Source organism: Balaenoptera acutorostrata, chromosome 1 (genome assembly GCF_949987535.1).
Source record: "Balaenoptera acutorostrata chromosome 1, mBalAcu1.1, whole genome shotgun sequence".
Classification (NCBI taxonomy): Eukaryota; Metazoa; Chordata; class Mammalia; order Artiodactyla; family Balaenopteridae; genus Balaenoptera; species Balaenoptera acutorostrata.
In genome coordinates this window covers 15,756,210-15,826,919 of record NC_080064.1, presented here as the reverse complement: position 1 = coordinate 15,826,919, position 70,710 = coordinate 15,756,210, and the positions used below count along the sequence as shown (strand labels likewise).

The 70,710-nt window shown below is 50.3% G+C and overlaps 1 protein-coding gene across 1 annotated transcript; it reads right to left on the bottom strand.

The window, feature by feature from the left end:
• Positions 1 to 23,459: 23,459 nt before the first annotated feature.
• VWA5B1 (von Willebrand factor A domain containing 5B1) lies at positions 23,460 to 63,173 on the bottom strand. Its single transcript, XM_007175053.2, has 21 exons — positions 63,035 to 63,173; positions 61,022 to 61,194; positions 59,203 to 59,459; positions 55,767 to 55,912; positions 54,735 to 54,866; positions 53,978 to 54,102; positions 50,239 to 50,415; positions 46,263 to 46,373; positions 44,182 to 44,384; positions 43,599 to 43,713; positions 41,614 to 41,799; positions 39,523 to 39,706; positions 38,468 to 38,658; positions 34,666 to 34,867; positions 33,919 to 34,233; positions 32,232 to 32,369; positions 29,063 to 29,176; positions 26,820 to 26,894; positions 26,119 to 26,188; positions 25,479 to 25,596; positions 23,460 to 23,954 (listed from the first exon to the last, which is right to left on the bottom strand). Exons 1-21 carry the CDS (start codon positions 63,171 to 63,173, stop codon positions 23,460 to 23,462), a joined length of 3,666 nt encoding a protein of 1,221 aa, XP_007175115.2.
• Positions 63,174 to 70,710: the final 7,537 nt, after the last annotated feature.

The window sequence follows — 70,710 nt, the reverse complement described above, 5'->3', positions numbered from 1 at the left end:
GAAACCATGTCAGGCCCTTTCGGAAGATCCAGGGAGACAGCAAGGGAGCAGCGGTTCCTGGCGGTGGTGGGTGGCAGGCAGGCTGGTTTGCTCTGGGGAAACGATACAGAAAAGTGACTGGAGAGAGACGAGGCCCAGAATGGGGCTCTGGAGATGGAGGGGCTTGCAGGCAGGACCAGCTCCGGATCCTGCCCCCCCGGGTGTCCTCCAGAGCACTGCCCAGAGAGGGGTCCTCATGTGGGCTGTGGAGAAGGGTGGTGCTTTCACGGAGGAGGATGGGGGAAAGTGGGGGCTTTGGAGGAAGTGGGGGGGAGGACCCCAGGAACAGGAGCCGAGGGGAGGAGGTCTTTTTCTGTTCCCCTCTTTTCTCCCCTCCTTATCCATCTACATCCTTTCCTTTCTTCCTTCTCTCTCGAGCTCGTTCTTTCTCCTCTGTTGCCCTCTTTCTCTCTCTTTCACCTCTCTTCTCCTTCCCTCCTTCCTCCAGACACTCTCCTCTCCTTTCTCCTGCCACTGTTTGCTCAGTGAATTGAAACACAGCCCAAAGCCAGCAAAATTGAAAAGGAAAATCTATTGCTAAAATTTCCAAAGCTAAATAGACATGCATTCCCCACACTGTGGCTTATGAACTCCAGGTCCTCAAGGTGGGAGATGCAGTTCAGTGACGTGGTTAAAGCACAGACTTTGGAGCCTGTCTGACTAGGTTAACAAATCCCTGCTCTGCAGCACACTAGCCATGTGACCTTGGATAAGTATTTGATCCCTCTGTGCCTCAGTTTCCCTTTCTGCAAAATGGTAACAATAATAACACCTGCTTCGTAAGTTGTTGTGAAGAAAAAAATGCCTTAAAATGGAAAGATCTCTTAGCTAGTGGGAAGCAGCCGCATAGCACAGGGAGATCAGCTTGGTGCTTTGTGACCACCTAGAGGGGTGGGATAGGGAGGGTGGGAGGGAGGGAGATGCAAGAGGGAAGAGATATGGGAACATATGTATATGTGTAACTGATTCACTTTGTTATAAAGCAGAAACTAACACACCACTGTAAAGCAATTATACTTCAATAAAGATGTTAAACAAAAAAAAAAAAAAGGAAAGATGCTTTCTTTCCAGAGCAGTGCCTGGCATGTAATAAGTGCTGAATGACTTAGCTATTCCTATAGATGTTCCATGAGAGAAAGTCTGAGAAACACTGAGCACTTCTCCCCCATCATCTTGGAAGTAGTCAACACACAATAGCACATTAGAAGCCCCAGAAGTCCTACAGCAAAAAGATTTGTTTGCCTTTGCTTACCTTTGGACATCTCAAAGTACTCCCCCTTCCTTCTTTGTAAGCACAAAACACCTTTCTCTTAGGACATGCCCACTTTTTTTTTTTTTTAAACAGTACTCTTTTTTTTTTTTAATTAATTAATTTATTTTTGGCTGTGTTGGGTTTTCGTTTCTGTGAGGGCTTTCTACAGTTGCGGAGAGTGGGGGCCACTCTTCATCGCGGTGCGCGGGCCTCTCACTGTCGCGGCCTCTCTTGTTGCGGAGCACAGGCTCCAGACGCGCAGGCTCAGTAGCTGTGGCTCACGGGCCTAGTTGCTCCGCGGCATGCGGGATCTTCCCAGACCAGGGCTCGAACCCGTGTGCCCTGCATTGACAGGCAGATTCTCAACCACTGCGCCACCAGGGAAGCCCCGGACATGCCCACTTTTGAAGGCCGTAGTTTGACAAATACTGGTTTGGGATTACTCACTGTTTCCAGACCATGGTGAATGAGGTAGAGGGAGAAAGCGTTATCTGAGTCATCAGAAAGATCTGAAGTCAACCCCCAGCTTTACCCTACCAGCCACAGGGCTCAGGAAATGTCATAGTCAGACCCAGAGAGAAGAAGAGGCTTGCCCAAGGCTGTACAGTGAGCTAGAGGGAGACCTAAGACTAATACGCAGAACTCCCAGCCCACGACTCCTCCACTTCCCTCCTCCCTTCTCCCTCATTGTCAAGTAGAAGCAGGAGGTCTTTTCTGGGGGGGAGGAGTGTCCCTCATCTTCGAGACTGATGTGATCCTCTCCGCCCCACTTCCATTAGCTTTTCATGCCCTGCAAGGCTTGAGCCACAGTGGCCGTAAAGAAGGTGTGCTTTCCTCTCCACCAGGGAGAGTGATGAGGTGAGAAGTTCCCACTTTTCTCCCCCTACCAAAAAAGGTAAAAGAGCTAAACTCCCTCTCCCCGCCCCTACAGGCAGAGTGACCAGTCACTTTTGAGAGAGCCAACGTGTGTGTCCCTGTCCCTGGTGCTGAAATATGGCTAGTACCTGGGCAGTGGTCCCCAACTCCTGACCAGGCTGGAATGGCTGCTGCAAAATCTGTTGGGGAGAGTCCATCATCACGGTGATTCCTAGGCCTTGCATCTCATTTGTTGAATCAGAATCTCCTGGGGTCACTGCCCAGTTTCTGTACATTTGAAAATCTTTCAAGGTGTGGTTTGGGACCCCACTTCTTTGGGTAATATTTGCGTATCCCAATGCTAGCCCACCTCTCTCATGGATCATTGTTTTTCAGTGGTATTATTTTCTGATTTTTCTTAATAAATTTGTAATTATCATACTGGGGCAGAAAAACAAGTCATTTTATATGCTTCATATTAATGGAACAGATTTTACGGGTGGTTGGCAATTCGATTATTTTTACTCTGGGAGATTGAGGGTGCATATTCCCTCCTGATCCAATATTTGTGGTCCTTTGAAGTCCACTCCATTCTTTCCCTCTGCCTTCAGGCTTGGAGATTTAGGGTGCTGGAGTGGTTTCAATTATGTTCATGTGCTCTCCATCCCCACATTGGACTGCTCCAGCCATAGTGAGATGCCTTTATTGTGGTATTTACTCTTTCAGGTACTTCTCTTTCCCTCTGAGACCCTGAGGAAAATCCTCAGTGGAGAAATAGTCGCACTGGACATTCTACCAAGACAGATGCCAGCAGGATTGGACCAGAGAGCTTCACTAGCTTCTGACAACCCCCTTGGGCTCTAATGCTGTGGGAGAGGGTGGGCTGGGCCCTTGCAGACTGCATCACTCTCTAATTTGATTTCCAGATTCCAGAGCAGCTGGTTTTGAGGCTGTGAGGAGGTACACAATAGTGATCGCAAGCACAGGCTTTGGTGTCACATCTGGATTCAAAGGCTGGTTCTGCCTTTTGCTAGCTGTGTGATCTTGGACAAGTTGCTCCTACTTCCTGGGCCTCAGTTGCCTAACGTTTGAAATGTGGACAGCACCATTCATGCTTCGATAGGGTTGATGTAGAGATCACATGAGAAAATGGACATCAAAGTGTCATCCTATAAGCCACCATAAGTTATCTTTTTTTTTTGCTGTCATTTTTAATTTTAATAAAATAGATAATTCATACTACATAGAGAACAAGTCCATCCACTCATTGATAAAATTTTAGAAATATTTTCTATAAAAAGTTTAGTAGCTGATTGCGAATGAATCCATTAGAACATGATTTCTATAGGTACAGTGTTCCCATCCTCACCCCCATTCTTGTTAATTTTGAGAAAATTTAAAAATACAGAAAAGTACAAAAAATAAGACAAGATATCCATATACCACAATCCAGAATTAACCAGTATTTCAATATATTTTCTTGCAGTCTTTTTTATTTTTTTAAAGAGAAATGGACGTTTATATATAAAACTGAAGTCCCCTCTAACCAATCCAATCCCCCCCTCTCCCACACACATTCCCTTCCCTTCTCCACTCTTCACAGGCAACCACTATCAAGAGTTTGGTCTGTATCCTTCCAAACCATTTCAAAAACATTTTAAAAACATACATACATATATGTATCTATTACCAATATATAGCACTGAAATTTTGAGGAAGTTTTATTCAGATTTACAAAACTCATCGTATTATATGTCTGCAACTTTATCTTTCCCCCTCAATATGATTTTTGAGATCTTTTTCTGTAGTACATATAGATCTCATTTATTACATTTTACAGATAAACAGTATTCCATCATAAGTATTTTCCATTTTGTTGCTGATGGACATTTGTTTCCAATTTATGACTACTACATATCATGCCACAGTAAATAGCCTGGTACACATTTCCTGAGCATACAAACTCAGAGTAGAATTGCTAGGTGTTTTTCAATTTGCTATAAGGAATGTTTCCCAACTCCCAAGGTCATAACCATTTTAGTATATAGCTTTTTCATATTACTGTTTTTAACCTAACCCCCTTGGATCTTACCTTTGTGTATAGTTTGTGTTTTTTTTTTTCCCCCTTGGAGAACAAATTACCTCCAAATCATTTTTTAAACAGTCCCATTATATTCTCATCTCCTGATGCCATTTCTATATTATAAATTCTAATAAATGCATAGATGTTTCCAGAATCTCTTCTGTTCTGCTAAATCAATATCATAAAAGTCTCTTCCTTTCTAATACTTGCAACCTTTTTTTTTTTTTTTTACATTGGTGAAGATCTCCAGATCCATGCAGATGGCAATGTTAAACATGTTTTCCATTCCCAATTTTAGTGGAAATGCATCTAAAGTTTCAGCATTACCTTTGCTGTATTTTTTTTTTTTTACTGAATATTATCATACAAATGTCTTTCTCTTCAGGATGAATTCTCTGGTGTCCTTTAAGTTTTTAGCTTTTGTTTCTCTCATTTGTGATGCTTTCCTTCAGAATGATTGTTTCTGATATGTTATGAGATGTAAATTCCTGATGAACACCTTTCATGATATCCGCAGGTTTTTAATGAGTATGAATTTTCTGGTGTCTAATATGGTGTGATTTCTGGCTGAAAGCTTTCCCACATTCACTACATTGATGAGGCTTCTTACCTGTGTGTATTCTCAAATGTAGAGCAAGGGTTGAGAATTGAGAGAAAGCTTTCCCACACTCATTACAACCATAGGGTTTCTCACCTGTATGGCTTCTCACATGCACCGTAAGAGATGAACTTTGAGAGAAGGCTTTTCCACATACATTGCATTCATAAGGCTTATCACCTGAATGAATTCTCACATGTACAATAAGTGACGTTCGCTGAGAGAAGGCTTTTCCACATTCATTACATTCATAGGGTTTCTCTCCAGTGTGAATATTTTGATGTTTTATGAGGTACTTCTTCTGACCAAAAGCTGTTCCACATTCACTACACTTAAAGGGTTTCTCACCAATATGAATTTTCTCATGCTCAGTAAGGTTTGACTTGCCACTGAAGGTTTTCCCACACTCCTTACATACAAAGGGCTTCTCTCCTGTGTGAGTTCTCTGGTGTCTGATGAGGTTCGACTTCTGAATGAAAGCTTTCCCACAATCCTTACACTCAAAAGGTTTCTCTCCAGTGTGAATTTTCTGATGGGTAAGAAGGTTTTCCTTCTGGCTGAAGGATTTTCCACATTCATTACATTCAAAAGGTTTCTCTCTATTATGAAAATGCTCATGCTCAGTGAGAGTTGATTTGTGGCTGAAGACTTTCCCACATACCTTACATGCAAAGGGGTTTTCCCCACTACAAATTCTCTGCTGACTGAGGTGTGACATCTGAATGGAAGCTTTCCCACATTCACAAGATTTCTCTCCAGTATGAATTTTTTGATGAATGAGAATTTACTTTTAGCTGAAGGTATTTCCACATTTCTTACATTTGTAGGGCTTCTCTGTGTATGACCTTTCAAATGCAGAGTAAGAGATAAGGGTCAAGAGAAAACTTTATCATACTTAGTACCTTCAAAGCTTTCTCTTCAACTCTAAATTTTCTAATACTCAAATGAAGTTTTGTTACATTCACTGGTTTCTCTCCAGTATGAATTTTCTTCTACTCAATGAGATTTGTTATCTAGCTAAAGGCTTTTCAACATTCCTTAGAAGCACAGGGTTTCTCTCCAGCCTGACTTCTACATTTATGAGGTGCAACATGTGAGTGAAAGTTTTACCACATTCAGTAAATTCATAGGTTTTCTCTCCAGTATGAATGCTCTGATGTCATATGGGGTTCAAAAATTTTTAAATGAAGGCATTTCCACACTGATTTACGCCTAAAGGGGGTTATTACCACAAGGAGTAAGCTGTGGCAGGATTTCCAAACTAATTGATGATTCTTTCCTACACAACTAAGTCTAAATTGTGTTTCAAACTCTTTCTAGGTTAAGATGAAAAAGGTGTTGCCTTAAAAGATATAAGGTTTGAGATCAGAGGAAGTATTTTTCCAATTTTCTTATATTCACTGCTTTTTTCCTCAGTCTGTACTTTACTGGAGCTGGATGCAACTTGCCTCCCAAGTCTTGTTGCCTCTCTATCTGCTCATCATCTTCTCAGGCTTCTTCTGGACAAATTTCCTTTACACTTCTTTCTCCACCATCCAGAGTTCGTCTTCTTGCTTTAACAGAGGATCACATACAGCTTGGTCAGCTTATAACCTGCTATTGGGGAAATGACACAGCACTAGAATGTTAATGCTGGAGCCAAAGTTCTGTCCTAGAACTCAGGCTGAGCCCTGGGGCCTCCTGGCCTTCCGAAGGATGAGGAAGGTGCAGTCTCCAGGAATGCACAAGGAAGCGACCCTTCTATCGACAGCAACGCCGCTTTTCTGGCCTTGGACTACATTTCCCTTAAGGCTTTGCTGGTCGACATTCTATGTCTCTCTGTCTGTCTTTCCCACGCGAACTTGGCGGCCTCTTCCTGTGATTATGATGCTGTCAGGGTGAGTACTTCTGCCTTGGAGGAAGATCAGCTAAAGCCTGGTGGAAGGTTTGGAGGCGGAACCCCAACCCCCTCTTTGAAGCCTCCCGAGGGCAGCATCAAACCAGCCAAGCCCATACTCTGAGGTATGAGGATGCCATCTTCTCTGTAGCTGCCATCATAAGTTATTATAATCATACAAAGGAATCTCTACCCATATGATGGCTGCAAACTTATGGAGGGCATTTATTTGCATTTTATTATGATATTCTTGGTGTCCTGCAAACTTCCACTTCTCTCCCCTTCCTCTGGAGATCAAGATCTAAAAATGAAGTTGAAGGTAGATGTTTGGGGTCACGGAAGGGCAGGGTTCTGTGTCCAGAACAAAGTGTCGGTCATTGTCCCTTTTAAGGCATCCTCTTGAGGTGCCTCTAAAGGGCAGTTCCAGCCAGAGGAAGAAGGGAAACTGTCCCAGGGGTTGGAGAAGGTTGCTAAGTCTTCCCAGGCCCCAGGTGTGGAAGCCTTGTGCTAGTGTGGGCCTGGAGCTGCTCAGGTCTTAGGGTTGACCCTAGGGAGCAGAACCAAAGATCACGAATTGGGGGCCCCTCCCCACTTTGTGCGGATGGCAAAACAGAGGTCCATACAGGTCAGGTGACTTGCTCCAGGCCACAGAGTTAGCTGGCAGCAGAACCAATGGAAGGAACCAAGTTTCCTTTCCTTGTGCCTCATGGCCTCCTGGGCACAGTGCAAGGAGTCCAGCCACTGCTTCTGTCCAGAGCAAAAAAGAAAAGACTTGAAGGGCTGTGGGTTAGTTTCTGGGAAGATGGATTGGGTTGGTTCTGTGTGGCTCCGGGGGGAGCAGTAAAGCTTAGGTGTTAGGAACAGAGCTTTTGGCATCAGACAGGCTGAAATATGAGTTCTGACTCTGTTATTCACCACTGCTAGGGGCTTGGCCTCCAAGAGGCTGGGTTTCTTCACTCGCGCAGTGGGACTAATGAGAAATGCTGCCTCAGTGATGTTGTGAGTCAATAAGACAGCCAGGAGCAATATGTACTTCAGGGGTTTTACAATGATACTTCAGTTCTGTGTCTCTGCAGGTGCTAAGATGTTGAGTGAGAAAGTGAAGAGGTCACACAGCACAGCCAGGAACAGCCAAAATTGTATGCAAAATGGTATGTGCAGACTTCCAGCGACAGAAGGAGCTGCCTGTGTGATGGCGAGCTCCTCATCACTGGAGGGGAGCAAGCCCCTGGTGTGGGTGCCTCTGAGAGGATTCAGGCATCTGCTGGAGAAAAGGAACAGCGCCTCTGCCATTCCATGAAGCCCACTCTCCCCCTTCTCAAGTCCCTGGCTCCAGCTCACCGGGGGGGGTGGGGGTCTCTGTTTTCCAAAGCAGCAAGCTGCCTGCATGGTAATTACTTTTGGACTTATTAAGCATAATTATCCCCTAATCGCACACAACCAGTAATTATTGTGGCTGTTACTGGGGCCTACCCATACAGTACCACCCGCAGTCCTGGGGTTCCAACACCCAGCTGGGGCCTGAGGTGCAGTTGGTGCTCTCTGCCATGGGGTTGGGGGGCTCTGCAGAGATGGGGCTGCCGTATCCCCCACCAGTGCTCCTTCAGCCTGGGTACCAGGCTGGTGAGGAAGTTGCTCAAACACCCCAGTCCCAGGGCCTTCCTTCCAAGTACTCCCCACCCTGTATGCCTGCCCAGGCCACCCTCCCTTTGCCCGTGCTCCTCCCTCCTCCTGGGACTCTCTTTCTCTCCTCTTTTTGTTTTTTTTTTTAGCAGCTTAAGAAGAATCCACCTGCTTTCTTTTTTTTTTTTTTTAAAGATTGATTGATTGATTGATTGATTGATTGCTATGTTGGGTCTTCGTTTCTGTGCTAGGGCTTTCTCTAGCTGCGGCAAGTGGGGCCCACTCTTCATCGCGGTGCGCGGGCCTCTCACTATCGTGGCCTCTCTTGTTGCGGAGCACAGGCTCCAGACGCACAGGCTCAGCAGTTGTGGTTCACGGGCCCAGTTGCTCCACGGCATGTGGGATCCTCCCAGACCAGGGCTCGAACCCGTGTCCCCTGCATTAGCAGGCAGATTCTCTACCACTGCGCCACCAGGGAAGCCCCCTTTCTCTCCTCTTTTATTCCCCTTCCTTCCCTCCAACCAACTACCCTCCTTTCTTCCTTTCTTTCAAATATTTTTAAAAAATAAGTGTATTTATTTATTTTTGGCTGCGTTGGGTCTTTGCTGCTGCGCACAAGCTCTCTTTAGTTGCGGCGAACGGGAGCTACTCTTCATTGCGGTGCGCAGCTTCCCATTGCAGTGGCCTCTCTTGTTACGGAGCATAGGATCTAGGCACACGGACTTCAGTAGTTGTGGCACACGGGCTTAGTTGCTCCACGGCATGTGGGATCTTCCTGGACCAGGGCTCAAACCCACATCCCCTGCATTGGCAGGTGGATTCTTAACCACTGCATCACCAGGGAAGTCCACCTTCTTTCAAATATTTTTGAGTCTCTTTTAGGTACCTGGCACTATTCAAGGTACTGGAGATACAGCAGTGAGGGAGGGGGCAAAGGACAAAATCCATGCTTTCATGGAGCTTACTTTCTATTGGGGAAAGAGAGAGAGAGAAAGAACAGATAGGTAGTTATATAGCATATTAGAAGGGGTTGAGCGCCTTGGAGGAATCAAGCAGAGTGATGAGGACGAGGTTTGCTTTGTTGGGGGGAGAGAAAGTCACAATTTCAACAGAATGGCTATGGTTGGTCTCGCGGAGAATGGGACACTTGAACAAAGACTTGAAGGCTAAAGACTTGAACACTTGAAGGTGATGGCTAAACTATGATGATATGCGGGGAAAGAATGTTCCAGGAAGAGGGAACAGCTAGTGCAAAGGTCCTAAGGTAGGAACAGGCTTGGCGTGTTCAAGGCACAGGGAAGAGGCCAGGATGGCTGGAGCAGAGGGAGTGAGGGCGGAGAAGTAGGGGAGGAGGTGGAGGGTAGATGGCGCAGGGCCTCATGGGCCTTTTTAAGGACGTTGACTTTTCCTCCGAATGAAACACCTGAGCAGAGGAGTGGCTTAATCCAACTTGTTCTTTGATTGGTTTTGTTTTGTTTTTTAAATCTCTATTCTGTCCACAGAGAGACTGTGGGCGTGGGGGAGCCCAAAGAGGAGAAGCTGGGTGAGAAATAACAACAATCGGGTGAGAAATAGTGGGAGTTTGGGCCAATATGGCGGCCAGGGAGCTGGGAGGCATGGAAAGATTCCAGATCCATTTTCAAGGGAGAGAGGACAGGATTCTCTGATGGGCTGGATATGAGGTGTGAGAGAGAGGCAGCCGGAAGGGCTCCAAGGTTTTTGGTCTCAACAACCGGAAGGAGGGAGCTGCCACTTATCCAACTGGGGAAGACTGGGGGGCAAAGCAGGTTTTGGAAGGGAGGGCTGAGGTTCGGTTCCAGGCACGTTAAGGTCTGGACACCCTAGAGATGTAGGTTAGTCAGTGATTCAGAGGAGACAGGTCTGGCTGGAGTGTGAACGTGGGAGGCCACACACGGATGACAGTTAACGCATCCAGATAGGATGTGCTCCTCTAGTGAGTAAATGAAGACAGGTAAGAGGCCCTGGGTCTGAGGGCTAGGACCCCCCAGAGTTAAGGGGTTGAAGCCAGCAAAGGGCTGAGAGGGAGCAATCAGAGGTAGGAGAAGAATCCAAGGGAAGAAAGCGATTCAAGTAGGAGAGAGGGAGCTCTCACTTCTATATCCTTGGGGCACTAGATTCTGCCTCTCGAGCTTCCCTACTTCTGTCCTCACTCCCCTTTCCGTCAATTTATTCCCTTTCCCTTCTCCCCTCACCCCTCTTTTTTCTCTTTCCCTGTCGCTTTGGATGTCTTTCTCAGTGTCTGTCTCTCCCCTGGGCTCCTTCGCTGGGCCTCTCCCTCCTCTCCTCCCTGCTCAGCCCCTGGCCGAGGGTGGAGGCCCCTGGGGCGCGGGGATCCCTGGCAACCGCCGGCAAGTGCCAATCTCCCGGCGTCTCAGAACCAGCTCGCGGCCCGTGCCCCGCCTCCTGCCCGCGTAATGCGCTCTAATATTTATTTACATGCCTTTCAGACTATTATTTATTAAGGTATCGCTGCCAACCGTGCCCGGGCTAATTGCTCTTAATGTGCCCCCTCCCGGTTCCCACGGCGACGCCTCTGTGCCAGCGGAGTCAGCGCCGCAGCAGCGGGGAAACCGAGGACCAGCGCGCGAAGGGTGCCGGGAGTGCGCGTGCCCGCGCGGGGTGGGGGCGCGGGGGCGCGGGAAGTGCGCGGGTGAGGCGCAGAGGGTGCTCAGGGAGCGCGCAGTTGGAGAGCTGGGGACGCGGAGAGCGCGGGAGGGGGACCCCGGCGCCAGGGCATGAGAGGCGTGCCCGCGGCGCAGTGTGGAGTTGGAGTGGGGTGGAGGTGCAGGGGACCCAGCGGGGGGATCTGGGAACAGGTGGGGGAGTCTGAGTGCGAGGCTGGATGGGACTGAGGTTCGGACGGGCAGCGCTCGGACCTTGCGCAGCTCGCCTGGCTGTGGGCAGACAGACCGATGACGGGGGGCGGCCGGGAGGGGGCCGTAGCCTCCCCGCACCCCACCCACGTGGGCGGTGGCCTCGCCTCGGCTGGTTCTCCCGACTTAGCAGCAGCAGCAGCCGAAGCCGGAGGGAGCGGTTTAATTGGCAGGATTTTGGGTTAAGGACAGAGGTGGCTTCGCTGGGTTTGGAGGCTGGGCATGCGGGGGAGGGGGAGGGTGCTGGTCGGAGCGGGCAAAACAGACTGAGAGAGACTCCGGCTAGGCGCCCCTGGAGAGAGGAGACAAGATGGGGGGGGGGCGCCGAAGATTGGGAAGAGAGAAGCAGATGAAGAGGGACAGAAAATACAGCTGGGCAGAAACAGGCAAGATGGACTCTGGAGAGACGGCTGGAAGAGGGGCGCTGCCAGGCTGGCTTCTGCCCTCTGCCTGGTGGAGGCCCTCCCCCTTCTTGCCCGGGACCACCCCCTCCCTGTATTAGCACAGCCCCATCCCAGGCAGCAGTCTTCACTGGGGGGGATGGGGGCTAACTTGGGGACATTTATTCATTTAATTTTATTGGTACTGTGTGTACAGTGTCTGCCAACTCCCAGGCCTTGTTGGTGTCACCCTAAAAATTGTCCTCTGGATTGGAGTTGCAGTTTAATAAAACCCAGGGTACTGTGCCCCTCCCCCCAATAAAGACTGATTTAAAGCAGCTGTGCAGGGGCCTTTTGGGTCCCTCTTCTGAGCTGCACTGGGCCAAGTGCATTTCTCCCTGTGAACACTGCTGAGGTAGGTATGGTGATTTTCCAGATGGGCAAACAGGGTCTCTGAGAGGTGAAGTGACTCCCATAGCTAGTGACAAGCAGAAGCTAGATGGAGCGGCCAGCCCAGAATTCTGCTCTACCCAGGGCCAAACCTCTGATTGCTGGTGGCTATAATTTCATCAAGCTTCTGGCCCCAAGGGATGTTGAGGTGGCCACAGAGCTTTCTGGAACTGAACCCGGTCGATCTGCCTGGTTGGTGGTTGCTTGAGGCTCCGGGCTTGCTCTGTGCTCTGCACGTTCCCCAGATGCCCAGAGCTCATTTCTCCATCCCTGGACCAGATGTGGCCATGCTAGATGCTGCCGCCTGAACGCTGGGAGTCTTATGCCCCATGGGGAAGAGTCCTCGTCTCCAGGAGAGCTGACACAACCTCATGGGGGCTGAGAGTGAGATAGAGGCAATCCCCACCCTTTCATCCTGGAATGTTCTGGAGTCTGGAATCAGGATGTTAAATTCACCAGCCTCAGAGGTGGAGGGAACCTTGAGACTTATCCAGTCCACCACGTTCATTTAACAAATGGGGAAACTGAGGCCCAGAGAGAGGAAGGGACTTACCTAGGGGCACACAGTCTGTGCACCTGAAATGACCTCTGCCCTCACCGAATGATTGCTGGGAGGTGTGGATGGCCCCTCCCCCCATCTTATTTCAGCATCGGGGGTGTGGATTTTACTACAGAATTTGGAGAGTGGCAAGATTTGTTTTCTGTGTGTCCCAGCCTTCTTTCCAGCCCTTGCTCCCCCTCACCCAGTGCTCTCTGCTGGCCTAGGACCTGACTTCCCCAGCCTAAGTATCTAGCTTGTAGGTATTACCCCTCCGAAGTCACCTGTCTCTAGTCCTTACCTACACACACGTATTTTCCCAGGGGCCTTCTAATGACACTGCCTTAGAGTAGCTGTAGTGTGGGATCTTTAGACCTAACAAGGGCAGGTTTTAGGGGACCAGAGTGACCTTGGTGCAGGCCCTGTCCCTCCTGGGCCTCAGTGTCTCCGTCTGTAAAGTGGGGGTGTTGCGGACATTTGGAGGTTCCTAGCATCCTTTCCAGCTCTGACATGTCAGGATTGCCCACAGAAGGAGCGGCTGGGACCTGGGTCCCAGGCCAGGGCCCATCTGCTGCTTCCCCTCCTTGGGGCAGGAGTAAGAGAGGGTAATGGGGCTAAAACAGTGGAGAAAAGGCAAAGGCCTCTGGGCCCCAGTAAGCAGCGTCTGAAGAGGAGGGAAAGGCAGGAGGATTTGTCACCCATTCTCCTCCTGTGTCTTAAGCCTCCTGGCCCCTGACTGCCTTTCTGGGGAGGGACAGGAAGAGGGGGGCTATATTTGCCTTCTGGGGATGGTGTGGGGCGGAGCGGACTTGGTGGGCACAGGGGCAGTGAGCCTGCAGTCCCAGGACCTGGGCATGGCAGGGCAGTTCTTCGTCTAATGCGGGAGAAATGTAATGCTCCGTAACAAACACTCCCCTCCCCTACTTGGCCTGGTTAGCCTAGCCTTGCGGTACCCCGCACACAGTAGACGTGGGGTGAATTCACAGGTGGAGTGAATGAATGAATGAATGAATGTCTTGAAGTAAAGAGGCCTGGCCCTAGAGTTGGGCAGACCTGGGTTTGGATCCTGCCCCACCAATTTCTGGCTGGCTGACCTTGAGCAGATTACTTCATGTCTCTGAACTTTGGTTTCCTCATCTATAACATCGAAAAGATACTTCCTAGAGTTGTGAGGAGCAAACGAGATGAATCAATGGGAAGGCCTTAGAATCATGTCTGACATTTAGGACTCCCCAAATTAGAACTTCTGATTATTTTCAGTAAAGAGAGAGTGACTGGGTCACCCTCTAACCTTGCACTTCGGCATGCGTTTATTGAGCCTCTACAATGTTCCAGGCACCACAGGGGGCCTAGAGGTGATTGAAGCAGTCTCTGCTCTCAGATTGCTTATAGTCTGAGAGGGGAGACACCTGACCACACAGCCTTGAAATACCCCTGAGAAGTGCTCATAATAGCTGTCACCTGGAGTACAAAAGGCTGTGGGAGAGGTCGAGTCTGCCCTGGGGTGGGGGTGCAGGTCAGGGAAGGCCTCCTGGAGGAGGTGAGCTCCACACTGAACTCAGAAGGACTTTGCTCCTAGTAAACACCTATCATAGGCGGAGAAACCATGGCAGACATGAACGGCTTGCTTGGGGAGCACTCAGCATCCAGTCTCTGCTCCTATGTCACTTTCTCAGGAAGTCTTCTCTAACTGCTCTCGGATACATAGCGTCCTCCCTACTCTTTTATCCCCTTCCCCCAATACTGCTTCATTTTTCCGCTTTACCTTTTACCCCAATATATATTTATTTGCTTTTGTGTTTCTTGTTTCTCTTTCCACTAGAGCCTCAGCCCCATGAGTGCAGTGTTATGGATTTAATTGAATCTCCCCCTGCCAAAAAAGTCTTTGTATGTTGAATTCCTAACCCCTAGTACCTCATGATGTGACCATATTTGGAGACAGGCTCTTTACAGAGGTAATCAAGTTAAAATGAGGTCATTGTGGTGGGCCCTGATCCAATATGATTGGTGTCCTTATTAAAAGGGGAAATTTGGAGACAGGCACATACACAGGGAGGATGCCATGTGAGGATGGGGATTATGCTGCCCCAAGCCAAGGAACCACCAGAAGCTGGGAGAGAGGACTGGAGCAGATCCTTCCCTCAGCCCTCAGAAGGAGTCAGTGCTGCCGACACCTTGATGCTGGACTTCCAGCCTCCAGAACTGTGAGACAAAACATTTTTTATTTTTATTTTTTTTACAGTATTGCATCAGATGAAATGAACTTGTATGTAGTAAGTGTCTACACACTGAGATTTTTTTTTAATAGTAATCTTTTATTTATTTACTTATTTTTATATTTTTTATTTTTGGCTGTGTTGGGTCTTCGTTTCTGTGCAAGGGCTTCCTCTAGTTGCGGCAAGCGGGGGCCACTCTTCATCGTGGTGCGCGGGTCTCTCACTGTCGCGGCCTCTCTTGTTGCGGAGCACAGGCTCCAGATGCGCAGGCTCAGTAGTTGTGGCTCACGGGCCTAGTTGCTCCGCGGCATGCGGGATCTTCCCAGACCAGGGCTCGAACCCGTGTTCCCTGCATTGGCAGGCAGATTCTCAACCACTGAACCACCAAGGAAGCCCCGAGACAATACCTTTCTGTTCTTTAAGCTCCTGGTCTGTGGTAGTCTGTCATGGCAGCCCGAGCAAACTGATACAGGCTGAGACTTTGTTCTGTTCATCGCTGTATCCCCAGTCTAGAATAGGGCTAGCGTTCAGTAGGCAACACAGTTCATATTTCTTGAAGGAATGAACCTTGGTTGTGATGTGCAGTGAGGAGGACCAGATCCTGGGTGACCGTGCAGGTGGAAGAGAGGAGACGCAGGAGCAGGGCACAGGTGTGGTGCAGAGAAGGGGGGCTGGTGGCTTCAGTCCCTTACAAGTCTCATCTGCCCCCTTTCTGTTCTTCTTTCCCAAAGTGGTGATCTTTTGCCTGATCAAATCCCATCTTTCTCTTACCCAGTGTGCAAAGCTCATGGGACTTGGGGGCAACTCAGATCCCCCCCTTGGGGGAGTGGGGAAGAGAGCTGTCCTCATCCGATCACCGTCTGTGAACAGAGTCCTAGAACAGGTGCTACAGGAGCCACACAAGACTTGCTGCCGAGAGTGTACAGTCTGTTGGAGGAGACAGAGCCCTCTTTGAGAAAACCCCTGGTCTGCTGGAGCAGATAAGATATGTGCCCTTGGAGAGCCTCCAGTCTGGTGTGGGTACACAGCCCCTGCCCTGCGGGGAGAGATTGCCAATTGTGATTGGGAGTTTCCAGTCTGATGGGGGAGACATACACACATACATACACTAATAAAATATCCCATAAGAAGCTGCTCCTGGGAGGCCTGGAAAGACTTCCTGAAAGAAGTGGGTTTGCACGGAGTTGGGGGAAGGAAGGGGGGGTTCTATATGGTGGGGGGGAGGAGGCGTGGGCAGAGCAGGGAGGGACCAAGTAGTTATCTCTCCTTTGCAGTCCCAGGTGAGCTAGCCTGGTATCTGGACACACGGGTGAATACGTGACTGGCACAGCCTTTCAGTGGGCTTCCTAGCCATCACGAATCACCCATTTTTAGGAGAGAAAAAAGACTGTTGACAGGGGACGGGAATAGCTTCTAAAGCCTCCCTTCATCCCTGCTGCTCTTGTTTTCCCAAATGTTGTCTCCCCAGACCCTGGATCTGGAAGGCATTGCATGCCCACAGCGCCCTCTGCTGGACGGCATCAGAACATGCTCTGAGTGCCCAGGCATTTGTGCAGGCAGCCCCTTGGTTTCCTGCCGGGGGAAAAGAGATACTGAAGTCAGGAATGCAGGATAGACAGGCCCTGGGTCAGTGTCTGCGAGGGTCCATATCTGCAACCTGGAGGATCTGGAGCTTAAGAGTAGTGTAGGGGAAGGTTAGTTTTGCTTGTGGTGACTGAGGGAGCCATGATAGTTAACTTGCCCTCCAGATCTTATCAAGGGCTCAGGAGCTAGGGGTGGCCATCACCCTGGGTAACCAGGACCTCTTCTCCACCCCAGCGCATGGGAGGACCCCCTCCTAGCAGATTACCTATGTCTCATTATATCCTAGAGGATGTGTGTCCCTTTCTTCCTCCAACCTGGCATCTGGGGTGGCTGGACTTTGGGTGGGTGGTCTGGATGCTTCCAGGAGGGGTTGATGGTTGAGAGACTCTACGTGATGCTCAGATGGGAATGAGGGCCACTGTGCTGGGTGGCAGAAGAAGAGAGCTTGGCAGAGCTAGGCTGGGACTCAGCTTAGTATTTTCTCCCTTTTTCAGACCAGGATAAAGATGAATTGAGTCTAAGGGAGCTCAGGGGGCCAGCAGTGCCTTGGAGTGGACAGGCCACCATAGGACAGAGGACCCAGGAGGCCCAGAGACCCACTGGGCTCACTTCATTCTCTCCTTCTACAGAGTTCCTGGGGAGAACCTGAGTCCCTGCTTTCCTGTGCATGTTCTTCATGGTGTGAGGGACTAGGAGACCCTTACTGCCATCCCAGCAGGATGCGCATGCGCACGCGCACGCGCACACCCGCCCCCAACCCCAGCTTTTGCAGGATGCACAGTGGGAGAAGAGGACAAAGCAGCAAGTGGGAAGTTTCTTAGAAAGGTGGAGGTAGTGCCCAGCTCATGTAAGTCAGTGAGGTGCTGAAGGGACCTTGGGTCCCCCAGCAGCTTGGAGCTGTGGTGGGGATCAGAGGAAGGGCTTGTCTATCTTAGTGAAGGCCATTACCTGCCTGAAAATCACCAAAGAAGGCTGCCCGCGAACAGTATTTCTGTTGACCATTTAATCTCAGCTTGTTGGCTCCTGGAATTTTTTCTACTAGGGGCTGTTAGCACATTGTGGTGATGCCTTTGGCCTGTAGGGAATTCCTGTTTTAGTCACTGTTTTCCCTGACTGCTGCAAAGGGATGAATGATTTTGAGGAAACAAGGCAGGCTGCTAGAGGATTTCCAAATGAACCTTGTGTTTGGTTTTGGGGTCAATCTGTGTAGATTCCAAGACGAAATGGTGGCTGGTGACGATTTTCAAAGAAATATATTTTGTGGGACCACTAATGGCTTCTGAGAAAAATCTGGAACCGGGAAAGCAGCTCTGCAGAGATATTGCAGCAGGTGCTGTCCGTGCCTGGCTGTATCCCCTCAGCTCCATTCAGCTCAGCGCACAGGGGCTGAACACCTGCTGGCACCTGTCCTTTGCCAGTGGCTTTCTCTAGCTGCAGAAGTCAGCGTGGCTGGTGCACCTGTGGCCAGCCACAAGTAATGCCCTTGGGAGGGAGGGACCCTCAACCAGTGGCTGAATGGAGCCGATGCACATACACTCCATTCCTTCCCTGTGAGTTTTGAGATCTGCATCTACTCTTGTTCCTAGAGTTCCCCAGGGGGATGAGGGTCCACACCCATAGTAGTAACCAGGTTAGTAACATTCCCTTTCTGAGTGTCCTTCCTGTAGCTATTTCAATTCCTCACTTGCCTAGGGTGTTTCCTAGAATCACACAAATACATTATTTGCACTGAATCCTTATCTCAGGCTCTGCTTCCGGGGGAACTACTGTGACCAACTTGTCCCAATTTTCCTGGGATTGTCCCAGTTTTAAAACTCCAAGTCCCACATCCTGGGACCCCCTCCCCCACCAAGTTCCAGGCAAACTGGGGGACAGTTGGTCACCTGAGAGAGACAAACGTAAGACAGATGTAATCATACTAAGTGAGGCAAGAGGATCACTGAGCCACTATTTTGAAAGCCAAGCACTGGCTTCAAGAACAAAAGAGCAGACACAAGTATAATTTCGTCATATCATCAGGTTTAACAGTTTTTATGAGCTAAAAGCCTTTAAGAGAACGGTAGCCACCATTTACAAAGAAGCCATTCCTTTGAGAACAGGCACACGCATACAGCCCCAGGGTATGCTTTGCTAATTACTGGTGAACATTAGACACTGGTGTCCAGGATTCCACAGTGTCTACGTAACTGGCTACCAGGCAGAAAGGTGATGTGTATTCCAAGAACAAGAAGTGTCACAGGCACCATGGGGACATTACAGGTGAGCAGGCAAGGGGATGGGGTAGCACGTTGTAGGCACTTGAGGCTCTGAGGGGAGCAAGCACCGGCCATGCCACCTGAGCCAAAGCCATCTGGGCAAATAGTGAAACTATGCCGCGGGTGTGCCCGCATTCGGCCACAGTGAGACGAGGCGCTTTGCCCTGGAAAGCGGCTGTAAGCTCAAGGCCGCTGGCTCTGAGCCAAGGAGATTTGCAGCATGAACAGGAGAAATCCCACTTTGTCAGGTTACCTGGGAGGCAGTGCTGTTGAGAGGCTGGGGGCCGGGTGAACACGGGGGTCAGGGAGCTCCACAGTGGGGACTGGAGGCCTGGCCAGGAGATGCCGCCAAGCTCCTGACCTTGGGACGGATCTCTGCGGATCAGAGATCCGTGGATCCAGCTGCAAAATGCTACACGCGCCCCTGCCCTGTTTATTTTTACACTGGCACTGCAGAGCGTGCTACAACCGAGGAATGTGCCCATTTTTGTTGTTTTCTCTAGTCCTTGCCAGATTGGTGGGGAATAAAGGATCTTCCAAATGCCATGACAGTGAACACACAACCTATTTCCTGGGGGTAGCAGAGCCCTTCTCTTCCCCTTCCCAGGGCACTAAGGATGCAGAATGCATTTGTGTCTGGGCACCACCTATAATCCAATATGAAAGTAGTGAGAGGCAGCATTTGGACCCTGCCACGGCAGGTGCTGCCGTGTCACACAGGTTCCAGCCAGGCAGGTGAAGGAGGTGACAAGTCCCTTGGGGAAGGCTGCACACAGATCTCAGGAGACTCCTCCAAATAAGGGTAGGGACCAACAGGGACCAGTCAGGATTTAAAGGAAACTTGAGGAGTCTTTTCTGACAGCTGTTCCACGTGAACAGCTGGAAGGGAAGAAGAGGAACCCTTGCCTTCTCAAATGTCTGAGGAGCAGGTGAAAACCCACCAGCAGCTAGTCTTGGGACCAGCCACTCCATTCATCAGTCCGAGCAGTGGAGGACAGTAGATGCCATTGGTTTGGTCCACAGGCAAGGGACAGATTGAGAAAACAACAGTGCTGGCTGGAAACTTATGCTGCTTATTTCCACGTCCAGTGTAAGTCTGCCTACGTGTGGGGTCCAGTTTTCCTGGGATCTGGAGTTGGTCTCCTCAGCCGAGGGGTCTGAGAGAGAGGGCTTTGCCTCTGGGTGTAGCCGCAGGTTGGACCCTTGAGGCAGGAACTCCCCCCGCCCCCGCCCCGCTTCACTGGACAAGGAGGCCCACAGCTACCTCCCCCCTGGCTGCAGTGGTCAGTTTTATTCACACACCACTGAGCGTCAGAAAGCTTAGGGCGGTCTTCAGTGCCAGTGGTGCCTGAGGCCACACCCGCAGGGGGCAGAACCACAGGGTGGGGGTGTGGCCAGTCAAGACACACCCACCTGGATGGCCAGGAAGTGAGGAAACGGTTCATGGAGCAGACATCCCTCAGATGCTTCTCACCAAGCTCCAAAAAGCACAGGAACACCACCTAATATGTTCACTACGCCGCCCCAGTGTGTCTGGCATACAGTAGGCTCTCAATAAAGGAGTTTTGAATGTCAGTGCCTGAAGAACCCAAAGGGGGATCTAGACCAGCATTTTCCCTACTGAATAACCCGGGGAGAGACACCTGAATCACCCGATGGAGACTGACAATGCATGTTTACATATTCATGGGACTGAGTTGTCCTGACTTCAAGAAATCTGTTTTCCTAGTGTTTTCCCAACATATTTGCCCGCCAGACAGTTTCTCATGAATTGCTAATTCACATATCAACCAAGAAATAGTGCTGGAAATGCTGATCTAGTGTTACCTCATCCTTCTACAAAATATGAAATGGGGCCCAGAGAAAGCAAGCAACTTGCCAGAAGTCACACAGCACACTATTGGTGGAGTTTAGACCAACATTTAAATTCCCCAGCTTTTAGCTCCACGTTCTTTCCACTAAAGGCTGGCTTTTCTGGACAATGCCATTAAGCATTTGTACCCTCCTGATTCTTCAGCCAGGCAGGGCATAAACATCCTTCTGCATGACCTAGAAAGCAAGGGCTAGGTTAACAAAGAATCCAGATGAATCCAAATCAATCCCGATTGCTGGGGCATCGGTTCACCTACTCAAGAACCCTTGGAACCACTTTAGCTTCAATGCACGTGCTAAATACCTAAGGTTCTTCTCTCTTCCTTAAAGCAAGTCCCTTTGGTCCTCTGCTTGGCAACCCTGGGGACAGATTCCTGAGACCCATGTCCTCTCAATACCACTGGAGTTTTTAAACAATGTCTCTCATCCAGATGTCCCCCAAAGCCCTTGGGTTATCTGAAATCAAGGCGCATTTGTTCCTCTGCACCTTTGGGTGCTGAGCAGGGGAATCAGGGAGTGCACAAGTCAGCAACCTGCTTGTGCATCAAAGTAGTCCAGGGCTCCAGCAACTGTTACTGGGGCAGGGTCTGAGTCAGTTCCCTGGAGAAGGGGGTGGTGTGCCCATCGCTCTGCCGGGCTTCTCAGTTCCTCCTTCCAGGGGTCTTGCAGCACTGGTTTTACACTGGGCAGGTACTGGGCCACCTGAGCTCCGGTCATTGTCCACACTGAGCTTGGAGACCCAGAAGCAGGTTAAGCAAGAGGCTGGCCAGCCCTGTCCCACCTGGTCACCTTAAGGGGGAAAGAGGCCCAGAAAGCACATGGGACTTGTTCAAGGTCACACAGACAATCAAGCAAGTCCATGGTCACTAAGAGGGAAACACCTCAGAGGCAGAGAATCTGGGAATATCAAAGCAGGGGGAACTCCCCCCCACCCAACCCTGGCTCCAGGGCACCCAGAGAGGGATAGCCACTTGCCCAAACTAGTGCCAGGCATTTCAGCTCTCAGCTTGACAATATTTCCATTCCTGGAGGCCAAGAAGGCGATGCCACGCCCCTTCCTCCTTCCCCTGAAGCTGGGGCTGCTGGCTGCATAGCTGCACAAGTGTTATTTTGTGGGGGAGGACGCATGCAAGGAGATGACAAGGTCTGGAGCCAGAGCCTCGAGCCCTCATCCCTCTGTGTGCGCGACTGCCCGGCTGGTTTCCTCCCCAGGGTGGGGGTGAGGGGGGTGCATCTGAAACAGAACAGTCAGCCAAGCAGCAGGTGGGACTTGATCTGAAGTCTCCAGCCCCTTCCCCTCCGTGCGGGATGGGTCACCGGCTTTTTGGGGAGAACCTCAGAAGGGCTGGGGAGGTGAAATCCCCTCATGGGAGATTTTGCAGCACAGCAGGAGGGTTGGGCAGGGCTGTGCATTGGGGGCGGGTGGCGTGCTGGGCAGGGTACCGCATCCTGGTGGGGCTGCCTTTTCTCCATAAGTGATGGGTGTTCTGCTGAAACACCTCTCTCTCACCCCCTGCTGAAGACTGGGCATTTCTTGAGTCTTCATGAGGCTTCATGAAGGTGTTTGATCCATGGGGTCCTCCACATACCCCTGAAGGGGGACATCTGGGGGGAGGATCCTTCTCGCCAGGGCCCTGGTGCCAGAAGGGAATCCTTTCCTTGATTAGGAAACGTTAAAGCCCTGGAGAGGGGGCTGGGCAAGGGCATGGATGCAGTGTGGAGTCCCAAGCTGATGGGCTTCCTTGGTGAGGTCCAGACACACCTCCAAGGGAGTCTGCAGGACAGAGGTGATGGGGTCCCAGCCACGAGGGAATCTGAGGCTGGGACACGCCTGTCCCCACATGGTACACATGGTGGGCCTGAGAGAGGGACGTCCCCAGAGGCTCTCTGCTTTGAAGCTTCAAGAGTCTTTCATTTCATTGAATAAATCATGACTCCCAGTGGAAGCTGCCATCCCCAGATGCACTGCAGCCAAGCAAGGTTCTCTGTTGCAAAAAAAGCCCCTCTGTCTCACAGTGTGCTGTGGCAAGGGAGGGCCCCCACTATCCCAGAATGCAGCTGACACAGGGTGGCTCTCTAGCCCCTCAACACAAGGGGATAGAGCTTGCATTACGCAATCCCTGAAAGTGTGTAAAATTACTTCAGGTGTCCTCGGGTTTCTCCACTGACTTCTGTGACCACGGCTTTTCTTTTGGGACTAGTTTTGCACAGACTGCGGCTTAATACTAACACCTTGGCTTGCAGGGCGCCTCCCCTTATCCTGCCCATCTCCTCTTTTTACATAGGAAGTCACAAATAGTCTGCAAACCAACACTAAAATATATGAAGGGCTTCCAAGCCAAAATAAAAGTTCCCCGGGTGACTCTTTTAAGGTGCTGGGAAGGATGGTTCTCCAGGCAGTTTGTAAGTGGGATTTAGGGTCCTGGACTGTCACCATGGAGACAAATGCTCATCCCACAGCGCAGCTGGCAGAGGTGGTCTCCCTCTGCCTGAATGCAAGCTTGCAGGTCTGGTTACTTTCAGGCTTTGGGTCCGCTCATCCACCCTTTATTTGAGGGGGGCATTGCCAGTGTGATCCTCCTCCAGAGAGAACTCAGGCTTAAACTGTATACGCTCTCTCCCCACCCCCCCATGGCAGTAAATTCCACGGCTCTCTGGATGTCCGGGCAGAAAGGAACCTTTGAACGTTCTGGGGTTCTAGTTCAACTCCCTCACCTCACCCACTTATTTTACAGGTGGCGAACCTGAGGCCCGGGAGGGAGGGGCTGGCCTAAAGTTGCACAGTTAGGTGGTAGCAAAGTTGGCATTGAACTCAGGCCTCCTGATTGCCAATCCAGGGCTCTTTCTAGCAACCAGTATATTGGCTACAGTTTCAAGAGTCCCCCTACCAGGGCCACGTGGTCTCCTCCCTCTCCCCCCCTGCCCCCACCCCCCTCCTCCCCCACTACACATAATTCGGGTTATAGCAGAGCATGTTGAACTCCAGGTTCTCATCCCAGTGCCGCAGGAGCACGAAGAGCTGGCGGGCGGCAGCCTTGAGCGCGCCCCGCGTTCGGCCCTCGGGCACCTCCTGCTGCTCCAGCCACGAGCTGGCCTTGGCGGCCACCAGCTCCCACTCAACGAAGTAGGAGGCGGAGCTGTGCTCCAGCCACGCCAGCGCCACCACTGTGGCCCACAGCTTCCCCGTGCGCTCTACCGCAGCCCTGGGCTCCCAGCCCGGCTTGCCCTCGGCCCGAGGCTCCGGGGAGAAGCTGTCACAGGAGGGGTGCCGAGGTGAGGGGCTGGTGCACATCTGGGGACTCGGGGGCTGGCGGGCGGTGAGGGACACTCGGTGGCAGGTGAAGGGTGAGGTCCACTTGAGCTTCTCCATGGGGATGTGGATGGCCTCGCAGAAAGCTTGGTTGAGCAGGAAGGCTCCGGAGGCCAGCTGCAGAGACACCTGTGTGTGTGGGAGCCCCTCAGTGGGCCTCAAACTTTTTAGCCCATGGAGCCCCAGGCCGTGCCCACGTGTGGGTGCACAGAGCCCACTCGTTCACCTCCCCCAGCCAGCTCGCCCCGCCTACCCGGGGGATTTGCGGGATACCCAGCCCAGCCGAGCGTCGCCATGCTTTATCCCACTGGTACTTCAAGCTGATGACTTTGCAAGCCCAGCTCAACATCCTCACTCCAGACCCGCTTCTTGTCCTGGGCAGATGGGCCCAGCTCGGCCACTGGGACCATCCACTGCCATCCAACAGACTCTGGGCAGCTGACCACCCTCTTCCTCCCTCCATGTCAATCGGTTACCAAGTCCCAACGGGTCCCACTTTCTGAACAGCTCTGCAGTCTACCATCTGCCACTTCATGTTTTCCCTGCCTCTACTTCCCTCCCCTGTCCCCCCACCTTCACTCCATCTTTCCTGCATCCTGAGGGGCTTTGTAAGGCAGAGGCCTTGTCACCTTTTGGAGGTCAACAGCTCAGTAGTTTCAATTTTCTCCTAGAATAAATCCAAGCTATGATTTCCAAAGCACTGGTTTGTCCTTGACTCTTTCCCCTCCACCCCATTCTCCAGCCCCCAAACTCGCTCTCTCATGTGTAAACTGTCGGCTTAACCATGTAACTTCAGCATGTAAACTATTGGCTTAACCATTACATTCTTCCAGAAGTCATGCGTCATTCCTCCCTGACCTCAAGCCTGGAGTAGGTTTCTCCCTCCCTCCCCATTCTCCCCCACCAAACCCAACTTCTCCCATCACAGCACCTAACGATCAGAATTGCCCGGTTTCCTTGGCAGTGCCGTGAGCGCAGGGACCATCTTCGCCTAGTTCAAGGTTGTCTCCCAGGGGCTAGCGCTGTGCCTGGCTCAACAAATCCTTGCTGAGTGAATACATGCCTCCTGCTCTATTGCCCGGGATATTTGGAAACTCCAAGTGACACTAAGCACTTGGGTATGCAGGGGCTGCCGCGGGGCAGTGAAGTTCAAACCGTGTCCCTCCTTTCGGCACCTCTTGAACCCCAACCTTGCTGAGCTCCAGGTGTGGCAGGACCAGGCTCCTTTGCTCCTCAATTCAGAGACACCCACTCCCGACCTGGGTTTCTCTCCCTGCCCCGCATGCTGGGGCATCTGCAGAGCCACTTGCTAAACACGTTGCATGTCCCTGGGGTGTTCATTTTACTTGCATGTGAGTCGTTTCAAGGCTTATTTTTATGTATTGAAAAACAGGCACACAGAGGTGGTGGAGTAGAGGGCAAGATTCCCGTGAATTTTTAAAGCGAAGGTGGCAGATTGCAAAGAATTTTCATGGTGCCGGCGCTGGCTTTTAGCAACACTCCTAATCCCCAGATGGAGGACTCAGGCAAACTCCCTCTGCCCGGCTGCTACGTGGGCGGGAAGGTCTAGGTCTTCTTCCCTTGGTGGAGGGGAAGCAGGGGGCAGCCCCTCTGCTGAGTGTGGGCCTGAGGTCTGGGGTCTGGGGCACTCACCAGCGGGACGTAGTCCAAGCTCTGGCTCCCTGGGGCTGACTCTGGAGCCTTGGTCAGTGGCTTGCCCAGGAAGCCCTTGGCCGCTCGCGCCAGCAGCCTGGACTTGTTGAGATTCAGCCTGTGTGGGTGGAGCCGGGGAAGAGTGACCACCGCTGCCCCAGTGGTGTCCCTGGTCATCCCAACCCCCCCCAGAGCCCACTCAACAGCTTCTGAAAGCCAGGGCTGGAAAGGGATCTGACAGATGACCTCCTCATTTGACACTGCATTTCCCCGGAGGCACTCAGTCAGTTAGCAGCTGCCCGGGCAAGGGGCGAGGTAATGTTCTTTTTAGGACTCTCTTTTGATAGCATGTTCTTGTTCAGCCCAGTGGTCAGAGAGTCTCATGCTAACCCTCTCAGGGGGACTTGCACTTGCAAAGGCACCGTGAACCCCTGGGAAGTGAACTTGGGGCGGCAGTGGTTTCAGCAGTGTGATACCTGAAGACAGTGCTATCTCTGGGCAGGGGTCCTTCTTGGCATCCTTCAGATTGTTCATTTTTGTGTAAATGTCAGCCTGGGCCTGCCTTTGGCCTTCCAAGCTAGGGACAGTTCTCAGAAAGTGGGTGGCGGTAGAGTGAACCCCCAGTGGAAATCCCATGTACCTGGATCCAAAGAGAGTCTCTGAGGCCTTCAAGGAAGAAAGGGTGTTGGTGGCCAGACTGCGCAGGGGACCTGGAGAGCCACAGAATGACAGTTAGAGCTTGACAGATGACCCTGTCCAGCTGTTCACTACCCAGATGGGGAAACAGAGGCCCAGAGAGGGGCAGCGGCTTGCCTACACCCCTAGGGATCTGAGCTAATGATTGGGCTGCAGGGCTGTTTCTGACCCAGTTGGTATGGGGAGGGGAGAAATATGTGGGTCCGTGTGTAAAGAAGCAGGCCTCCAAGTTCCCTTGGCTGGTGGTCCCTGGCATCTTCTGGAAGGTTACCTGTGGGGACAGTGACAACTTCACATCAACCCCCTTCAGCCCCAAGTAGGGACATTGAGTTTCCTCAATGGGCACATTGCTTGAAGATTCTCGGCAGAGTGAGGTGGTAGAATGGTCCCTCAGCTGGGAATTGGGATGCCTGATTCCTGGCCTAGCTCTGTCACCAACTTGCTGTGTGACCTTGGGCAAGTCACTTCACCTCTCTGAGTCTCAGTTTTCTTCCTTTAAAGTGTGGATCCTCCTATTTATCGTACATGGAACTGTTTTGAGGAATAAAAGAACCAACAAGGACTTTGTTGGGTTAAGACACTCTCTTGGCCCAAAGATCTATCACTATTTTAATTAAAGGGAGAGCTGGCAGACTGCCCACTCACCTTCAGGAGTAGCGTACTGCTCTCGGCCCGGGGATGTGTTCTCACTGAAGGGCGCAGTGGGGCTTTCCTCCACATCTACAATAGAGGAAGCCAGTGAGGCCTGAGCTTCCCCAGCCCTCCCCCTTACCTCCCATCCTCCCAAGGAGAGTGCTGGTCTGAATTCACAGTACCTGGGGATGGGCTGGGAGAGCAAGGTCAGGGTTCCCATCCCTGCCTGGATGGGCCTTCATCTCCCAAAGATACCACCTGTGCTCCACTGTAAGGGTCGGACATGCCTGGGTTCAAATCCCAACTCTCCCAATGATTAGCTGTGTGACCCCAGGGAAAGTTACTTGCTTTATAAGTTTCAATTGCAAATCGGGGATAATAGTATTGATCTGTGTTGTTGTAAAGATTAAATGAGATAATACACAGATAGTGCTTAGTGCCTGGTCCATGATAAGTGCTCAATAAAGCCTCGAGCTGCAGACCCAGCAGGGAAGCAGGAGCAGGTCAGAGGCCTGAGCGTGGTGTTTGGAGGTGGGGGGAAAGGTGGGTTCAGGCCAGCTCTCCAGGAGGCATCAGAACATGCACTGACATGTCAGAGGGCTCTGAGCCTCAGTTTCCCCATCTGTAAAATGGGGATAATACTTGCACATAGTTTCTTCAAAATATATAATCAGGATGATTATTCTTATGACTATTATAATATTTCAATGGCTGGAGAGTGACGGGCATATATACTATATAGGAATGATCCAAATTATGGAAAAAGCTTCATGCACAGATTTGTTCTGCAAAGCCTCTGTCTCCCTTATGAGACCGTTAGTAGCTTTGTGAGGGCAAGAAGCTCTGATTATCACTGGATGCTCAGGGGGCAGCACAAGAGTGAACCAGTGACTGAATGAATGAGGCAACCAGCAGGCAGAGAGCATGGTGGTTAATTAACCTCATGGACTCTGGAGCCAGACACGGCTTGTTCAAATCTCGGTTCTATTGTGCATCTGCGGTGTGACCTTGTGTAAGTCAATTAATCTCTCTGAGCCTCGGTTTCCTCATGTCTTAATGTGGAAAATAAAAGAAACACTCTCAGATGGGTGTGAGGAGTCATGGATAATTAAAGCAGTGCCCAGCACATAGAAAACCCTCAGTGAGTGTTAGCCATTGTCATCCTTGGGGAGGGAAAGGGCTTGGGATAGACTAAGAGTTTAGAAGTCCTACACACTGGGTGTGAATCAGAGGACAATTCAAAAGAAGGGATTTGTGATTTTGATGGAAGTCATGGGCCACCAATAGCTGAGCTACAGAGAAAGGAAAGGGTAGACCAGAAGTTTCCTCTAGACTGGGAACCCAGCTTGGCTCAGGGGCAGAGCAGGTTCCCCTTGGTTTTGGAGGCTCTGAGGGATCAAGGAGTTGGCAGAACTCCTTAATTCTGAAGAGATCCTCCTCGGGATTTTCACCTCCTTACAAACTGTTCCTTTTTTAACCCATCAAAGTCTGTGAGCACTTTCTAATCCCTCAGGTAAAACATTGTTATGATCTGGGGGTCGGGGCTAGTGGCCAGGTGGGACCTCTGATGTCCTTCCCATGCACAGAAGAAGGCAGGAGATGCTCATTGTACACGTGAGGGCACGTAGGAAGGGGTTAGGACTAGTGCAGCAGTTAGGCTGTCTTTAGTGGGACAAAAAGACACTCAGACATCCAGGACACAGAGGATTAAGGCAATCCTGTGAATTAGTGCTAGGTCACCAAATGGTCAAATCATGGATCTTCAAGGACCCAAGGTGCAGGCACAATGAAATCAGGTGAAGGTGGAAAGGATGCTTTTGGGAATCCTGGAAGAAGCAGAAGGTGGGATGGAACCGCCTCTTTGCTTTTTCCTTTATTAGGTTTCCTGGCATTCAGTGCCTGGGAGGACTCAGAGGTTGGAGGCGGGAAACAGCCACTGGGGTTGGTGGACCTTGAAAAGGGAGAGGTGGGGGATGGTGTGGGCACGTGGGCAGGGAGGTCAGGCTGTTCTCTGGCTCCTGGTGGCTCTCTCAGCAAAGCTGTGTAAACGACGTATGCCTGGGCCATGCTGAGCCCCCCTGCCCATCTCAGGCCTCAGAGAATCCAGGAAACCTGGCCTTGCTCTCGCCCCATAAGGCCCAGAGTGAAGACTCAGAGAGAGTCCTTTGGGGCCTCGGAGATGAGGGTGCAGTGGCTCAGGGGCCCAGGCTTCAGAGCACACCGGAGGCGGCTCTTACTTAGGTTCTGAAATTTGCCATCTCCCGCAGCCGAGTCTTCCCCAAGCATCGTCTGGGACCGCCTGAAACCAGCAGAAGTGCCCCTTGACTGTCTGGTCAGCACCCGAGAGCTGACCATCCGCAACACAGCACCTTCATGAGGACAAGGAGAAGGGGTCAGATGGGTACAACTGTGCCAGTCTTCTGCCTCTTCCCCAAGGCTGGCAGGAATGATTCTGGCTTCACTCTGTCAATTATCTCAAGGCAGGGAGGCATTGCAGAAGGTAAGACCATGAGCTCTGGAGCCAGAATGACCTGGGTTTGAACCCCAGCCCCATCTCTGACTAGCTGGATGGGGTACTGACCACTCTGCGCCTCAGTTTCTTTACCTGGAAAATGGGGAGAATAATACTTACCTTGCCAGGTAAATTCTATTGCTGAGATAATGTTCAGAAAGCACCAATGTTTTCTAGTTAGTTAAAAGGCTGGTTTTCTCAGAAACACCCCATTTCCCTTCTCTCTCAGTTTGCTGTCTCAGAAACCGAGGTCCCAGTTTCCTCTCCCACAGGGCAGGGCCCTGAGTCCCAGAGCATCACCATCAGGGTATGAAGATGAAGCTACAGCACCCAACAGTGTGTTTTGGGAAACTCCATTTTCGGAGAACACTAGTTTGGAAGTTGTTCCTTAAAAAATGAAGAGTTCCATTGGAAAATAAGTCTTGAAGAAGCTTCATACTGTAGTGCATTCTCTGAGCCTCTTCATGTATACTAACAAACACCCTAAAGGCTCTGAGAAGTCCTGCAGTAAAGAAAGCTTTTAAGTTTTATTTAATCCAGTCATTCAGAAATGTTTTTTCCTAATCTGGTATTTCCTATTTTTGTGCTGAATGGCCATTAACAAGACACAGAACCAGGGTTCTAGTTTCCTGGAACACACTTTGGGAAGTGCTGATCAGATCTTAGGGGGCTGTGGGACTTGGGTTAGGATATGTGCCTGGTCCTTAAAACTCCCAGACTGTGGCTACAGAAGCTAAAAAAAAAAAGGTCAGAGATGAGTGGGAGGGGGTGACATCATTCAGGGTGACAGTGCCCAGTGGGTGAGAAGACCCAGTGGAGTGACAGCCTGGGCTGCTGGCCAGAGCCTGAAATCAGAGGAACTGAGGCAGAGAGAGAGGGAGGGAGGGAGTGGGTCGTTGAATATTTTGGTACCAGATTTTTAAAAAGCAAGGTGGGGGGAGGGCAGAGGAATCAGAAAAGGCATATTTTGTTTCCAAACACAATTCTTTCAGGAGGTCTGCTTTAAAAAGAAAAAAGAAAAAGCTGCTGCAAAGGACAGAAAATGTATTGATAATTCAGGAAAGAAAAAGTACATATAGTCCATAAACATACGAAAAGTTTTCAACAAAGAAACTAAAGAAATTCCCCGAAGATACTTTCCTCCCCTCTCAGTTTAGTAGGTTTAGAAAGATAAACAATTTTCAGTGGTGGTGAGGGTAGAAAACCTCCCTCATGATAACCTTTGGGGCAGGGTCAGTTTGATAACATATATCACAATAATTTAAAATGGGCCAACTCTTTGGTATGCAATCTTAGTTCTGAATGTCAGCCCTGAGGAGATTACCAGACAGGTGCACAGAGATGTTCTTTGCAGCACAATTTACAATAATCAAAAGGGGAATAAACAAAAGGTCTAATAATAGGGGGCTACATTCTGATAAACCTTAAGAGGCGGTGGAGGGACTTCCCTGGTGGTCCAGTGGTAAAGAATCCTCCTTCCAATGCAGGGGATGTGGGTTCGATTCCTGGTTGGGGAACTAAGATCCCACATGCCGCGGGGCACAACTACTGAGCCCACGCGCCTCGTCTAGAGAGCCCGCCTGCCGCAAACTACAGAGCCCATGCGCTCTGGAAAAGAGGCAGTGGAGAGGAGTAGGAGGGAGCACAGACTCTGAAACCAGGCTACTGGGAGTCAAAGCCTGACTCTGCCCTTCACTGCTGTGTGACCGTGGGCAAGTTACTTACCCCCTCTGCCTCTGCTTCCCCACCTGTAAAATGGGGGAAACAGTACCTTCTTTGCAGAGCTGTTTTGAGGATTAAATGATTAAATGTCTATAAAGGGCTTTGGAACACTGTCTAATTGGCTGTTATGGTGATGATCGCTCCCTGCAGTGGGGTACCTGCTGCTACTGAAATGAAAAGATGGAAAGATATTTCCCACACCCAGAGTTTGTAAGATATAGCACATATTGGTATGATCCAATTTATGCAAAATGATCTGTCTTTTGATTTCTCTACATGTAGACACCTGTAGAAAGAAGTCTGGCAGGGTGGTCACACCAAGGGATTAATTAGCACTCATTTCTGGATGAATGTCAGTCCCAGTCACTTTTGTTTATTTTATGTCTTTCTATATTTAAATTTAAATTTAAATTTTTATTTATTTTTTTATTGAAGTATAGTTGAGTTACAATAGTGAGTTAGTTTCAGGTATACAGCAAAGTGATTAAGATATATATATATATATATATATATATATATATATATATATATATATATATATATATATGTATATACACACACACACATATATATTCTTTTTCAGATTCTTTTCCCTTATAGGTTATTACAAAATGTTGAGTAGAGTTCCCTGTGCTATACAGTAGGTCCTTCTTGGTTATCTGTTTTATATATGTGTGTATATGTTGATCCCAAACTCCTAATTTATCTCTCTCCCCCTTTCCCCTTTGGTAACCATAAGTTTGTTTTCTATGTCTGTGGGTCTATTTCTGTTTTGTAAATAAGTTCATTTGTATCTTTTTTTTTTTTAGATTCTACATATAAGTGATATCATATGATATTTGTCTTTCTCTGGTTTATTTCACTTTATATGATAATCTCGAGGTCCATCCACATCTTTCTATATTTTAGAATTTTCTACAGTGAGCACATACCAATTGGAAAAATACAATCAAGTCATATTTATTTAGTGGGAAAAGGGGAGTGGGATGGTTTCACAGCTCTCTGCAGAGCAGTGGAATGGGGGTTCGTGTGCCCCCTAACCCCTGGCGGCCAAACCATCTGCTGGGGGGCCTTTTAGCTTCAAGGCCCTTCCCTTGAAGGCTAGGCTCCTTTGTATCCCAGTCCCCCTCCTCTGGCCCACTTGGGAGTTGCTTGGCCCTCAGAAGAGCCCTGGCTTGCACCTGCCTTACCAGAGTTGGGGTATCCCACGACGGTGGGCAGGTAACGGCTCTTGCTTCTGTCCACAGGCACGAAGGCTGTGTACTTGCTGATGACGTTGCAGGCCTTGCTGGTGTGCACGGCGTTCACTTGGTAGCGGCGGCTGGACCCTGCAGAGGGAGAAGGGGGTGGGGGTCACTGTGTGGACCTGACATGGGAGCTCTGGAAGCTAAAAGGAGGGCTAGATCCATGGTCCCATCTTTGGAATTAAATAAGCCCTTAAAATTAAGGAGTTACCAACTTGCCATTAAGGTCATTTAAAAGAAACCCTCAAGATTATTAAAACCTCCACCATCACTTCATAAAATAAGGATATTTTAATGTAAAAGAGGTAAGACATCTAATAAAAAAATGACAGTTACTTTCCTTAAATAACTTTAGTGTTATTAAAAAAAAAAGACCCAAATCTCTGTGTTGTCAGTATCTTCTATTTTCATTTTGCAGCTCTCTGATGAGAATCTTGCTGCAGTATTTCACAGGTCCCCTGGCTATGTGGGGACCATTGGTCTGGCCCATTGGGACAACCTTGCAGAGACAAACCAGAGAGGGAGAGTGGTGAGCATAGGGTCACACAGCAAGTTAGGAATGGACCTGAGATCAGGACTCAGGATGGTCCCCAAAGCCCAGGCTCTTCCTACTGAGCAGGTGAGCAGTCTCCTTGGCATGAAGGATGGACAAATGTCCTGTAAACTGTAAGGTAAAGTGCTCATGGGAAGAAAAAAAAAATAACATATACAAAAATACAAATAATATAAAATATAAACCATGTAGTATTGTTATATAAATAAAGCATAAACTATAACAAATAATATAAATATTCTCTATTTATATCTCTATCTGTTCTCCATGTGTGCTCCATCAAGATCCCAGGAATCACTGTCTTGAAAGTTTGCCCCAATTCCTGAACTAAATTAGCCTCCCCACCATCCCTGTTATACAATTTCTTGGATCCCTGTGTTACTTCCTAATAGCATTAGGACAAATGCACTCAATTAATTGTGTGTATTTGATTAATGTCGGCTGGCTTCCCTGCTAATCTGTGTCAAGCACTCATAAGTAAGGACGGGGATGGTGGTGGTCATTGCACTGCTCAGCCCTGAGCCTGGCCCCCAGCTGATCCGTACTCAATAAATGGCCTTGATTGATTATTGGGTGGACCGATTAGATCTAGGGGTTCTGTGGGAAGATAGGTGTGGTCCCAGAGGAGCAAGGCAGGTGGAATAGGGCGATCCCCACGGTTCTGTCTCAGGAGCCCTACAGGGGCGCTGCAGGGAGATGCCCTGGGAAGTGAGGAGGAGTGAGGGACCTGGAGCAGAGGAAAAGGAGGGAGGAGAGGACTGGTCACCGGGTGGGTGTGGGAGGTGTGGAGGAGCGTGGGGCTGGGAGGAGGCAGATCAAGCAGGGGGTGGAGCCCTGGGCCTGTGTGTGTGTGTGTGTGTGTGTGTGTGTGTGTGTGTGTGTGTGTGTGGAGGGGGACTGTGGGGGTCAAGGGAGGCACCTGGGGGCAGCGATGGGGAGGGGAGGCGGAGCATTGGGCGGTGGCAGGGCAGTGGGGAGAAGGAAGGGGGTGGAGCCAGGGAAGGAGGGCAGTCTCTGGGGGAGAGGCAGGGGCGGGGTATGGGCGGGGCTGCGAAGAGGGGGCGGGCCCGCAGCCCTCACCTTGCTCGATCTCTCCCTCGCGCTCCGCCAGCTGCTCGAAGTCGCGGATGATGGCGCGGGCCGCCAGGTGGTGGAAGGTCTCACTCCACAGGTCGGGCTCGCGCGCGCCGCCCCTCTTGGGGCCGGGAGGCCCCAGCTCAAAGCTCACCTCCCACTGCAAAGGCTGGCTGTCGCGCAGGCCCTTGACCACGGCCTTGCCCAGCACGGGGCCTGGGGTGGCGGGCCTGCGGGGACTGGCCTGCTCCTCGGACTCGGCTAGGGGCTCCCAGTCCGAGGACGTCTCAGTCTCGAAGGCGGAGGGGTGATGGGACAGCTCTGGGGGCGGAGGGACAAGCGGGCTGTGATCTGAGCTGCAGGACAGGGAGTCCATTCCCAGGCGACATCATCCCTCCCCAGGATGCAGACACCCCTAAGCAAGGACAGTCCCCCTCCCCCCTCCCGCCCCCAGGGAACACACAACTCTTTCCTTAGGAGAGCAGGGGTGGCACTGGCTTGTCCCCGAGAGTAGGGCAGACTCACCTCTCAGGAAGCCAGTACCTGAGGGGGCCAGGTAGGGTGGCGGGTCACTCCGCAGGGAGGACACCTGGGAGCTTCACAGGCAGCCCAAGGGCCAGGTTGATTGGGAGAGAGGGATTGGGAGGGATGGGCCGCAGCAGATGCCCCCCACAGCCCAGATGCCCTAGGCTGGGCTACAGCCTAGGATTCCTCCCTGTCCCCAGTCGGGTCTTGGACCCTGTGGGCACTTACCCAGCTCCCCAGGGCTGCAGCTGTCTGAAGCAGGCTTCAGGCCAGACCCAAGATCCAGCTCTTTCATGGGGCTCCAAGCCTGGGTCTCCTGGCTGGAGGGCAGGAAGGGCTGGCAGCCTTGGGGCAGCAGAGAGGGCCTGCGGGCCCCTGGACCCCAGAGTCTGGGGCCCTGGCTCGGGTCCAGGCCACTGTTCAGCAAGGGCTAAGAATGCAAGAGGAAGGGGAGGAGGCTGAGCTCCTGGTGGCTGGCCCCCTTCCCTCCACTCCCAGCCACAACTCCTTCCCTGGCTACCCCAGCTCCTCCTGGGGGACTGCCCCTGTAGTACCCAAGGACACATGACCTGCTCTCCACTACCCATGAGAAACCTCAACACAAATAATCCCAAACCATGGATAAAGTCCAAACCAGGAAAACCGTGGAAAATCACATGCCATGGATAATATTCTAAACCCACCTTTTTTGTTTTTGGCCATAAAGTTTAAAACTCTGTGTGTGTTTGTGGTTATAATTATCAGCCTTTTCCCTTATGTCTTCTCATTTGTCATGCTTAAAAAGTCTTCCCTACTAAAAAAAGTTCTAGAATTTTTGTGATTCTATTTTTGTTTGTTTAAATCTTTGATTCACAAAAAAGTTTATTTTGATGTAAAGAAATAGAAAACAGCCTTTTCTTTGATTTTATGAAGAGTACAAGCGTCATCACCATTTACTGAATACAGTTCATTCATTGAGTCCCTATGGCTTATCAATTCTCTACCTCTATCCTGACAAAGCTGTCATGTATATTTGGTTTTATTTCTGGACTTTCTGTTCTGTTTTTTGGATTTAATCTGCTTAGTGCTAGTACAAAACACTTCAAAAGACAAGGAATAAACTGGGAAATATATTTGCAACACACATGACAAAGATCATTTTCAAGAAAATGCTCTTATAAATCACTGGGGTGGAGGAGAAGGGAGATAAACTCAATAGAATAATGGGTTAAGGGCATCTGCAGGCAGTTCACAGGAAGAGGATTCTATAAGCCCATGAAAAAATGCTCAGTCTCATGAGCATTGCTCTAAATTGAAATAAGTTATGATTTTTTTAATCTTCTGGATTAGCAAATATTTAAATGTTTGATGACAACCATAGTTGTCGACAAGGAGACAGTTTCTCATGGACTGTTGCTGGGACTGTGCACTGAAGCACACTTGTAAAAGAATGATTTAGCAGCGTGCTATCTCTCAACAAGATGCACAATCTCCTTTGACCCAGCGATTCCACTTTTAGGAATTTAATTCTGTGGTAATACACAAGGATGCAAATATCCGTGTGCCCATATTGTGTATTTATTGCGGTACTGTTTGTAAAAGTGAAAATCTGGAAACTGTCTAAATGTCCATCGCTAGGGGTTGGTAAATACGTTATGGTACATCCATGCAATGGAACACCATACAACAGTGAAATGAAAGAGGTGGATTTTTTCCAAACCAGTACGGGAAGATGTCCAAGATAAAGTTTATTTCAAAAAAGTAAATTGCAACTTTCTATATTTTGATAGTGGAGAGAGTTACATGACTACATGCATTTGTCAAAACTCATAGAGCTGTTCACTGAAAAGAATAATGTTACTGCATATAAAAAGTGAATTAAAAAGACATTTAAAAAGTAAATTGGAGAGCAGTTTGTATATATGATTGTTCAAAACATATACGTGTGTCACATATGTGAGTTTTTTAGTGTGTGTAGTATTTCTGGAAGGAAACACCCAAAACCAAGTGGGTCAGGGCACAGGGGAGGGGGACTTTTATTTTTACTTTATATTCAAATGAACTGTTCGAGAGTTTTTTTTATTGAAAACCCTGAGTAAGTATTACTTTTGTAATTAAAGAATATTAAATTAGTTAAAAATAAATTTTGCGCCTCTGGGAACACATACATCTGCCTGGAAGGAGGAGGGGATGGGGGGACAAAGGCACTTATTAGGTGTAACAGAGAGAAAAAGTGCCTCTTAATTTTTAGGCTAACAGTTAACCATGGGGTCTTTTTCATCTCTATCAAATATTTACTGGAAAGAGGACTGTTTCTCCCCATTAGATGGGTTCTCCTTGGGGCAGGGGCTAGATTCATCCTTCCTGTTTCCTCTGAGCCTGAGGTCCTGGGGATGGTACAAGGGTGTGGGAGATGAAAGGGACTGCTCCCTCTTAGGACGGCCTCAGTGGGAACTGGTACCCAGCCAAGGCTGCTGGGTCCCAGGGCATCCCTAACCTCTCTACCACAGCAGAGACTGGGATTCCCCCTACCCCTGCCCCACCATCACCAGCACACTGAGAAACAGAAGCTGCTACAGTTTCCATAGCAACAAGTTAGTCTAAGATTCAGCCCCGTTCACCCAGCCATAGGCTGCAGGGAGTGTATATATGTGTGTGTGTGTGCATGCATATGCATTCACACAAGTGTATTGGAGATGGATTGTGGAAGAAGCCAAGCAGGGAATGGGGAGAGATGAACAAAGATGGGCCAGAAGTGAGGAGGAGAGCTGCCCAGCTGCCCAGAGCTCTCACCAAGTAGAGTTGCATTTAAAGGACACCTACTGTATGCCAGGTGCTGCACTAGGCACTTCATCTTTTATCGGCCAATGCTGCAAGAGTCCTCCACCTACAGTCGGCTCCCAGTAAACATCTGGTGATGACTGTTAGCTCAGTCATCTGACAAGCTATTATCCTCATGCCATAGATGAAGAAATTGGGGGCTCAGAGAGGTTAAGCAACATGCTTGAGGAGCAGAGTCTGCCTGACTCCAAGGTCAGTATCTTCCAACTGCATCGGGTGGTTCCTGGCTAAGCACAGAGAAGAGCCCTCAGGGGAAAGGTGGCAGTGTCCCCGCCGTTGGGGAGCATAGGGGGCTTATGTGTATTTGGAGGTGGGGAGGGATGGGGGTTATGGGTGGGAATGGGAGAGCGAAAGGCTACTTTTATGGAACTCACAATGACAAAGCTACATAAAGCCCATCCTTAAGAAAATGGGGTAAGGCATACAGATAATAGCAAATACCAATTTGGTTTAGGACAGTGATTCTCAACCTGGTGATTTTGCCCCCCTCCCCTGGGGACGTTTGGCAGTGTCTGCAGACATTTTTGGCTGTCCTGACTGAGGATGGTATTGTTCCTGGAATCCAGTGGATAGAGGCCAGGGAGGCTGCCCAACATTCCACAGTGCACAGGACAGCCTCCACAGCAAAGAATTCCCGTGTCCATAGTGTGGGAGCTGAGAAACCCTGGTCTGGCTGGACACTGGATGACTGGTCCTGCTGTGCTTCTGACTCCGAGATGATCTCTGCCCTGGGTGAATGCACAGCCTTGGGATTTTCAGAAGGTGCAGAAGGTAACAGAGAGGGGAAAGGAAGGGCTTTTCGGGAAGAAGGTCCTTGGCTGCAATCCCCTGACTGGCTGTGTGACCCTGGGTAAGTCACTTTACCTCTCTGACCCTCAATTTCCACATCTGTACGGAGTGGGGGTGGCCGGCCCCCACATTCCCTCCTTTCCAAGGGGTGCTGTAAAATCAAATGAGAGTGTAGATGGGGGTGCTCCTTGCCAACTGGGAAGTTCTATGAGCAGAGAATGGGTGATGTCATTGACCAATGGGTATCATTATTAGGAAGTTGTCATTGGAGGTCAGGCAAGTGAAGATCCAGAAAAAGGAGGAAGTGGTGACTCACTTCACTGTAAATTGTGGTCAAGCTCCATCCTTATGGCTGAAGCAGGAGACAGAGCTCTTCCCCATCCGTGGCCACCCCCAACTCCAATATGCCCTACTTGGGTACCTGCAAATCAATCTGCCACCGCGGGGCATCCAGGCTGGTCTGCTTGGTGAGGTCCTGCAGCTTGGTTTTCCTCAGTGGGTATCTCCTGGCAGCTGTTGTGGGGTCGCTGGCCGTGAGGGTCCTTGGAGAGGGCTTGTGGTTGGTGATCTGGTTGGTGCTGTATGCCCGCCGTCGCTGGGAGAAGTCTAGACCTGGGCAGGAGTGGTGACAGGGAAGCCATCAGGGTGGAGGACAGTGGGGAAAGAGAGAGGGGCTTGCGTACCCCTTTCCTGCTTGGAAACTTCTTGAGTTTTCCACTGCTTACCTACTGAAATATGTGCAGATGCCTCACCTCACCTGGCATTCAAAGCCTTGCCTAACCTAGCTCTAATCTATCCACCCAGCTACTCTCCTTTCTGCTCATTTTTTAAGGTATTATGTGCTCCAAATATACCAGCTGTGTATGAGTTTCCTAGGTATGACACCTCCACATCTTTGCTCAGGCAGTTTCTGCTGCCTGGAATCTCCTCTCCCTTCCCACTTCTAAGAACCAGTGCCCTCATTATGTCTCTGTTAATATCCTCTACCAGATGTTCCTTTCCCTGGGATCCTTACAGTTTGTTAAACTTTCTTGTGGTCCATATCATTCTGCTTTCTAAGAGAGTTAAGGCCAGTTGTATCTCTCTCACTAGATGGAGAGCTTCTGAGGGACAAGTGCCATGTTTGATTCATCTTGGCTTCCCACACTGCGCTCAGTACCTAGCCTTAGTAGGTCATCAGTAATTACCCTCTGAATGGAAACTAAAACCATAAAGAGGTTTTGGAGGAAGACAGGTCTAAACTCTTTATCTGTACTCTACCTCTTTCAAGTTCCATGAGCTTAGTCATGTTGCTAAAATTCTCCAAGTTTCAGTTTCCTCATCTGTAAAATGGGTATTATAGTACCCACCTCCACAGCTGCTAACCGTTCAATGAGATTGTAAAACGTGCTTAACACATAATAAGTGTGCAGTGAAAATGTAGCAATCATGGCCTCCCTGGAGAAGGGAGTGAAGCACAAAGAGCAACTGACTGACCAGGATTGGTGGTGGAGTCTCCGCTGGATGGCTGGGCACCTTTGGCCTGCCTCAGGGTGAAGGGTGTCCCCAAGCTCTTGGCACAGTCTCCGCTGTCTGGGCTAGGCCCCTCATCCTGTGAGTGGTAGAAGACAGAGCTGCTGGACTCCTGAGAGTGTAGCATGCTGTATCGTCTTCTCTTGTCCTGGAGGGAGGGAGAGAAAAGAGGGCTTAGAGTGAGGCTGGATGTCAGGAAGGACATCCAAAGGGCAGCAAGGGGTGGGAGAGGAGATGGTGCAGGTTCTACCTTTGAAGAACCGAAATAATAAGAAAGTTTTTTGCTTGCTTGGGGAATTTAGGCAGACTTCTGCCGAAATTTAAGGGATGGTGAATGGAAGTGGTTTTTCATATCACTTATGTTGTTTATATTTTTAATTATATTCCTTATTAAATGTTTAAAAAAAGTGTAATTCTAAATGCTACTGCTGTCTCCGAATAGATAACCAAAAATAACAGCATGAACCATCTGTTCCTTTCGTTCCATTCTCCATGATATAAACATATAAAAGTATAAGGGCTTTTAGGGGTCATCTTGTGTTACAAAAGCTGGACCATATTACTTACATTTATCAGTAGCTTGAACTTTGCACTTAAAACATTTTGGAAATCTTTCACATCAACTATTCTTTTAAACATTTGGCTGTACGCTATTCTACTACCCCTTTTTATTAAGCATTCACTTTGTGGCCATTTTTTTTTGCCACCGTAAAAAAGGCTACAATAAATCCTTGACCATGAATCTATTACATCACTTTTATTTCTATGTGTTTGATTCTTAGGAGGTTTTTCTGGGTTGAAAAGGTATACATTTCTAATTTTATTAGTTATTTCTAGATCACCTTCCGGGAGGGTAAGTCACGATTATACCCTTACCCAACAACTCTTCTAGTAGTAGGAGAAAGCATTGCCAGTCTCATGGGTAACGAAAGGAGAATAGATTTGGCAGTCCCTGCTAGTAGTAAGGTCTGTGGATGATCTGCTACCTCTCAGACCTCCAAGAAAGGCCTAGACTGTGCAAAGTCTTGACCAGCATTTTGTTTAGCATGTTCTCCCTGCAGTTGAACACTCTAATCTCCAAAACACTTTTACCATTACTGACCATGGTTCTTAAGAGATTCCATAACATTTTAAAATCTGGAAATTTCAAATAAAATTCTAACTTCTCTTGAAAGGTTGGAAACACATTTAACATAGGGTCCACATTCTTGCATGGTAACTGATTGTTAGAGCCGAGTAGGGGCTGAGCATTTAGACAGAGTGTGTGCTCTCCAGTTTGCTGTATTCCTCACCACCCCTTACTTCCTCTATATGGGGAATGTCTGCTATCTCTCATGACATTTGTCCCTTTAATTTTTACAACAAGCCCATTTTGTTCATTTTATACCTGCCCAGTCCCTCTAGGAATTGAGTTTGTGACTCCTGCTTAAAGACAAAGCAAGATGACAAATTCTTTAAAGGGGAGTGGAGAGACTTACTAAAGAGGGAAGCTAGATGAGGAAATAGCATCTCAGGCAATCTTCTACATTTTAGCATGGATTCCACCTCCCTTTGAGAAGTTCCTCATTTTTATTCCACTTCTGCCACCACATACAAGAGAATTATCCATGTAAATAAATAAAACACAAGTTCATCTAAGGAGATATGATCTGTCTAGAGTGTTCAGGGAAAGAAATCTGAGTGCCATTGTTCTGAATTGAACTATTCATCAAAATCACTTTGAGTAGACTATGCAAAATGCAGGTTCCTGGGCCTTATCTTCAGAGATTTTTATTCAGGGGACCTGGGTTGGAGCTAGGGCTCTGCATTTTAAACATGTTCCCCAAGTTCTCCTCTTGCAGGGGATCTTGAGAACCACATATTGAGATGGTAGCATTTACCCAAGCAGTGTCACCATGACTGAATGCCCATGGCCTGACAACTATACCCCACAAGAGTAAACCCAGATCCAATTGGCTCCTAGCTGCCACAAATAAATTGTCTTTCCAGCCAAGGATGGCTTTGTGGGAAGGGTTCTGGACCCCCACTGACCCCTGGAATTTCTAAAATACTTACTGTTCTGGGATTGGAGATGTATAAGGAGGCATCACATACAATGCCATACCCCACCAGCCGTTCTCCAGGGAAGAGGGAGCTGGTGCTGACAGGTGAGATCAGGGCCTCGGTAGTCTCAGGGAAGACCCACTCCACGGTCACATCACTCAGGACTGGGGCCATGGCCTTCTTCAGGGATTTGACCATCTGTTGGACAGGGTCAGAACACAGGTTGGGGGGGATGTGTGAACGGGGATATGCACAGATGAGGGGCACGAAGACCACGTGGGTGTGAGCATGAGAAGAGGTAGCAGGGAAGAAGTGACAGTAGACTTTGGGCAGCTTGCTCAGCAGCAAACATGACTCTGAGCCTCTTAGACTCCTAGAACATCAGAGTTGGAGCAGATCTTTGCTTTCACCTTCTCTAAGCTTAGCATTTTATAAATGAGAAAAACCTAAGACTCAGAGTAGGGCTGTGATGAGCCTGGGGCACACAGAAAGTTTGTCTCAAAACATGGACTGAATAGTGATCTTGAGCAAGTCAATTTGCCTTCCTGGGCCCCCGTGTCCCCTTCTGTTAAAGGGAGTTAGTAATTCTCAACTTTCAGTGTAGTGGGGAAGATTACCTGTAGTTGGGAAGATACTGCATTTGAAGTATCTGCCACATGATAGGCATTCAATAAATGACAGCTGGTTTAGCACTTCGACAGTGGTTTAACATCCCCTAGGATGATTTCCTCAAATGTACTGCAAAGCTGGAGAAAAATGATTTGAGGATTGTGGCAGCCATAGAGGTGCACTCTCAAATTTCCCTTCGAGAAAGACTATGTTCTTTTGCTGCAAGGAATGCAGTTAGATGACAGTCTCCATGTGCAATGCCTCAGCTTTCAAACCAAGTTCACACCTCTCCCTGGAAGCCCCCAGGCAACAAATGAGCATGGCAGGGATATTAGTGCCTGGTCTTTCCACCCAAGATAGACAACCTAATGGGCAATTCTTGCTCCAGAGATCCCTGGTGGGTTGGTTGAGACCCTGTCAGACCTGCACTGCAGTCTGAGGCTCTCCCTGACCAATCCTGCTCCCCTCCTTCCCTTTCACAAGTGTTGCATCTGCACGTGGACTAAAAAGTTTTCCCTCCTGTTTCCTCCTCTTTTCCCTTCTACAGATTTTATCCCTCAAGAAACCTCTTGCACTCTTTTTTTGTGTGTGTGTGTTTTGTTTTGTTTTGTTTTTTAAATTTTATTTATTTATGGCTGTGTTGGGTCTTCGTTTCTGTGCGAGGGCTTTCTCTAGTTGCGGCAAGCGGGGGCCACTCTTCATCGTGGTGCGCGGGCCTCTCACTAACGCGGCCTCTCTTGTTGCGGAGCACAGGCTCCAGACGTGCAGGCTCAGCAATTTTGGCTCACGGGCCTAGTTGCACCGCGGCATGTGGGATTTTCCCAGACCAGGGCTCGAACCCGTGTCCCCTGCATTGGCAGGCAGATTCTCAACCACTGCGCCACCAGGGAAGCCCCCTCTTGCACTCTTAACTTCAGCTCTGTTTCTTGTTCCTGGAAGGTCTGGACTGACACAGGGATTTTCTAAGTGTTGGCTTATTTGTGCCAATTATGCAGGACATGGAGAGAAGACTATAATTGCCTTGATTTCTGGGTCCTTTAGATTCTTCTGAGCCATCATTTGTCATCATCAGGAACATGGCCAGCAATGACCCCAAGCACAACTCCTATCCATAGAGGCAGTGACTCCTTTGGGAGCCCCAAACCTGCCCAGCCAGTGGATGGAGCATATGAGCCAGTGGCTGGAGACCAGGGCATCTAGTGTCCTGAACTAGCTCCAGGAATTGTCCACTCTGTGGCCTCCAACTCTGATTTTCACTGGGGTGCAGTGTAGCCTAGTGGAGTGCTCAGACTTGGGGTGAAATCCCAGCTCCACCACTGAGTTGCTGTGTGACCAATGTGGGCCTCTGAGGTCCCAGCACCAGAAGAGACGGAGGCCCTTCTGCCTACCTTGGGTTGCAGCCGCTCTCCCTCCACCAGGAACTCAGCACTGCCCTTGGACACAGTTGCCAGCCCTTTCACCAGTCTGTGGCAGACGTTGGGGCCAATTCCAAAGCTATAGCACCTGGAGGAGGGGGGACAAGAGAGGCTGCTACTTCCCATCCTCTCTGCCATTTTTGTCCCCTGATGGGGAAAGGGGTGGATCAAGATCCAGCAGAGCTATCTCAGAGCTGGCCCCAGCTTCAGGTAGAGGGTGAGGGAGAAGAAAGAGGGCCATCAGCGGGCACTCACATTCACACATGGGCAGCCCATCACCTCCCAGCCCAGCACAGAGTCGAAGCAGGTAGGACTTCCTCTGCCTAGACTGCTCTTTGAGACCTGGATGCGGAGGTGTGGGCATCTTATCCCTCCTGAACCACTGTGGGGAAAAGGCAAACTTTGAAGATGGCCACACCATCCTGGAAGCAAAGCTCGGTAGGAATTGTGGGTCCCCTCTTCTCCTCCTGGCATTTTCCACGTTGCCCCAGTTCTGACATCCCCAGCCCAGGGCAGCCCAGAATAACCGAGCCCTAAACCTTCAGCCTGTGCCCACCTGGTGGAGAAGGCATGGTTTCGCACCAGCTCCAGCACCTTCCCGGTATTGTGGGCGGCACCATCTGTGATCAGGAAGAGGAGTCTCGGATGGCCTCGGAGTGCTGGCTGCCGGATGATCCACTTGAGCGGGGAGAGAATGTCGGTGCCACCCATGTCGGCTTGCATCCTCTGGATGTTGTCACAGGCCTTGGCCAAACTCTCCTGCAGAGAAGGGTCATGGGCAGGGAAATCATCCCCAGGGTCATTATATGGTGTGGAGGCTCTAAGCCCCTTGGAGGATGAATCCTCTGTTTCCCTGGATCTTAGTTCAGCCTCACTGGAGCTGGCTCATGTTCCCAGTTTCATCTCTGCCCCACGCACAGGAAGAATAGGTGGCCACTTTTCGGTGTGAGTCTGCCCAATAACACCACCTACCAATGCCCCAAATGCCACCATTCATGATGTATTAACCTACTGTTGTCCTTTCTTTGTTCCTCTTTAAAAATATAAACACCCCTGGAAAAGGTAGCGCATCAAGCCCTAACTGCTCAGCACAAATGAGGTTTCCTTTTCTGGTGAGTGAGGCAGGAGGTATGGTGGAAAGACCACTAGACTAGAAATCTTAAGACTTGAGTCCTGGCCTGACTGTGGCACTAAATCCCTATGATACTCTGAGGAAACCATTTCCCCAATCTGGGTTTCAGATTTCCTCCCTCCTGGACCCACACTGTGACACCCAACTGGCCAAGGATTCCTGACACTGGATGGACGTCACTGTAGCGAGGACAGATTCTCACTGGATATCAGATGTTTTCCTGCTCCTGACTCAGGAAGATGCTCTTCCAACATCCACACTTGGAGTAATGGAATATATCAAAAGTCTTAAAATGTATATGTACCTTTGGAACCAGCAAGACTAGGCATTTATTCTAAGCGAATCATTAAGGATGTATGCAAAGTATTTGCTGCAAAGATAACTAGATAGAAAAAAATGGAGACAACTTAAATGCCCACCTGTAGTGGTCTAGTTAAATAAGTCGCAGCCTATCTATGTAGTGAAATAGTAGGCAGCTATTGAAAATTATGTTGCAGATTAATACTTACTAGCATGGACATATGCTCATGATAGGCTGTTTTGTTAGAAAAATAGGTTACAGAAAGTATGGGAGTTCTAATCCTACCGTTATTGAAAATGTATGTAAATGCTTAGAGCAAGAAGGGATTTATACTAAGCTCTTAACAGTGGTTTTTCTTTTTTTCTGACTGATCATGGGAGATTTTCAAATTTTTCGTTTTGATTATCTAGATTTAAAAGTTGTGGGACAATCAATATATATTATTTCTGTATTTAAAAAACCGACAAATAAGTTATTTTTAATTGAAAAGTGGCTCCTATGCCCTTCTTTCCTCCTTTCCCACCCACTGTCTCTCCCTCCCTCCATCCCTCCCTCCTTTCCTTCCTTCCTGTTCCTAGACCTGGGTAGGATGTCCGCCACCCTCCTGCCTTTTTTTTGGTTGTGCTTCATGGCTTGTGGGATCTCAGTTCCCCAACCAGGGATTGAACCTGGCCACAACAGTGAAAGCCCGGAATCCTAACCACTAGGCCACCAGGGAACTCCCTAGGATGCTCCCATTTTGAACATCCTATTGGGGCCAAGGGTCCTCTTGTTACAGACTGTTACCTTGAGCCATGTGAGCACCATTCTTAGCCCACTCGCCCACCTATTCACTCCTCTATCCCTTGCTATTCACTCCTTTAGCTCAACTTTGCACGAGTCTATCATTCTAATGAGATGGAGGCTTCAGTGAGTGGGAGGCCTAAGATATATCCTCTCCCTATCCCTTCCCTCTACCCCCTCCCAGTGTACATCCATACTTTGCCCCACATGATCTTTATTTTAAGGAGGGGGGAGGCGAGAAGACTGCCTACATGGAGATAGCCTCCCTTTGGTTCTCTGCTCCTGGCATCATCTAGGTTCTATATGGGTGAACAGGTTCTATGAGGGCAGGCCTCGGGGTTACCTCCTCTTTCCTTTTCCTTCCTTGCCTCTGTTTCTCACCACCTGACCCCTTCTGGTCCCAGCCATGCCCCCTCCTTACCTCATTGTAGGTCTGACTGGAAGGGAAGAGGGTCTTAAACGTGGATCCAAACCCAATGACATTGAAGAGGCAGGCTGGCATGAGGCTCTTAAGAGCCACCAGCATGGCATCCTGACAGGTAAGAAAGGAATTTTTAGGATGCAGGAAGGAGCTCTTACCTTGGCCACCACACAGCATTGTTCTCATACCAGCACAGAAGCAGCCTCCAAGTGGACCTTTCACCCTCTGTCTGCACTCAACATCACTTTCTCCCCCAGATAAAGAAATTCTCTGATGTTGACCAGAGGCTGAGCCAAAGCCATCATCATAAAACTCCTCATCTGTGTAGCAAGTCTGATTTCTCAAAGCCATTCTATTACAGTTTTCCAGTTTCGTTTCACCTCCTACTGACCCTGAGCGGTAAGGAGAGCAGGGAGCGCCCACCCCCTTCCACCAAAACAAAATTGATGTCTAAGAGAGGCACGTGGCCTGGTCCGGGTCCCACTGATGATGAAGCAGCGTTCTGCTTCAAGGTCTGTGAGCATTAAAGAGTCTTAACCTATTTAACTATGCAACACCAGGAGACTTTGATCAAGGTATAGTCTAAAAAATAATGACAAAGAGAGAAGGTGGAGGAGATGACAAGAGGGAAAATGATGATATTGATGATAATGATGACACAATGCAATGATAAATGTCAAGCAATTACTATATGCTAAGCACTTTGTATTCATTATCTCATTTAACCTCTATAACATGTATTATAGCATAGTGGTTAAGGAGATACACTTTGAAGTTAAACATATCTGGGGTTCAATCTCACCTTTGCTATAACTAACTTGACCTTGGGCTACTTATATCACTCCTCTGAACCTCAGTGTGGCACACAGGAAACATTCAGTAAATGGTTATTATTACCAACCCTGTGAGATACATATTAGTATCAATGCCTCTGTTTTACAGATAAGGAAACTGAGGCTCAGAGGGTTAAGGAATTGCACTGGATCCTAAAACCTGAGAACAGGACTGAGGCTTTCAAAGCATAGCTCGGAGATCTTTATTTATGTTGGCTCTGCCTTGGCACAGAACTCAGGAATGAGTGGCTTTCCCTCATCCCTATAGAGTTTATTGATGGCATCCCAGGGATCTCAGCATAGCTTCAGAGAAACAAACTGTTACACTCCAAAATCTTGAAGGAAACAGTAGCAAGTAGATTCTGGCAACTTTTACACCATATGGCCTTCCAGGCTCCACGGCCCTGCAGCCCCTCTTCCATTCCCCTCTGTAAATATTGACATTAATGTTCTGTCCATCTCCTTTTGTTGCTTGTGTCAATATGTCTTGTTTTTCTGCAGAAGAAGTCAGTATCTGTTTATTTTTGCATTAGTTACTGATGTGTATTGCTGCTAGGAGGAGACTCTGTGGATCCCTACGGATTGTCTCTGTTCACACCTATTAGAATTTTAAAGCCATGTTTCTGGCAGCAAGTGGCAGCTGGAGAATGAGACCAGCTGCAGGAAATTAAATTGGCTGAACTTTCCCCTTTGGCATGGCTGTTTGGATTTCTATTCTCTCCTACCTCCCTAAGCCTAGTTTTTCCTAAAACTTCAACCTAATGAGCCACCTAATGACTCAAGCAACCCCTCAATGGCCTCATTGTCAGTGGGGAAAGGGATGTGTGGCCTGAGTAATGACTTTTTCTAAAAGGGGCATGTTTAGCAGAATGGATTGTGCCAATGCAGAGCCATTTGTGAAAGGATGACCTCGAGCTCGCTGAGCTGAACTGGAAAAGAAAGCAAGAGCGACTCCAAGGGGAAAGGGACTGAGACGTGAACCAAGTTATTGCCAGAGAATTCTGACAATAGGTCTCTAGTTCAGGAACTGGATTTCTACTCATAAGCCAGCTCCATTTAACTGGTAGTAACTGCCTGGAACACCAAGATGAGAAGGAGGTAGAGCCTGAATCCAGGCTCAGCACTGAAAAAAAGTGTCATGGTCAATTACTGATGTCTGCCTGGGCTTGGAGGAGGGGAACAGAGGGATGTGTGACATATGTTTGCCCTCCCTGAATGAATCCTTCTTTCTTATTTTACAGAAAGAATAAATGAAGCCAGAGTTGAGAATCAACTTGTCCAAAGCCACATAGTGAGTCAGCGGTATAACTGACCCTGGAATCCAGGCATTGTTTTTCTCAGAGCCATGTAGCAGGAATAACTATCAGAGAAGAGAGGTTTTCTCATTGGAAGAGTCTGTATAATTCCCTATTGGCAATGTAAGGAACATGAGCATTGAATTAAGATACAGAAGGTTCAGGTTCCCGCACCAGCTCTGTGATGTTGGGAAGAACATTTAGCGTCCTGGGAACTGAGTTTCCTTACCTGGAAAAGGGCAGGGAAAATGGATTAAATGCTCTCTGAGAGATGTTTTAGGTCTGTGATCCTATGATGTGTTAGAGGAACTGAAGAGATGTCTTACAAATTGGTACAGCTGTGGAATGGAATACACATGGCCACACAGCCCTGGAGCGTGCTTCAGCACTCCAGCACTGTGGACAGGTCCTCATTTCAGTGCCTGCCTTTGATGGTGGGCAGGGGTGGGGAAAAGGTACCAACCAGGCCTGCATCCCAATGTCAAGAGGCTCAAACAAGAACTTGGATCTCATATATGACTGCTCTGTCATACTTCAAGACCAAACCCAGTCACAGCAAGGCTTAGGTGATAGCTGGCATCACAGATCCCACTTAACCCCATTCCTCCTGGCTCATTCTGTTGCTCTGGAAATAGGAGGGACAAGGTAGGGAGAGGGACAAAATTTCAGGTGACAGCAGAGCCCTCTCCTTGTTCTCTCATCCCTTGTTCTCTTGAACTATGATCCTTTACTCAGTTCAATAAACAGTAACCAAGGGCTTTTTATGCATAAACACAGAGCTAGACCCCATGGGGAGAGACAGATGAGAAAGATCTGGTCCTTTTCCTTAATGAGTGGATAATTCCAGAGGAGGAGACAGACATCTGCGCAACTAAAAATGCAAGGAAGTGTTGGATAATGCCATAATTTTGGTGAATAATCTCCTCACGGAGATGGAATGCTTCTGGATGTGAGGGGAGGGTTTTATCACTCTTTCTCCTGCACTCCTTCAGAACCCTCCAAAGCATCAAGACCATGCTCCCAGGCAGGCTTGGTTAACAGGGCTATGCCCCTCACTTGACTGTGAGCTCCTTGAGGGCAGGAACTATGTTTACAACCTACCATCTTTCCAGGTGGCCAAGCACAGGGCTTTGCACATATTAGGCATTTGAAAAAAAAAAAAAAAAAAAGGATGAAAAAAAAAAAAAAAGGATGAACCAAGTCATTTCTACTGGATTCTACACATCCCTTGATGGCAGGGGCCATGTCCAATGAATCTCCAATGTCACGTGGTAGAAACAGTCAGACAGACAGATATGGGTTTAATTTTAGACCATGATCTTGGGTACATTACTGAAACGCTCAGGATGGGTTTTCCTGTTTGGAAAATGGTGACAATCTGACCTACCTCATAGGATTATTATCTGGATTAAACACCAAGCTGTGCATTAAGTGGCTGCACAGTGTCTGACCCATAGTAGGTCCTCAGCAAATGTTAGTTCCCTTCCTCTTCTCTCTGCATCCCTCTCCACTTAGTACCTAGTGAGGTGTTTTAGCCAGAACAGGGACACAACAAAGACGTGTAGAATGCCAAGGGAAGCTCCTGATCACTTCATCCCTTGTAAATGGACAGCAGTTAACCTCTGCTCAGATCACTTCAGGGGTTTATTTGGGGAGCAAGTTGAGTTTGGGTGGGGTTTCTGTTTAAACGGACATACAGAAAAGTTGTTTGTCATTTCTTTTAGCCATGGATAGTCATTTAAGGAACTGGTTCAGGTGTGGAAGGAGGGATGCTTGGGACAGAAAGTGCTGAGAAGCTGGGTACCCTGGGACCCTAGATCCTGGGGGTAGGGGTCCTCTGAGAGGTACCTTGACTCGGTGGATGTTGGTCCCATTCATGCTGTCGCTCCTGTCGATGAGGAAGATAAACTCGCCATGGGTCTTTCTTAGGTTCGGCTGGACTGACTGGAGGTCAGGACAGAAGTTGAGCATGATGACAGAATGGTGGGGAATGTCCTTGTGGAGGCGTTTCCGGATGATTTCTGTCTGGAGGAGAAAGGGAAACTCTCTCACTTGGGCGTTCAAGGGGCCCAGAGCTACTCCTGGGGGTCGTGCTGGTCCCCCACTACTCTCCAAGTCTTGTCAGGATCCCTCTCATCCTCTGTGTGAAAGACTTCCAGGTTGACCCTACCTGGCTCTTCTGCTAGACAGTCACAGGTTGCAACAACAGAAAGGCCTAGGTTTGAATCCCAGCTCTGTCACCGTCCAGCTGTGTGATCTTGGGCAAGACCCTCCTCTGGGCCTGACTCTTCTTGTAAAACGGGGCAAATAATGTCCATTTCTCAGGGTGGTTCTGAGGATGAACTGAGCTGGCATGCAAATGGGAAGGTCCTGGCACACGTGCAGGTCCTCCATTGAATAGTGGTTTCTTTCCCTTTCACACTCAGGGGATAAGCCACTCTCTGGCTCCTTTTGACTGTGAACTTGGATTCTCTGGTTTATTGATTCTCTCCCACTGATAACTTCGTACTCATGCTTCAAATTTTACCTCTTTGGAAAACCTGCCCCCATCTTCCTGGTGGACTTAATTACTTAGTTTCCTCATGCATGAAATGAGGACAAGAGTACATACCTCACTGAGTTGTATGGACTAAATGCAATGCCTGTGAGGCGGCGTCCCAGCAGAGAAACTGTCTACACAGCAACCATCAATGCTCATGCCGCTGCTGTTGCTATTTGTCATGGGGACCCAGGCATTTCTCACACTGTGAGTTTTTGCTCATCTCTCTGTCTCCCCTCCTACTTGAAGGCAGGTCATGCTTGAGTCTCTTGCATCTCCAGGGCTTAACATAGAGCTTGGTGCAGAGATGGGCTCAGTAAACATTAAAGGAAGGACAGCACCAGAGTTCTGTATCTTTTCATGTGTTCTCTTGGCCTTGTCACACTGCTACTGAACTGTCCTTGACTCTCCGGTCACTTTGCACCAAATCTCATGTCCTCTCTCCTCACTCTGTCGCCCTCTCTCTCCACCCCTACTTTCTCTGTCTCTGTATCTGACTGTCTCTGCGTGTACATATCTCTCTTCGTCTATTTCTCAATTTCTGTCTAAGGGTCCCTTCCTCAATTCAGTAGATGACATCATCACCCGCTCAGGTGTTCAAACCAAAGACCTAAGAGTTGTCCTTGATTCCTCTTTTTTCCTCACCCCACGCATCCACTCCTTCAGCAGAGGGCTGCCTGTTCTGCAGCTAAAATACATTCTGAACTTGTCCTCTTCTCTCTGTCTCCACTGCAATCACCCAAGCGCAGGACAGTACCATCTCTTGCCTGGATCTTGGCAATTGCTTCTTCCTGGCCTCATTCCTCTACTTTTATTTCCCCGTGGTCCCTTCTATAGCGAGCAGGCAGTGTGATCTTTCTTGTTACTCTCTTGCTTAAGCAATAGTTTCCCCTCACACCTTGTACCAGGGCTCATGAAGCCCCCCCTAAGGACTGACCCCTGCCTACCCATCCGCCTCACGTTTGCCCCACATTTCAGCCATTCTGGGCATCTTTCTGTTTTCCAAACACATCATCATTATCCTGCTTCCAGTTCTTTGCATGTTCTTCCAACGCTTCACAATCCACCGGGTCTCATATTCAGACAGGCTTTCTCTAAACACCTGGCTAAACAGCACCCGATGCTCATCACTCATTATCATATCATCCTGTTTTGTCTTTCACAGTCCCCAGCCCTCACCTAAATCTTGGTCATGCATTTGCTTCTTGTCTGTTTCCCTGTGCTAGAATATAAGCGCCATGAGGAAAGGATGTGTCATTTTCAGTGCTTTCTTCCTAGTGCCTAGAACCTACTGGGCACTTAGTGTTTGTTGAATGAATAAATGAGAGGATGAATCTGTGGGGGTCTTTTTGTCTGCTACTGACCTATGTGCAGAGACAAAAGAGACCTTTTTGTCTCTCTGTCTCTATTTGTCTCTGCTTCTCTCTGCATCTCCACCTCTCATACATAGTGTCTCCCCCTGTGTCATTTGCCCCCTCTTTGCTAAATCGCAGTTTTTGACAGCTCGTCCCACTCACTCTTCCTGATTGATGCCTCTGGATGCCCTCCTCCCTCCCACCGGGAGCTCCTTTGCCAAAAGCCACCGCCCAGCCTGGCCCTTTGGACGACAGAGCCCAAGGCAGCAAGAGCCACATCTGGTGGTGACAGGAGCCCGATTTTTGCCTCTCCGAGGCGTGGGGTGGGGGTCCGGGCTCAGGACCCTCTGATGTCTCGAGCTCCCATTATCCAATTACAATAAACTCATCACTTCTTAGCAGCTGTGGGTTGATGGCTGTCATCCCTGGAGCTCATGAGAATACAGGGTATTTGCATAACCAACCCAAGGTGGCAAATTAATTCTCATTTGCTTCAGTGGTCCCAGACCTAATTGGTTTAAGGCTTGGCAGGCAGGCCTGGGAGGCTCATTGCCGACACCCCTTGCCCACGTGCTGCAGTTCTCAGAGCTGAGTGGCACCCCTGGCATTCCCACCACCACTCTGAGAGCCTAGCTCCAGCCTCTTCTCCCAACTGACGCATCTGGGTGAGGGGGCACCTCTGGGAGGACAGGTGTTTCCAGTGGGGTCTCTAACGTGGGGATGGGCATTGAGCCACCTACACCTTCCCTTCGCCATCTCCCCTACCCCCCACCAAGCTTCCAGTGGGATCTCTACCAAAGGGAAGGATGGCATCAGCTGTAAGTTATCTCCACGTTCTTGTCTGTTCCTCTGCCAGTCAGGCCAGCAGGAACGGGGGGCCCTTACATCCGGCACAATTGCCCCACATGAGCAAGGCAAAGTCCTTAGCCTCTTTGTCACCAAAGCCAACTCCCCTTTCCCAGCTCACCAGTTACTTTGGGTGCTAAGCCTCAGTTTTCTCATCTCAAAAGGGGAGACAATAAAAAGAAGTATCCCGCGATTCTTAAGCCTACCTTGGCACTCAGGACCCGGCTCGATGTGCAGGGTCACGAGCAGGAGGGAGACTGCGGGGGTGGCTTGTGGCTGTGGCTTGGCATCCTCCTACCCCCCTTCCCCACCCCCAGCCCCTTGCTGATGGCGCCCTTATCCTTTCACTTCGTGGGGGAGGGGCGGGCAGAGGGAAAGGGTCTTTCTTGGGCTTTCCCTGCTCTGCCTTTATTCTTTACCTTATAGCAAGCAAGGATCCCAGAGGCAGGAAGAGCAAGAGACCCATTCAGCAGGTGGGAAAAGGGAGGCCCAGGAGTAGAGATGGAGCCGGGAGGGCACCCAGCTGTAGGGTCCTTGGTGCCTCTTGGGGGTGGCTTAGCCTGGAGGAGACCAAGGTTGTTTCTGCCACCAGTCTAGAATTTTGCCTGGCTTAGGCACCTTGGTGGCACTAGGAGCAGGTGACCTGGCAGGAGGCGGGAGGGCAGCGCCAGGGTGACTGCCGCATCTGGACATCCACTTTCCCTCTGCCACCAGCTTGCTGTGTGACCTCGGGCAAGTCACACCCACCCCCAACCCCAGGTTCAGGCTCCTCATTGGTCCAGCAAAGACCAAGTCCCCAGTGCCACCCCAGTTCTGCCACCATTGATGTTGCTTCAGTCACCCTCACCTTTCGCTCTGCACTGCTGTCCTTCTTCATCCCTTTAATGAAATCTGTTCTTCCCTTCAAGTGCTGGTCAAACTCTCCCAGGGTCATGTCCCCTTTCTCCATCAGGACATGTGGCATGTAGGGCTCTGCAGAGATGAGATCAACTCTTGGCACTTGCCCGAGGGTGAGGGTGATGCTGGGGGCCTCGGTGGAGTGGCAGATCTTCACAGTGGGGAGGACTCCCAGTTGGAAGAGGGGGATGGGATCCCTGGCTGCTTGAGGCAGTGTGGGACCCTAAGAAGACTCCTTAGCTGGGAGGCAGGAGAGCCTAGTGGCTGTGGGTGATTCACTGCCCCTCCCTGGGCCTCAGTTTACCCATCTGTAAAATGGGAGTGATTCTGGGCTCTGATCTTTTTGCATCTAAACATTCGATGAATTTGTAAAGAGACAAAAGAGTTGCTCCCTGAGAGTTCAGAGCTGCCAGGGTCTCATGGAGCTTAGGGTTTCAAAGATCTCTGCTCAGCTGGCCTGGGGGCAAAGTGCACCACTGGGTGGATGAGACCCTGGGGTCTCAGGAGCTAGAATGGGGCAGGAGACACTCGGTTCTGCCAGTTAGCGCTAAGTTTCTCAGGAGGCAAGTAGTTGGTCTCCTCTCCTCTGTCACGCGCCCCTACCCTCTCACTGGCCACTGGGTGGGGGGCCACGTGTCTGTGCCCCATGGGATCAGCACCTCCTCCCTCCCACAGGCATTCTGGGGGCCCCGCCTGGTGCACAGTACCGCTGGGGTGGATGAGGATCTCCACGGGCCGGTCGAAGGTGTGCCTGTTGGCCAGGGTGATAATGATACTCTTGGCCGAGCGTGCAGACGGGGCGGCGTCGGCTCGGATCTCGTGGGTGGGACTCTCCACCCCTGAGTGGCACAGAAAGGTGGGATAGGCTCAGGAGTCCCCGGAGAGAGAGGGGCTTGGTGGGGGACCCTGAGACTCAGGCCAGAGATGACTGGCACTCCAGCCCCATCAGGGGCTCCTGACCTGCTGTGTAAAACCGTGGACAGACCTTCTCAATTTCCCCATCTGCAAAAGGGGGGCTTAGCTAGATGGGGTCTAATGGCCTTTCCATCCCTGACCTCACGATCCAGTGGGGGTCAAAGGAATGGCTTCCTCACAGGGCACAGAAAGATAGAAAGAGCTCCATGCTCCATAGGCCGGCACTCCATAAATGCCTCTGTGTTGGGATGTCCTGTTGCTCTGGGAGAACGCTTGTTGACAAGAAACCACACCCTAGTGTCTTTTTAAAACCTTGACTCGGTGGGGGAGGGGAACCATCAGAACAAAGGTACCTGCCTCTGGCTGCTCGTTAGAATCGCCTGGGAACTTTCCAATGTTCCAATGCCCAGGACTCACCCCAGACCAACGTCATCAGAAGCTCTGGGGTGGGGTCTAGGTGGTGGGATTTGGAAAGTTCCCCAGCTGATTCTGCCATGCAGGGGGAAGAGCAGGAAGCAGCTTTGTGGCTGTGACTCCAGAAGAAGACCGAGGACTGCGGACTTCGGACGGCCATGGCCTCGTGGGCATTTCCCCAGGGAAGCCATTGGGGGGGGGGCGGTGGACAGCCTTGAAACCTGTCCTTGGGAAAGACTCATCTTGGGCCACATGTTGGGGAGCAGGAAACGGGGGCGGAGGGGCATGAGCTTCAGGCTGTCTTCCATCTGGGCTGGCCAGCCTTCCCTCTCTCCCCTTCCTTTCCCCACCCCGCCGTGGCCTCGAATCTTCTTTCCAGCCCCATCCGGGTCTAGCCAGCTCCCTCTCACCTGCGAGCAGGCAGGGCCCACGGATCTCCAGCTGGAAGTTGAACTCGTATTCCATGGGGTTGGACACATCGGTATCCAGGAGAGTCGCCAAGCACAATTTGTTCCAGGAGTCCAGGGCCTGGGGGTCGAAGCAATGCTTGTCTTTGCTGGGAAGGGGGCCGAGAGGAGGAGGAGGCGGCCAGTCAGGGCTGAGGCAGGGGGCCAGCAAGAGAAGACATGGAGAAAACGGCAAGTCCCAGGCAGCCCTGGCACCCCTGCAGCCCCACTCACAAAGGGGCTGAGGAGTTTCCTTCCACCCCAGATCCTGACATTCCCACTCAGCCTGACTGCAGGGAGAGCCTGGATTCAGGTAGGTACCACTACCTACGACGGATGGGCCAGGCACCAGGCATGGGGGCTCACACTGTTCTCACCACGCCCCCAGAGGGCGGCCTCAGAGCCCTCACCTCCCCCACCTCCCACGTGGGGAAACCGAGGCTCAGCAAGATGAGGCCACTAGCCTATGTGGCCACCACTGGGACTCGGCAGAGCGTGCATCCTCACCGGGTCTCTCCGGCTCGGCCGTGAAACATTTTACACTGTGTCACATCACTCCTGGAATAGCTGCTCTGTCTCTGCAAGCTGGGACCCTTGCATAAAGCCACTTCTCTGAGTCTTGGTTTTCTCATCACTGAATGGGGATAATAATGACACAGCTGTCTTGAGCAAGCGCTTAGCAAAGTGTCACCTGCTGAACGCTCAAGTCTCTGGCCCTCTATCTTTGTCATCCCTCACCCTGTCTCTGGTCCTGCTCTATTTCCCTCCCCGCTATGGTCATGCCCTCTGAGGTCTTCGGTACACGTTCTGAATATGCACGTATTTTTGTAAAACACACCATGACATTTGGTTGAAAAGAAAGCATTGTATTAGGAATCTCATTCAATTGCTCCACTTTTTTTCACCCAACACTGTGTCTTTAAGCTCTGTCCAGGTGGCTGTCTGCAAAGTGAAGTCTTTGCTGCTGATGTGCTATGGCTTGGGGCCATCTGTTATACTGTACTTATTTGTCCCTGCCTTCACCTCCCTGTGTCCACAGACGCCAGCACCATGACTATCCTCATCCATGTGTTGTTTTTGGACGTATAGAAGGATTTCTCTGGGATCCCTGGGTCAAAGGGCACACACCGAGTATTGCCCGAGATTGCCTTCCAGGGTGGCTGGGCCAGTTTCCACTTCCACAAGCAATGAACAAGAGTTTCCTTCTCTCCTCATCTTCACGAACACTTGGTATTATCTATTTTTCTTATTTTTTCCCATGTCACTCTATCTAAGCAACTTTGAGGTTCATCAGAATTTGATGCAGGTGTCTCCCAAGAGCATCTCTGTTAACTCTGCCTGCTGGAACGGGCAGGAATTCGCTTATCAGGGCCACCTCAGGGGCGCCGGGAACTCCCTGGCCTCTTGTTCCCTGACCCACCGAGGTCTTGAATGCCCCCAGGTCTGCTAGGTCCTGCCTCTCCCATGCACCTGGCTTGGCGCCTATGGCAGCATTTACGTAGATGACACACGAGCTGGTGTTCCCTGGCCTGAGACTCGCTGGTGCCACCAGCTTCTCTGTTGTACCAACAAGTGTCCTCACTCTAGATTGCGAGGCCCTACACAGTCTGACTCTCCCACTTTGCTAGAGTCTTACTAGCCTTCCAGCTGCTCTTCCAACACACCAAGCCTGTTGCTGCCTCAGGGCCTTTGCACTTACTGCCCGCTCTGCCCCCTGCCCCGAATGTTCTTCTTCCAGTATTCTTCCATGGCCAGCCCCCTTCATTCAGATCAGGCCTCAAATGCTGCCTAAGCCCTGTCTATTCTAGCGAAACTAGCACCCACCCCATCCTCTCCCCCTCTAGCCTCTGTAGCATCTATCTCCATAGAGCTCATCACCCAACATATGACATGTTTGTTATTATTATTACTTATTACTTTATTGTCTGTCTCCCCCCTTAGAATGCTAGCCCCACGAGGGCAGGGACCTTGTCTGTCTAGTTTACTGCTGTATTCCCAGCACCCAAAACAGTACCTGCCCGATGGTAGGTGTTTAATTACTATTTGTGGGGTGGTTGAGGAGTGCCCTCTGGGCTGGCCCCACGTGGGAGGCTAAAATAACCCCTCCCCGTCAGGTCACCGTGAGGTCAGCACTTTAACTGGTGGTGTCCAGGGGTTTGCTGTCACTCTCCTCTGTGTCTCAGTGGGCACGTGCTCCCAGCTGCCCCCATAGCCCAACCAGGGTATGTATGAAACTCCTAGATACATACGGTACATCTTCCCAGATTTCAACTTGGCTCAAAGATTCAGGCTCAAAGCTGGGGAGGGGGAGTTAAGTAGTTTAACTGGTAATTAATTCAAGTGTTATTTTTCTACCACAGTGGTGCTAATATACTGTGGAACAGATTTCTTTTTTTAATGACATGAATTGAATGATAAGATACACGACTTCAAAAGACATCTCCTGTATGCATCAGGCTACCTTAAAACTGGCCTCCTCTCTCCCTGCAGAGGAAACGCTAGTCCCCCAGGGCTTATAGGTGGGAAAATGGGAGGAGCCCCGATCTCAGGTGCAGGTGCCTCAGGCTGTGACCCACCCCCTTTTCCCTCCTCCCCCACCGGGGGAGTATAGAGAAACTGTCCTGGAGTGTACCCTCCCGGCCCTGCTGAAAACCTTTTTTAATGACTCCTTGCTGCTTCGGGGAGAAATCTAAAGTCTGCCAGGGCCACAGGGTGTCCTGTAACTCTGCAGCCTCATCTCATGTCACCCGTCCTTCAGTTCCCCTCTGTGGCCCTATCCTTGCTGCCTCAGGGCCTTTGCCCCTGCTATTCCCACCTATAGGAAAGCTTCTCTCTGTGCCTATATCCATCCCCCTCCTGGCTCAGCCCTCAGCTGAAATACCACTCCTCAGAGAAACCTGACCAGGCCCCCAGACGCCCCCGGTTGGGTCCCTCTTTTATACTCTTAGCCAATGAACCTCTCCTTTACTGCACTTTTCACATAATTAATTATGCATGCAAGTTCATAAACAGTTCACATTAGTTGTGTTATCTGTTGGATAATGATCTCTCCCACCAAGTTCCAAAGAGGCAAGGGACCATGTGGATTTCGTGTCCTCTGTGTCCCTAGCACCCACCCCAGTGTCTAGCACCTAGGTGCTCTGAAAATACCTCTTGAATGCATTAAAGAAAAATGCCTGGAAATTCTGATACCAAGCTGTCCAAATCCTAACACTTCTGACCAGTACCAACACAGAGCATTTCAGGGAGATTCTTAAGTGCTCAAAATGTGAGCAGGGGTGGGACAGTTACTGAGACGGGGGCAGCTACAGAGCTCAGCCTCACCTCCTATCCTTCCCGCCCGCCCAACTCCCTGCTGCCCACCCGGGACTCTGGGCTTGTCTGGGCAGGGGCTCCTCACCCGTGGGTCTGTTGGTTGGAGGGGCCAGTGCTCTCGGTGCAGAACTGAGGCACGGTTGGGGCGCAGACAGCAGGTAGCAGGACCCTCACAGCCCCGCTGGGCAGCGTCGGGAGCTCCGAGGAGGTGCTGACGAAGATGGTGACGTTCTCCATGGGGGCGATGGTCCCCAGGTTGACCACAAAGAGGATCCGCTCCAAATCCTCATCCAAAGCCACCTTTCCTGGTGTGCAGGAAGGAGGGATGATGCAGAGTGTTTCCTAAGTGCCAGGCCTGGAGTCAGGGACTGTGCATTCATTCTCCCCCATCCCCTCTAAGCTTGCTGTGTGTTAGGTTAGAGCAGCCTGTTCTGCTGATGGGAAAACTGAGGCTCAGCGTGTGGGTGCAACTTGCTTAAGTTACACAACAAACAACTAATTTATTGAACCAGGATCTGAACCTACGTGGGTCTGATGCCAGGACTGTGTACTTTCCACTGTATCCTGCAGGGAGTGGGAGACTGGGACCCACAACTCCCCAACAGAGGGTCACATCTCTATCCGCAGACTCTATGTCCCCCCGAGAATCACGGTGGAGCATTCCCCCCTCCCCCAGGATCCATGCTCTCTCCTTTCATCTGAAAGGCCCATCCCTCATTCCTTCTTAGCCCATCCTACCCATCCATCCAACCCCTCCACAAAACCCTCCCTGGTCCCACCTGGACCGCTCTTTCCCTCCTCTGACATTATCTGGACCGCTTTTGGCATAGCCACTGTCAACTTCCTATCGTGGTCACTACCCGGCATGTCCCAGCTATTCTTCCAAGCTGAGAGAAGTCCTAAAATCTTGGGGGAAACTTCGCATCTTACACAGCGTGAGTGTTCATTAAAAGATTCTTGAACATCTCAATGATCAGGTGAACAAACTTCACCTCCATCATAAATCCAATGGTAAGAATCTCATATCATATGATCCTTGGTCTGGACTCAAGCCTTGGTTCTGCCACTAACATGCTGTGTGACCTTGGGCCAGTCACTCACCCTCTCTGAGACTCAGTATCCTCAAGAGCAGGCATCAGTAGCCATGCTGTGAGTACTTACTCTGTACCAGGGACTGTGATGAGTGTTCTGCATGCTCTTTGTTGAGATTTGGATGCATAGGATTATTAGTTACAGTTTACAAATGAGGCTTAATTTCTTATCTAAGCTTGCAAGCAGCAGGATAGGCAGTCAAATCCTGGTGTGACTCATTCTACAACCTCTGAGCTTAAATGACATGCTCTTCTGTGTTTTAGAGATATCTTTTTTTTTTTTTTTTTTAAATTTATTTTATTTTATTTATTTATTTTTGGCTGTGTTGGGTCTTCATTTCTGTGCGAGGGCTTTCCCCAGTTGCGGCGAGTGGGGGCCACTCTTCATCGCGGTGCGCGGGCCTCTCTCTGTAGCGGCCTGTCTTGTTGTGGAGCACAGGCTCCAGACTCGCAGGCTCAGCAGTTGTGGCTCACGGGCCCAGCTGCCACGCGGCATGTGGGATCTTCCCAGACCAGGGCCCGAACCCGTGTCCCCTGCATTGGCAGGCAGATTCTCAACCACTGCGCCACCAGGGAAGCCCGAGATATCTTAACAATCCTTCTGTTGCCTCCTTTGAGCCTTACCACTCTTTCCAAATGAGAACAGAAACAATTACCTCTATGTTCCAGATAGTAAGGTGAGGTTCAGAGAGCTTAATTATTGGCCTGAGGTCACACAGGATTCCTGACTCTTAGTGTAGTGCTCTCTCTACCCTATCCCATTGCTGCCCTTTCAGTCTGCCTGCGATTCCAGCCATGCCCAGGCCCTGCCACAGCCTTTCTGGCCTTCTTACCTGTGACAGTTGCAGCTCGGAGGCCGGTGGCATCCAAGTGGCCACCCTCCATCTTGGCTTTGTCCTTGATCTGTACTGTCACAACTCGGTCGGCAATGACTGCCTCAAAGCCGATCACCGTGGTGTACTCATCCAGTGGGTATACAAAGAGACCTGCCAGAGCAGGGCCCAGCATTGCGGGGTGCCCCAGACCCACTCTGCATGCCCCACCCCGGAGAAGGAACTGGAGCCTTTGTTCTGCCATCCCAGTGGATGGTACTCACTGCCACTTGGAGGACTCCAGAGAGAACTTGGGCTGGGGCCTCCTGGTTCTGGGTCCTGGGCAGGAGATGCACAGCAGCAGGTTCTTTGTCAGCTGCAGGGCAGCTGGAAAGGGACGGCTGCTCCCCTGTCCCAGCCAACTCTTACTCTGCTGGCCTGTGAGGCCGGTGTGACCAGGGCTTCTGATTTTTCAAGAGAGAGTGGAAATCTGGATTTTTATGTGACCTGATGTGTGGGACTAATAAGACACCTCTGTGTGGTGGTCCCGTGCGTGGCGCCCAGGAGCTGGGGCTTTGGAGGAATAGGGCCAGGGTTCTAATCCAGGCCCCGCCCCCTTCCCCAGTCTGGTGACCTTGGATAAAAACATTTAGCATCTCTACGCCTCACAGCCCCATCTGTAAAATGGCGATAATAGAGCCAAACTCAGGGTCGTTATGAAAATGGAAAAAACAGTCACCACTTATTAAACTATATCCCCCATAGTGCGTGCCCTACATCTTTATATCTCAGTGCTTCTCGAACTTCAAGAGCACATGAATCACCTGGGGGTCTGGTTAAAATGCAGATTCTGATTTAGTGGTTCTGGGACAGGGCCTGAGATTCTGCATTTCTAACCAGCTCTGGGTGATGCCGATGGCTGGGGTACCACACTCAGAGGATCAAAGTCGTATCTCATTTTATCTGCCCACTAACATGAGGGCAGCACAGTGCTGGGTCCATGGTGAACTCTCCACAAATCCCAGCTTCCCATCCCTCAGTTTCCTCATCTATAAAATGGGGGGACTGTTCTATCTGCACATGGAAAGCCAAAGGACTGTCCCAGAGCTGTTCAGTAATTTAGTCCCTGGGTTCCTCACGGGTCTCACTTTAAGCCACCCTCTATAGGTTTCCTTAAACAGAGGAAAAGGGTCGTTTGCTCTGCCCAGGAGATTTCCGCAGGGAGGAGACTTTCCCTTGCAGGTTTCTTTTGGGAATTGAAAGAGTTTCAGAAGCTCAGGTCAGGCTGGAGGGTGGTGCCCCGAGACATGAAGTTTGGGGGTTAGGAGGCCCCCATCACCGTGGATGAGAAGCAACGCTAACCATAACAAGCCTTTACGCAGGACCCTCCTGGCCAGCCTTCCCGTAACTCCCTTCCTTAAGTGCAAGGAGAGGAGTGTAATTTACAGACATCTCTTGCAGGGGAACGCCGGTCCACACTCCTGACTGCCTTGCGCTGATGACTCATATTTGCAGACTGTTTTCCATTTCACGCTGTCCTTCCTCATGTATTACCTCATCTGTTCCTCCTGCAAACCCTGGCGTCCAAACAGGTGCAGGAGCACTCTGATGTCGAGAAGGACAGCGGCTTCCCCAAGGTCACGGGCACGAGAGCCACACCTACAACTGGGAGCTCCTGGCTTCCACTGAGTCTGGACGCCTCTCCTACCGTGAGGTTCACTGGGGAAAGTGGAGGACTGACTACCTGACACAGGTGGGCATGGCTTGTGAACATAAATATGGCTGGGACAGTGGGCTGGGGTCGAGCCCAAACCTGGGTTCGAATCCTGACCTGACTTGCTACCAGCTTTAAGACCTGCAGGGCAGAAGTGGTATTCCTATTTCACAGATGAGGAAACTGAGACTCAGGGAGGTGACATGACTTGTCCGGTGTCAATCAGCTAATACATGTCAGGGTGGGGATTCTGCTTGGAGGAGCAGGTGGTCCTGGGGAAGCCCCAACAGGGATCCTTACCCTGGAAGGGCTGGGCTTCCAGGTTGCCATAGGTGAGGGAGGCGGTGAGACCCAGGGCGTAACCACTGACAAAGGAGGTGACGTCGGATGCGGTGAGGGGCAGGGCTGCCCCTGTGATCTGGTTCAGCAGACCAGGCATCTTGCTGGCTACTCAGCCTTCAGGGCCTGCAAGAGACAGGAAGGCAGGAAGTGGGGAGAGGCCCCCCATCCCTCCCCAGCTCAGTTCTCCCACTTTGGCCCCCACAGGAAGTCAAAGCATTGCTCTCTTCACTTTCCCCAACTACGTCCCCCTCAGTGACCCACAGTGACTCTTGACCACCCCTCAGAAGACAAGGAGTGGTCATTCCATTTCTTTCCATTTCACGGTAGAGAGGCTGAGGCCTAAAGGCACGTGACCTGCCCGATTCACTCAGTGGGTGGGAGCACAGGCAGGGTGAGAGCCCAGGCAGGCTCGTGTCCAACCTGGGCTCCTCCATGGGCAGTGCTCTCCGAGCTCCGGATGGGAGTCCAGGGACTCTGGTCCCATCCCTTTGTCGGTCCCGTGATCTCTGAGCCTTAGATGCTTCCTCTGCAGAATGAGACGGTTGGAATAGCTCACCAAGCCCCTCCTTCGCTGACTGCAGTGAATCTACCCACTACAGTCAACACGTGGGGTGTAAGGGAAGTGAGAAACACCCACCCCTCCAAAGATACTAAAGTGAAAAGAGCCACCATCCCTCCAGGTGTGCAGACCAAAAGCCTGGGGACCGTTCTCGGCACCTCTTTTTCCCACCTCCACACCTAAGCTATTGCCAAAGATCATGATTTATCTCTGGGAAGACCCGGGCATCCATCCATGCCTTTCCTCCTCTGCCACCAGCATCCCTGTCCCAGCCATCACCATCTCCACCTGGACCGCCGCTCCTAACTGGCCTCTTGAATATACGCCTCCCCCCCAACCCCGGAATCCATTCTCTACCCAGTGGCCAGAATGAACAGACCAATGCGCAAGTGGGACAGATTTCCATCACCTCCCCCCCACCCTCTCTCACCCACCAATGGTTTCCTATTTCTCCTAGAATAGAGCCCAAAACCCTTTTAAAATTTTGGCCTAGGGCCCTGTGTGATCTGGCCCTGCCTGCCTCTCTAGCTGATCTGTCATCATGTTCCCAACCACACTTTGTGTGTCTCCCAGCTTCCATGCCATCCCTCAGATGTGTCCTGTGCTCTCTCCACCTTTGTACTTGCCACCCTCTACCTGGAAGGCTCACCCCATGACCCACTGTAAACTAGTGACCTCCTATTGTCCTTCAGTGTCAACTCAGGGTCCCCCTTTGCCGGGAAGCCAGTCCACGCATGCCCAGCATCCTTTCTCTGCCTCTTACAGAGCCGAGCTTCTCTCCCTCGGAGCACTTCCGTTAGTCTGTAGAGATGCATCTTGTTCCCGTGAGATTACTTTATTCATGTCCGTCACCCCGTTTGGAGTGCACGCCCCTGGAGGCCAGGTCTATTTTTGCTGCCCATGGCATCCTCAGTGCTGACTGAATACATAAAAGAATGCATGACCGTCATCATTCCAACACCAAAGACTTCGGAGCGCTTCTCAGGGCAGGGTATCGATTCTCTCTGAGGTTCCTGAGACCCTCCCAGGCAATCACCTGCCTTCATGAGGTGGGGTGGGAGTGGGAAGCAAAGTCAAACAAAGGGTGTGGAATACGAATTTGAGATTCTTTCTGGGTCTTCCTCTCGGTGATGTACGTGCCAGGCAAAGCTGCTGCGGGCTGGTAGCCTGTTGCCGTTTATTTGCAAGGCTGTTCAGTGAGTGCTGATTACTCTGCCTTTTCTCTGAGAAGGGAACTCTTTGCTTCTGCGTCCTCCTTGTGTCCCCAAGCAAGGATCCTCGGCTGTTCCCTCCCTCGCTGCCAGGCCAGCAGTGTCTTTTTAATTATGTTCTCTCTGTGGCTCGGGCCCAGACAGCTCTCAGCCCTGGCTTATCTGCCGTGGGCTGACTGACAGCAGGAGGAAGATAAGGAGCTGGGAGGGAGCGGCTGTATCCCCAGCTGCCTGCTTTCAGGGGTTCTCTGTCTCAGGGGCCTGGCCAAGCCCAGAACAAGATGGAGGAGGTCATTTCCTGACAGAGCCTCATCCCCTGCCATCCACACTCCCGCCCTCCTCCTCCTCCTCCTGGTTCCCTCCTGTCCGGAATGCTGATCGGGAACCAGCACCCAGACGTGTGGTGGACTTGAACTTAAGCTTCAGTTCAACTCGACATAGAGTTTTGCCAAGGACATCTCAGCCAACCCACTCATCCTACACTGCCCTGTGCCCACCCCAGCTTCCTGGGGTGACTCTCACCCAGAGAGTGGGGCTTGGGTGAGCGATGTTGATAACACAGGCAGACTCACGCAGCACTGACTCTTTAACAATGTCAGCCCTCTTGGGAAGAGTAAACTTGAAATTCTGCAGGCCTAATTCATGCAGTCTTCATCAATTCATCCAGCATTGATAAGCACCTACTGCGTTCCAGGCCCTGAATTAACCACTAGGCATACAAAGATAAGACACAACTCCGTCCTTAAGGAACTTACACTCCAGAGGCAGAGGAGTTGGGGAGTGGGGGAAGATAATAGTAACAGCAGGTGGAATTTGTTGAAAATTGAAACTGTGCCAGGCACACATATTATCTCATTTAATTCTCACAACCTTATAAAGTGTATTGTTTTGCAGGTGAGGACATCGAGGCCTCAGATGCGTTTGGTTTTGCACATGAGTTTGGGGTGCCCCAAGGACATACTGGTACCCAGGGTGCGTGTGCGGGACTTTCTCCTGGAGGAGCCCAGGGGCAGCCCCGCGAGAGATGGGGACCAGAGCAAGTAAGGCTGAGCATCCCCCCTCCAACCATCCCAACCTGGGCCTCCAGTGGGCATCAGGCCACAGGAAACTCCTAGGAGAGACCTAACAGGGAGGAAGCCACCAGCATCATCCCCAAGACAGTGTGAGAAGCCAGGCTCGGCCTCAGGAACAGTGTAGTGTGAGCGGGGCTGAGGTGGTGACAGGGGCTGATCTTAGTGTGGCAGGGTCAATATTTCACTAGGCGTTTACCCGCCTCACCTCCTTCCTGATCGGCCAGACCACCTGTCTTTTCCCAGGTCCTTGACTTTTGGGATGCAGAATCTGGGCTGGTGAGGTGAGAGAAAAGAGAAAGGGGAGTGAATGGGCTGGGAGAAGGGATGGAAGGGGCCACTAGACCTTAGAGCAGCCAAGGGGAGAGTGAGGGGGCGGGCAGGAAAGAGGATTTCTAAGAAGTCAGTGAGCCACTGTAATCCCTGGGTATTCGTCCCCTCCTTTATAAAACCAGGTGAGTGGAGGGGCCAATAGCTCCCATCTCATCAGCACTGTGAAGATTAAATTGAATAATGTGTACAAAGTACCCAGCACAGTGCCTGGCACATAGTAGGAGCTCAATAAATATTTGTAACGTGAAATGAATGAATGAATGAATGAATGCCGGCAGCCTCCCAGGAACACTAACCTTTAGAGGTCACCTAGGTGCTGGGAGACAGGAGAACAAGGCAGAAGTGACATATAAACTAATGGAGGTGACAGATATTAAATGAAGCTGCAAGCCAACAGATTCAAAACCTGACTCCTTGGGCTTCCCTGGTGGCGCAGTGGTTGAGAGTCTGCCTGCCAGTGCAGGGGACACGGGTTCGAGCCCTGGTCTGGGAAGATCCCACGTGCCGCGGAGCAACTAAGCCCGTGCGCCACAACTACTGAGCCTGCGCGTCTGGAGCCTGTGCTCCGCAACAAGAGAGGCCGCGATAGTGAGAGGCCCGTGCACCGCGATGAAGAGTGGCCCCCGCTTGCCACAACTAGAGGAAGCCCTCGCACAGAAACGAAGACCCAACACAGCCAAAAATAAATAAATAAAAAGTTAAAAAAAAACCCCAAAACCTGACTCCTTCCTGTCACCTCCACTGCTGCCACCCTCTTGTCCCCCTACAGTTTATTCCCAGTGGAGCAGCCAGAGTGATCCTTTGAAGACATGGATCCAGTCATGTGGTTCTAGAGTCCACCCCTTGCCAGCTCCCCTCGTCCCTCAAGACCCCCTGATCTGGGCCCCATGCCCTTTCCTTTCTGATCTCCCCATTGGTGACTCTGCTCTGGCTCCTATGCCACAGAGCTTCTGCACTGGCTGTTCCCGCTTCCTGGATGCTTTTCCCCTCACTATCCACGTGGCTCTCACCCTCACTCCTTCAAGTCTTTGCTCAGATGGCACCTTCTCAGGGCGGCTTATCCTTAATACTGTATTTCAACTTGCAACCTGTTCCCCCGGCTTCACTTCCAATCCCTCACCCTGCTTTTTTATTTTTCCCAGAGCACATATTACTAACATACTCTATATAAAGCATTTATTATGTTTATTGCTTATCACCTGTCTCCCCTCCACAAGGGCAAGGATTTGGGACCTGTTTTTCTCAAGATATATCCCAACTGCCTTGAGGAGTGCTTGCATTATTAGCAGGTGGTGAATAAATATTGTTGAATGAATGAATGGATCAATACATATAATCACAGTGCAAAGCTGGCCATTTCTGGGTTTCCCATTTTTCCAGCTGAGGGCAGCTCCCCAGGGAAGATATCGGAGTTAAATCCATCATTTAGGTTTTCATCCCAGTATTTATCAGTCAGCAGCCCAGATACACCCTCCCCGCCAGCACGGAGGTCCCACCCATCTTCGAGCAGACCATCCGTCCATAGGGGATGCTCTGTGGTTCTGCGCCCCTGAGCCAGCCCCTGGCCTTCTTCCTCCTCTTCTAACCTCCCACTATGCCTTCTGCAGCCACCACTCGGCAGCCAGCAGGCTCCCTGAGAGGCTCTCTGTGTCCTTGCCTGAGGACCTGCTTCCCCTTCTTCCAGGAGGGGCTGCTATTCCTTGCACACCTCAGGTTCGGAGGCTGATGTCTTTTAGCTACACCCCACCCCCGCTTTGTTGCTTGCCATCTTCAAGGTCCCAACCACACCCTCCTTTTAGCAAACACTTGGCACCTGACTCCTGGCTTCCCTGCTCCCCAAGCCCTGCCATCACCTGGGGTGACTTCAGCATCCATGGGAAGGGTGCACCCAACTCACTGAGCTATTATCCCCAAACCCCCGCATCTTAGTAACCTCTGCTACCCCTCCAGCTCAGCCTCCAATTTCCACTCATTCCTTGAACTTGAGATGCCATTCATGATTGCTCCATCTCCAAAACCTGAGTCACTCAGGCACTTAGGTCGCTCTTCAAATTGCAACCTCTCAACACTTCCTAGCTCTCTTTTACTGTTTTTTCCTTAGCAGTTACCACCATCTGATAGACTGTATATTCTGCTTATGTATCTTGTTTAATGTATCTCCCCAACTCTCTAGATAGAGTATAATCCCCAGTGAAGGCAAGAATTTTTAGTTTGTTTCTCGGCTATATCTGCCACCCATAGAATAATACTGGGGTATAGTAGATGCTCAATAAATACTTGTCAAATAGATGAAACATCATTCCAAGTGCTTTACATATAAAATTGGGTAGCACCCCTCAGAGGTAGGTACTCTTACTATCCATGTACTACAGATGAAAACACCAAAGCTCAGAGAGGTGAGGTAACTTATCCAAGGCCACGCAGCCAGTAAGTGATGGGGCTGGGAGTTAACTCAAGCAGGAGGACCACAGAGCCCATGTCCTTAACCATGAGGCTACATTGCTTCCTGCATCAAGCTTCTCCCCAAGCCTTGACATTTCTGCCCGAAGGCTCTCCCGAAATCCTCCTCTGCTCTCCATCCCCATTGGGGCTGCTACGTTGCTCTCTCCTGGACCATCTCTACCAGCTCGTACCTGGTCCTTCAACCTCCAGGCTGTTTCCCTTTCCGTCCCCTCTGTCACCCCGTGTGTAGGCACATGCGTGCACAGACACACACACAGACACACACACACACAGCAGCCTCCCTTCCCCCTGAGCTTAATGGCTCTCCATTGTTTTTGTCCAACAGGGCAGGTTAAACTCCTAGCATGGCATTCAAGGCTCTTCCCCATCGGTTCCCTATCACCGTTGAGTGTCACCTCCTGCCGTGTCCTACATGTTCACTTTGCTCCAAACACACTGACCTCACTATGCCTTTCCCACACCGGAGCCTTTTCCTGTAATGATTGTGGCCTTCTTCTCTGCCTTTCAAAGTCCTATTCACCACTTAAGACCCAGTTCCACTGTCACCTCCTCCATGAAGCCTTCCCTGATACCCCAGCCCATCAGACACGTCCTCCTCAGGACCTCCACAGCCTCTGGGAACTTGTCTGCTACATCACACATCACAAAGCTCCGTAACTGCCCATCTGTGATGGCTTGTCTCCTCCGCAGGGCTGTGAGCGAGGTAAGGACAGGGGGTGCCCCTCCTCCTTTGCCCGTGCCCCAGCTCCCTGCCAGGGTTCAGTTCAGAGGAGGGATTCGAAATGGAGGCACCTACCGGGGTCTAATGCTTTGCAGTCATTGCTAATGCACACACTCCCTCACGTTACAGGTAGGGAAACTGAGGGGGACATCTGGAAGCCAGGATCACATAACTGGTGAGTGGTCAGGCTGGCTGGGATAGGAAGCAGCCTTCCTCCAAAGCCTGTACTTTCCCTTCCCCAGCTGCTTCCTGGTCCGTGCTGAGCACAGGAGAAAGGGAAAGAAGGGAGGGAGGGAGGAGGAGGGGGAGGGGGAGGGAGGACCAGGACCCTGGTGAACTAGGGCTGTGAGTCTCAGGGACCCTGGGCTTCCCCTGCTCTGATGCCTGTCAAGGTGGGGCTGTGATCCCGATTGCACCATGAACCCTGCCAGCCCCCGTCCAATCTCCAGGCTCCAGAGGTGCCTCTGGGGAAGCCTGTGGCCCAGGCCCCAGTTTGTCCTGGAACAGCCTGGGGTGCAGTGTTCCAGGCTGAGCACAGAGGCTGGGTGACAGGTGCCTGCAGCAGGCGCAGCGTGACCTGATTTAGATGCAATGAGGGAAGGATGTGCAGGGAAAGAGCAAGGAAAAGGGTGCTGGGCCCTGCCTGGCTTCAGTCTTCCTGGCAGCAGGGTAGAACTCCTGCACTGGGGTCCTGGGGTCAAGGAGCAGGACATCATGCCTCCCTTGCCAGGGGATATTTGCTTTTCAGAAAGGGATTTAGAAAGGGAGAAACTTGCTTGTGGGGTAGCAGCTAGGTCCCAGGATCTAGAGTACTGCCTGAGGATAGATTCTCTGGACAGCCACTTCCTGGTAGCCTTGGGCCAATTACTCGGCTGTGCTCTGCCGCGTACATACTGTGTAACCTTGAGCGAGTTATTAACTTCTTTGTGCCTTAGCTTCCACATCTGTAAAATGGGACCGTGACAGCACCTGTCTCCTAGGAAACTGGGCGGGAAGCGGGCGAGTCCTGATGGGGCTGGGGTCTTCTCCCCTCTGCCCTCCTCCATTGGCCGTCCCTGTGAGGGCCACTTCCGGGTTTGGGTTGACCCCTGTGCAGACCACCCAGCTGGGAAGGTGCTTGGGTCTCTGCCCAAGTGCCCGTCTCAGTAACTCCTCCGATTCTGCCCTTGGAGCTGAAGTTCCCCAACTCCTTTCATCCCCAGGTCATTTTTGTCCCAGAGACAGCATGGCAGGGACAAGCAAGGCCTGGAAAGCCATTCTGGAGGCCTCTCACCCTC

What these genes read in the sequence shown, in the direction of transcription:
- VWA5B1 (XM_007175053.2), bottom strand. Translation starts at nt 63,173, where the DNA reads ATGCCTGGTCTGCTGAACCAGATCACAGGGGCAGCCCTGCCCCTCACC. An exon ending in GGTGGCAGATTGATTTGCAG is followed by an intron (nt 34,868 to 38,467) that starts GTACCCAAGTAG and finishes TTGCATTCTTAG; the next exon opens with CCCTTGCTGAACAGTGGCCT. An exon ending in CGAGGGAGAGATCGAGCAAG is followed by an intron (nt 32,370 to 33,918) that starts GTGAGGGCTGCG and finishes CTCCCTCTGCAG; the next exon opens with GGTCCAGCCGCCGCTACCAA.